Source organism: Polypterus senegalus, unplaced genomic scaffold, assembly GCF_016835505.1.
Source record: "Polypterus senegalus isolate Bchr_013 unplaced genomic scaffold, ASM1683550v1 scaffold_2810, whole genome shotgun sequence".
Lineage (NCBI taxonomy): Eukaryota > Metazoa > Chordata > Cladistia > Polypteriformes > Polypteridae > Polypterus > Polypterus senegalus.
The window spans coordinates 1-60,382 of NW_024380396.1; the positions used below are offsets into that span (position 1 = coordinate 1).

A 60,382-nucleotide genomic window follows, 5' to 3' on the forward strand; every position below is an offset into this window, starting at 1 on the left:
AAACATTCCAAAAGTCCTTTGATTCATAGATGCAGTGCATGTTGTGTCACTTCTGGATTAAGCTTGTTGTGCTCCTTACTGTGTATCACAGATTGGGTAGTGACAGGGATGGCTCCCAGAGTACAAAACGCTGATCTCTTGCATCATAGGCTCTGTGGTTATCAGTTAGTCATCGTGATAGGAGCTTGTCAGATGCAGAGAGAGAGGTGGTTGACTTGGAATATAATTTTATCTCAGGGAGACAAGGTGGTGCAGTCATTAGCATTGCTGCTTCACATTTGTGACCACAATAATTGGTCCAGAGTAGGTGGCACAAGCTTTGGTAGCTCCCAGCGACACTTAAAAGATCATTGAATAATTACATTCCAGTCAAAACTAGTTACATTTCTCCTTCCCTGTTGACTTTAATGCATCTTGATGAACATTCCCAATCTTTTTCGAGTTTTAAACAAACTCAAAGTGTATCAAATTCAGCAGGGGATTGCTCAGCACTTCTTGTACGCTGAACTCCAAGATAGTGGAAGTCCGATGGTCATATTAAGAATACAAAAGCTCATCTGCTCAAAGGCGTTTAAACCAAACATCATTTACTGGGTCATCTGGTGCCTCTGAGACTGTGACAAGTCGGATTAATAGGAGACAAGCCCACTGGGTAGAACTTGCGTCCGCTATAATTTAACATTTAAGTGAGTGCATTTGTCACCATAATGAGTTTTTTTTTGTAACTATCAAGTGCCTTTAGTCATCCTTCTGGTATAACTAGGACACTCATGAAGTGAGCACTGGCCTTTCCTTTGTTTCGCTTATCTCTTAGGCTTGTGCTAAATGTGCTGTTTACAGACAAGTGGCAATTTACTGTTAGTCTTTGTCACCTGTCCACATGAAGTTAATTTAAGCTAATTAAGAGAGACAAGTTCAATAGCAAATTCCCCAAAAGCCTTAATTTCACATCTTTTTTCAAGTCTATACACACTAGTTAGTTTATCTGAGCTTAAACAGCAATAATTATGTACATACTGGTTAGTTCATCTGTGCTTAACTGGAGATAATTATGTACACATTGGTTAGTTTATCTGAACTTAAACAGATAATTATGTCTGATAGACATTGGTTAGTTTATTTGAGCTTAAATGGAGATAATTATGTCTGATACACTCTGGTTAGTTTATCTCAGCGTAAACCGATAATTATGTACACATTGGTTAGTTTATCTGAACTTAAACAGCGATAATTATGTCTGGTACACACTGGTTAGTTTATCTGAGCTTAAACTGAGATAATTAAACTTCTTCCTAACATTTGCTTTACGTTTGCAAAGCTTACCGGGGGTTCCCATCTAGTGTGTGCGTATCTATTTTGTCTTCCAGAATCCAACACTCTGTTGCAACACATAGTTATTCTGGTCGCTTTGTTGAGCCAATGGTTCAAAAGAAGAGCATATCTAACGCACCCCCTTTTTAAAGAGGTCTCAAACTTGGCACCTTAATGTCTTCAAAAACTTTTCCCGCCCTCGCTAGCCATTCAAACACCTGTCTTCATTGAGCATCTTCTCCCAATCCCCCGATGTCAGTGCCTGTCTGTCAGCTTCTCTCTGAACCTTTTTGCTAAACCCCTGCTTAAATACACACAAGTAAAAGTAATGCTAGTTTTCTTTTATGGCCCATGTAGTATAGGTTTAGTTTTGGTCACACAGTTTATTCACTTAAAAGCTAAACCTCATCTAAATAAAATACTCTAATTAGATCTTATGAATGTTATTTAATAAACTAAAAAGAAAAGCTTCAATTTTTGATCCCCATTACATGGGAGTTAAAACACTGGGGTAGTGTGCATGAAAGGCAAAAATGGAGAGACTATTGTATGTATTTGAACGGGGCTTTAGTTCTGCTAGCTGCATTTTCTTGGCCAGTAAGAGGAGCACCAATTCATCACGCGTGTGGACTGTGGACAGTAGGTACAGACTTCAGGTGTCGTGTATAACCTGGTGTGGGATGTGAATGTCACTCTCTGTTTATTTTGTTTCCATTAGCTCTTCGCTGTACAAGGCCCCATGGGCCCGAATAATGGTTTATGGATTGGGACACAAAGTACGAAGAAATGGACAGTTAAACCTCATGGAAACCGTGTGCTACCCACTAGACGCGTCGCCTACCAATACGGGCCTCACGCCTCCTCCCACTGCCAACCAGTACCCCTCAGTTATTATCCCCACCGATAAAATACACATTAAACTGGGTGAGTGTCTTCACTTCTTTAGCTATGCCGGCATTTGAATTTAACTTTACTGACTGGACCAGCTGGTAGCCAGGCGTTCAAATGTTGTCGTTACTGAAGTGCTACTTTCGTGTGTGTTTTTTTTTAAACGTATACTTTGTAAATTCATATATTTTCTTGTGCTTTTGTTGCCTGCCAGTCATTTGTTACTTTTTTCTTCATTTCTGGGCATACATCAGCTATTTTTTGCCCTGACCATTACTTTATTTCTTCACCACGTGCTAATGCATCATTCTTTAGATCTGAATACACAATGGCTGGTTTGAAACTTGAAAATACACCTTCTGAGAAGGACTCTGGGAATCGTAGTGGTTTTGATTTGTAATACCCATCTAAGACAAGTATAAATTTAAGTAACCTACATAGACTTGAATGTTAACACTAGTGCACCATCTGTTGGAATGTGTTTTGTAACAGAGACGTATGTATTGCATTTGTCATTCCAACAGATGGTGTATTAAAACAATAACTCTGCATTTACATATCCCATACCAAGCAGCATATAACAGAGACATATACATTCCAACAGATGACACATCATAATCATTAACACTGTCTTTATGAATCCCATAGCAAATGGCATATATCTGAGATGTCTGCATTGCATGTCATTCCAACAGATGGTGCATTACAATTTTTAACACTGTTTTTATATGTCTCAAAACAAATGGCATATAATGGAGACATCTTCATTGCCTTAGTCATTGCAACAGATGGCACATTAGAAACTTTAACACTGCTTTTACAAATCCAAACCCAAATTGCATATAATGGAGACACTTGCATTGCCTTTGTCATTCCAACAGATGGCGCATAACAATCTTTTACCCTGCTTTTACAAATCCCATACCAAATGGTATATAACAGACATACACATTAATGAGAAATGCAAATCTCAATGCTGTTGTGAAGCCCACACCTCTCTGTCAAGGATATATAGGCAGGGGTCGGGGCTGCAGTTGACAAAACACAAGGTATATAACTGACCCTTGTACAATATAAATACATATAATACACAATCAGCAAATAATTAGTCAAAAGAGAGAAAACTTGATAACACGCACAATAATTTTTTAGCAAAGCATAAAAAGTTACGAATTTACATGAACACCAGGGTTTTGTTTTCCTTTCAGTTTTGCCAATTTTGGTTGCAGTGCCACATGCTGTTTCTAGTTCTCTTCTAGGCTGTTTTGTGCTCATTCAAGTCACATTGTCCACTAATATTCATTGCTCTCCTCCTAAGTGACTCCTTGTATATTTCTGTTTTTTTTTCAGGTGTGTCGCCCCCTCCTGGTGCAGTGGTAATGTTGCACTCTCTGCCTTTGGAGTTTCCCTTGGCCATGGCATTTGCCGAGCAGCTGCTCACCTGGAAGTTGGGCGACGGCAGTAGGCGCGTGGAAGACGAGCTCGACACCATTCCGTCCTCTGTGTTGCTGCAGGTGGTGGAGCTGCTGGGTAAGAATTGGACTTCAGTGATCTCCTTCGGTTGGGCTTGCACTGCACCAAGTTCCTACCCACTGACACCCCCATCTTTAAGGCTCCACTCTACGCACAAGCGTGTTTAAGTTCCCGCTGTTGGCACTCTGGTCTGCTCATGCTCTTATTTTAAGTGCAGACGTATTTTCTCAGCCCGGTAATTGACCTACTGGCATTATTACATCTGCAGGTTTTTCTTTGGGTGGTCTCCCATGCAGTGTAGGACATTTGTTTCAAATGTATTTATTATTTTATAGTTTGAGGAGAGGCAGATTAAGTGACTCGCCCAGAGGTGATAATTGAACCCCACAGTGTAAAGTCCGGCGCCTTAACCGCTACACCACAGTGCCCTCTGTTGGACGCGTGTCTTATTCATTCAGCTTCTGAAACAAATTCAGTTAACAGTTCATGTGCCAGTAGCTTTAAGGAAACTTTTGTGTCAAGTTGATATGGCCATTTTTATTCTGTATGTTTATTATCTCTAAACATTTGTTAATATTTAATTATTGTCCTATGTTGATTTGCTGTGACTCCATTTTGTTTTTCTTGTGGGCGCCACCATTCTATTGTTTTGAATTGCTTTGTTATTCATTATTTGACGCATTTTTCTACATTGAATTTTTGAGGTTGAGCATTCGTTTCAGGGGTTTCTTGAGCCCCCAGATTCTCAGTTCCCCTTTAATTCTTTTGATTTAAGATTTACTTTTGCTCTCTTATGATTATTTTGCACCGTATCACCGCTATTTTGTCCTCCCATCATTAGGGGCAGCTGCTGTGTCGTGTCCCACGTTAACTATGTGAAGGTTAAGAAGGCTAAAGGACCCCCGGATTCCAAAGACCCCTTTTTAACACCCTGTTTTGTGATTGGTTATTCGCTCAGCTTACTTTTCTTTCAGGTTTCAATTTTGGTTTCTCATTTTTAACTTGGGAGTTTTTGCTTCTCATTTCGGCTTTGACGCTGTGCAGCAGATCTTAAGGTTTTGACCCTTTTCTAACTCTGACAACGTGTTATGGTAATCAAAAAAATGTAGAATGTAAACAGATTAAGGTTTGGGGATGGCCGCCCCCGTATGCTGAAAAATCAGAGAAAATAAAGCAAACACGTCTTTTACAAGGCAGAGTTTAAAACCAAACTGAGTAATGGGATGAGTCTGGGCTATGAATATGGTGGAGTCAGGGAGGCCAAGACAGGAACTGATGTGGCAGGAAGATGGACTCTGGGTAATGGAAGTGACATCTTCAGTGGGTGGCCCAGTCTGCAGAGGGACAAGATGAGAGCGCCAACCCCTGGCCTGGCTGACCAATAGCACGACATCTTCTCCCAGTTTTCCTATAGTGAAAATCACATAATGTATAGACGCCCTGTGCGGTTATTGGGGCCGTGTTTTAGATGGTCACCACATGGAGTTACACCACCAGGGCGACTCTTTACAACCTGGTGCAGTTAATACCTGTGATTAACAGATTACTCCACCCAGAAATATTTTTTTTTGTTTTTAAGTTACCCCATTTAGTTTGGAATAATTACCAAAAAAAATTTGAATCTCATGACTCATGGCCATTGGTGTTAATGGAGAACAACGTTGAACAGCAGCACACAGTTCCAAGAGTACCGTGTCACTCGTGTCTTGTGATCAACGTCTGTCAAAGTCGTTCAGTTGTATGCTGTCCACAACCAAAACTGTTAATTGTCCTGCCAGTGGGAAACGCTGTCATGAACGAAAACTGAGCGCGCTCAGATGCCAACAAGTTTTTTAATTGTAGATCCGTCTCCTGCTGTTCATTCTAACATTTTACCTTGGTTACAGAATTCTGTGATTCCCAGTGTTTACATTTTTTGGTTCTTGTTTCATCTCTTTGTCTCCCTATTTAAAAATAACTCTTAATCATAAAAAGAGATGGAACATCTCAAAAAGGTTTTGGGGCGACACTGTGTATTATAAGTGCAAAATTATTATGCTTTTCAGCTAAAATGAATGCCCCTCAAGACATAAGTCTAAAGACAACACTGTGTGAGATGGCACCACTTCTGGCTAAATGCTGGCCAGGCAGGGAGAGGCGGGTCCAGGAAGGCAGGCCCCGGAAGTGATATCATTGGTGGTCGGTCTGTCAATCATCTGTTTCTGTAGAGGAAGGAAGAGAAGAGGCTTTAGTAGACAGCACCACCTTGAGGACTGGCGTTGAATTCCCTCCACCACCAGAGCCTTGAAGCTGTCCCCAAGGCACACGTGTGTGACAACAGCAAATGGCCCACATTGACTATTAACTTGCCGTCACCCGTCATGTTCCTAAATTTCAAAATTGATTGGCAGATGCCCATACTGCCTGTCTTCTCCATTTCTTCTTCTACTGCTTGCTTGTCTGATTTTTGGATTTATTTGCTTGCGTCATTTTGTTTTTCTGGCTCACGATGGTTTATTCACAGATTTCATTTTTTTAAGTCTCTGTTTCTCTTTGCTGCGGTGTAGGTGGTCTCCTGTGGACAACTGACTTGGCAGCCTGCACTAAAGAGCAGATCTTCCATCTTCTAGCAGAGCTTTTCCGCAAAATCCATCACCTGGAACAGAGAAAGAACCCCTCTGGTCTGTCGAGCTCCATTGCCTTGCTGCTCAACCCCTGCCTGGCGGTGCTGATGGCCCTCCAGGCTGAGCTGCGCAAGCTCTACGATGAAGAGACGCAAGGCTGGGCGGTGCCAGGAGGCCTGGCGTTGGGTTCCGAGCAGGGTCGCTTTTCCACTTATTTCCACGCCTTAATGGAGGTCTGTTTGGCTGTGGCTGAAGTCACTTTGCCCCTCAACATGAGCAGCACGGCCGTGAGCACCATCTCCTCCGGCAGCGCCCCGAACCTCAGCGATTCCTCCTCTTCTTCCTCCTCTTCCCCAGGCCAGACCCCCCAAAGCCCGAGTCTGCTCTCCAAGCGCAAGAAGGTCAAAATGAAGAGGGAGAAGGCAGCCACAGGTTCGTCTTCGGGGAAAAAAGCCACGTCAGCCTCTAAGATGTCCGACAATGACGCCGCCCTGCTCAACATGGGAGGGGGCAAGCCTGAGGACATGCTATGGTTCCACCGGGCCCTCACCTTGCTTATGATCATGCGACACCTAGCCAACAAGGACCCCCAAGGTTTGGGCGTGACTAGCGACGCAGTGGCAGACGCATCTCAGGCTTTAGTAGGCCCCACTGCTCACAGCCGTTTGCTGGTGATCTCCGGCATCCCCACCCACTTGGAGGAATGTGTTGTGCGGACCGCCATCCGGAGAGCCTGCAATGCCCACGGGGGACTTTTCAAAGATGAAATCTACATTCCTCTTCAAGAGGAAGACCCCAAGAAACCCAAATGTGGGGTTAACAGCGGCAACGTGAACAACTTGGAGTGTAAAGTTCCGGAGCCCGAGAGGCCCTTCCCAGCTGGCAGCAATGAGAGCCTGGACAGTTCTAGCAGCGTCACGCCCGTCATGAGTGTCAGCGCCTCAGCCTCCACCAGCCAGACGTCCATCTGCAGCGTCTCCCGCACTGCCAGTGAGCATTCCGTAGACCAGGACCTCCTGGCGACCACAGTCCCCATGGTACCCCAGCAGCAGCAGCAGCCTCCGCCGCCACCCCCTGGCATACTGGACCCCCATACTGTTTCTAGCCAAGAGAGCCTGGACTTGTCCCTCTGTAGCACAGGCAGTCTGGGGAGCCTCGGCAGTCTGGGGGAGCCACTGGATAGCGCCGACACTGCGTCCGTTTCAGATGGGGGCTCGATGTACACAGTGACGTCTCTGGACAATAACGCCACGCTGTCACGGCCCATCAAGGGTTATGCAGTAATTGAGGTGAGTGGAGGAAGAGTTTGAAATACTGTGCCGTCTGTTTAGGGTTTGGCCTGTAAGAGGAAGGAGGTGAGACCTCAGATGTCTTTAGCGTAACATGCAGGGAAACTTCCACTTTGGGCTTAGTGACACTTTTGTCTTAATTGGGTGACCTAATTACACACTTCGCAGTGTAAAACTTAACAAAATGTCCCCAATCCCAGCCTTCATTTGTTATACAGGGTGGCGCAGGGTAACGGGACATTTTGGAAGAAGGCGTTGGCGTCCCTGCGGCGTCCGCAATCATTTAAAACCCCTTGCCATTAGTTACAATCGAGCGGTGGAGTAGTGCGCAACGAGCGTTCGTGGTGAAAGCCTTTCATAAGAATGGTGACAGTGTGACTGCTGCGCAAAGGGAAGGGAGAAGATGGCTGTCCTATATTGGTGAGAAAGAAGAGAACTAAGCTGATGCTGCATGACGTGACTTTTTGTTCGTGGGGCTTGTCACATTTTCCGGCTGAAGTGGCTGCTCTTGTTGCTTCACCGTGTCAAATTATACGACTGGGGGGGTCACTGCCCACGTTTTACCGACTGACCACTGTGCTCGCCACTTCTTCTGACAGCCAATAGCGTGTTACCTGATGGAGTGGCACTTTATGAATGGTTATCAACGTCAGTGATCCCAGCCCTTCATTTCTTTTCTTCATTCTGTTACGGTATGTAAAATACGAGGCATCAGAAAGATGAACTTCTCCTCCGTTTATGAGATCAAAAACGTGCGTGTTTCTTATTCCTCCTCACTTTGTTCTATGCATTGTACTTCTGGGTGATCATTCATTGGTTCATTTGGTTGTCAGCCTGCTCCTAGGAAAACCAGTTTCAAATTCAGGTATGTCACATTTGATGATCATCATGCCTCTGAAACTTTAAATGACGACTAACAAATAAATTTCAATCTACATAAAAGTGCCACAGCCATTTACAGACACCTTGAAAGTGGCCTATGTGCTTAGTCTTCCACTTTAGTGCTGTTTGTACGGTAACTGGCCGTTGCTGTTTCTCTGGCAGGTTCGCGCTCGAGCAAAGGTCGAGAAGATCCGTGCCAGCCTGTTCAACAGCAGTGACCTGATTGGCCTGTCCAGCCTTGACGGAGAGGAGGAGTTGATGGAGATGACCAATGAGGAAATCCTCACGGTTTCCAGCGTCAATCAGAGCTTGTTTGACACCCAGGGCAGCTCCGCCCTCGAGGACTACTTTCTGGAAAAAGCCGTGAAAGGTGGGCCTGTGTATTAATGACAGTAACGGGTACCTCGTGAAAGGTGGGCTTGTGTATTAATGACAGTAAAGTGTACCTCGTGAAAGGTGGGCTTGTGTATTAATGACAGTAAAGTGTACCTCGTGAAAGGTGGGCCTGTGTATTAATGATTTATTAGAACGAGATACAGAGGTGGGTGGAATCCTGAGTGATCCCTCGCCAGTGACGCTTAGATTTCTCAAAAGTTAATTTTGATGAGCTGTGTGAATTGCTGCATGGTGGTGAAACAGTTTCTTATTCATTTATTTTGTCATTGTATTTTTTTAGCGTTCAAAGTCGCAATGGTCAGAGTGTGGCTAACGTAACAGTTGCTCTTTTTCTAACTGTATTCCTTAATTTTTAGGTGATAAACTGGTTCCCAGTGCACGTGATGTTCTCACAGAGATTTTCAAAAGCTGCGTGCACTCAGAACAGATGCTGAGCTTGACTCCCACCAAGCCCATCAAGGTCATGGACATTTACTTGAGCAAAGAGCAAATCAACTCCCAGACGCCAGGGAACTTGCTGCACATATTCTTCACAAACATCCGGCCGCAAAAGAAAATGCTGGAAGATCAGCTGACACAGGTAGAGTTGGCGTTTTTCACGTTAACTCTTTTATCGTTAAAGTGTCCACGAAAGGGACTTTAGCCTCCAAAGGTTAATGGTGGACAAGTTAATCCTGGAAATGCCTAAACTGCTAATCTTGTTTTGCATGTGCACCTCACAATACTTAAGAACCTTAAATAAAAGTAGGTAACCTTGTAATGGGCTGAACACTAAAACCCCTGAACACCTTAACAATGGCCGAAATCAAACTTGGTACCCACTTCCACCCATGATAGGGAGGAACCTTTGAATTCCCTAACAAAGGTGATGAGCCACTTCCACGGGTATCACAGGAGGCCACCAGCTTACAGTTGACTACTTCTGAAAAGATTCAGCCTGAATTAGCACAACTCAATTAGTCAAACTTTGTACCGTTTTGGTTTTCTTCACTGGCTGCCTCGGCCTCTGTTTGGTTTCTGACCATCCCTTTTTGAAGTTCCATTTGACTTTTTGCCTATCAGTCCATCTCTTGTTTGACCATTCTTGGACTGGACGATTTTCACCGCTTGGCCACAATAGTAGATGCCTATTTTATACCTTGTGTAATGAGGAAGAAATGTTCTTCTGATTTTTCGTCAGAATCAGACAGGACCTTCGTTAATGGGAGTCCTGGAGAGTGGGATAACGCAGGGCCAAACCTAGCATTGCTTATCTAGCAGTACCCTACTTTGAATATGCAGATTACATGTTCTAAGCTATAACTAATCAACAGGCTTTCTGATGGCCTAATAGCAATCAGGTACTAAATAGATTGGAACTGTGACCAACCCCTTTTAGTTAGAACCTTCTCCTCTGTTTACCTAGAGCAGTGGTTCCCAAAGTAGGGGTCGTGAGACATTGGGGTCCGCGAGATGATTTCCAAGAAATCAAATAACTTTTTTAAAACTTTTTAGAAATTAATTAATTTAATTTTTTAGAAATAACATTTTATCCATAACTAACAAAAGATAAAAACTACTAGTTAATAGTTACATTTAAAAAAAACATGCAAATTAAAAAGCCATCAGCCTTTCAAATTTCTTTCCGTTCGATCGCGACCCCTGAGGTGATTACGACAGTTTACCGACACATCAATGGCGTCAGTTGCAGCAGATCAATTTACAGCACCATGTTAAACATTCCGACATGTGCACGTAACGTAAGAGGACATCCATAAACAAATGAGTAAATTACTATTAAAAAAAATTATATGGTTTTTAGACCATTGTGTTCTTTCGTGTTGTCATGCTCATGTTTGGATAGGCCTATTGGCGCATGTGCATCGTTGCGCGCAACATTTGTATATTTTAACCACTTCCGAGGATAGTGGGGGTCACGAGTCACTGGCACGGTTATTTTGGGGGTCGTGAGCTGAAAAGTTTGGGAACCCCTGGCCTAGAGCAGTATTTCACAACAGTGAGTCTGCAGAATTTTTTTACTGGTTGACGAAAATCATACAAAGAATTAATTCCATCTTCTGGTCAACGAAATTCTCTGCTCATCTCTGTATTATTAGTAGATGTGGACACTTGATAATCCCAGCAGTTCTCCAATCTACAATGAAAATAAGTAGCAGCTCGAAACTCCCAGGGAGTAACATCCTCCCTCTTTGATCTAATGCTAGCATATGTAGACACTCTAGACTCCAAGGGGGTCTCAGAACTATTGCTAACAAATGTAGACACTTGAAGTTTCAAGGGGGACCAGGTCTCCAGTCTACTATGAAAATAACTAGCTGCTCAAAACTCCAAGGGAGGAACAACCTGCCTCTTTGACCTGCTGCTAATAAATGTAGGTGCTGGAAACTCCATGAGGTATCCTTAGTGGTCTCCGATCTATTTTTCCAATTTCTTTCTAACAAAGTTAGACATTTGAAACTCCTTGGTGGGACCAACTCCCTCTCTAATCAAATGCTAACATATGTAGACACTCAAAACTCCAAGGGGATATGCCCAATGGTCTCTAATCTATTGCTAACAAATGTAGACACTTGAAATTCCAAGATGTACCAGATCTCTGACCTTTTGCTACAATAAGTTGTTACGCAAAGCTCAAAGAGGCACCCCACCACCACATTCTCTGATCTAAAGCTACTAAATTTGGACACTCAAAACCCCAATGGGTATCCCCAGTGATCTGTGATCTGTTTCTATTAAATGTAGACACTGGAAACTCCACGGGGGACCAACTCCCTCTCTGACCTAAAGCTAAGCTAATAAATGTAGGCGCTGGAAACTCCATGAGGTATCCTTAGTGGTCGCCAATCTATTTTTCCAATTTATTTCTAACAAATGTAGACATTTGAAACTTCTTGGTGGGACCAACTCCCTCTCTAATCAAATGCTAACATATGTAGACACTCAAAACTCCAATGGGTATCCCCAGTGATCTCTGATCTGTTTCTATTTAATGTACACACTGAAAACTCCACGGGGGACCAGCTCCCTCTCTGACCTAATGCTAATAAATGTAGACGCTTGAATTTCCAAGGGGTATCCCCACCAAGGTCTCCGATCTATAGCAAACAAATGTAGACATTTGAAACTCCAAGCAGAGCCAGGTCTCCAATCTACTGTGAAAATCAGTAGCTGTTTGACACTCCAAGGCTCCCCCACCGCTATGCTTTTCGATCTAAAGTTACTAAATCTAGAAGCTCAAAACTCCAAGGTGCCCAAATAACACAGATGCACAAGGAGTTTATCACACTTCAGGTTGTCAACAAGTCAAAAGGTTTGAAAACCGCTGTTAGGTCAGATCTTGCAAAGGCATGTGAGAGTCTTAGAGTCTTAAGGTTTACCCTGCAGTTAGAGACCCCTGGATTTAAAATCCAGTGGTGTAGGCCTGAAGTCCGTCGTCCTGTAGTTCTTGTCTTTAACCCTGCTCTACTCTTCATTGAAATGCATATGTTAATAGATCAATAGATCAAAAAATTTTAATTTGCGTAATCAATCCTGCAAGTTGAAATGGTTCAAATTTGCCCAGAATTCAATTGTTTCGCTCTGTTTAGATCCTCAGGAAATATGGAGTCCCCAAGCCCAACAAAATCAAGTATAGCAAAGCTGGCAAGGAGCAGCATCAGGGAAGAGTGGTCAGCACCAAGAGACCCATCACCAAGCCACCAGCAAAAGAGAGGTCCGTGCTCAGCAGCGTCCGGTAAGGCATTTCATTTGTGGGCTGTCTCTCAAGAAGTACGCTCCAGTAGCTCCCTGTGTAGTTGAAGGCCAGTTCAGACCTGAATAGCATTCATAGTCTTTGATGTTCTTTAGTCAGGACAGTTTTTTTAGTTGCCCAAACAATTTCATTTTTCGAGTGAGCGTACAATCTTACAAGTGTCTAGTGAGGGGTCTTCTTTCAAAATTTGGAATACTCTCCAATCTTGTTGTGCTTTGCTGTATATTTCAATATCCCAAGCAGAACAGCATTAAGTGAGAAGAAGCCCATAGTCAAACCAAAATCTCCTGAGAAAACCAAGCCTGATGAGAAAGACCCTGAAAAATCTCCAACAAAGAAACCAGAAGGTGGGTGTCTTAGTGGAGTTTTATGTTACGTGTTTGTGTCATTCAGTGGGGCCACCACATGATGCCAGCTGAAGCTATCATGGTGGTTCCTTCTATTTGCATTGCACTTTCAAAATGTTTGGCCTTCTCAGTTTCCATTTCTGCTTTTAGTCCCTGAGGAGAAATACCTAACTCTGGAGGGCTTCCATCGTTTTACGGTAGATCGTGCCAAGCAGGATATCCGTAGCTTGTGGAGGGCCATCTTGAGCTGTGGCTACGATCTGCATTTTGAGAGGTGAGTTGAACCAACAAACTTGGTGTGGAATGTGGACTTCACATCAGCTCATAATGTCGGCACCTTTACCGTCTACCATGTTACTTGTCAGGTGTGCTTGTATCGATACTCGACATGCTCAGAAGGCCTGCAGAAAGTGGAACCTGGAGATGGACGTGGCTCTGGTGCAGTACGTCAACCGGCTGTGTCGTCATTTGGCCATCACTCCGGCTCGTCTGCATCCTCATGAAGTGTACCTGGACCCTGCTGACACAGCTGATCCGAGGGTTTCTTGCCTATTAAGTAGGATTTTCATTTATTTACTTTTTTATGTACAGTAGTGGACTTGATCTCTACACTGTGTTGTCTATCTCCTTTGACTCTTGCCTTCCCTGCTCGTGTAGATTTGTCATCCTGTGGTTTTGTTTCTCTGTCCCAGATGTCCCCATAGAGAGCCTGCGGCTCAGATTTGCTTTACTGCAGTCTCTCAACAACACTTTAGAGACGTTCTTCTTACCTCTTGTGGAGTTACGGCAGACTGACACCTACTTGCACAGCATCGCTTCCTTGCTGAAAGAGGCCAAAGGTGAGTTATGGTGTAACGCTAGCCATTTGCCGAACCTTAAATGTTAAAGATAATCTGTAATATGTGCCTGTGGTGGGCTAGCGCCCTGTCCCGGGGCTTTGTTCCTGCCTTGCCATTTGCTGGTTGGGATTGGCACCAGCAGACCCCCATGACCCTGTTTTAGGATATAGCGGGTTGGGAAATGACTGACTGACTGACTGTAATACGTGCTTACAATATACGACAAAAGGAGAGAGGCTACATGTATTAACTTTGGTCAAGGGATTGGCTTCACTAATGGCACCCTATGTTAGTCCCCTCACACAAAAGAATTATAAATAAACACCGGAATTTGTTTCATTCTCAGTGCTTCACAATAATGAACATAAAATAAAGTCACCCCTCCGCTGTACTTAAAGAGCATTCCATACATAAAGAAGAAATAAAAACAAAACTTACAACAATTTCAAACTAATTCAGACCCCCAAAATAAATATTCTACATAAAGACTCCCAAACCTGTTCAACATATACAGTACCACAAATAACTTATACATGAACATGCCTCACAAACCAGACAACACTTACCACAATTAACTTGCACTACATACTACAACAAAAACGTCTCCCAAAAAACTTCAACCTCTACCGGCAACTCCAAACAAAGCGTAACACAATTTTGAGTACTAAAACTTTGACTTCTGTTCTCAATACCAGCTTTTGGATCTCAGTGCCATTACCAAAATGTTTCCAAAGCAAATAACCGATGACTCCAAAACCCCCTCGTCTTACTCCAACCTCCCTGGTGCTCCTCACAATTGCTCGACTCCCTGGCGTGCCACACTATTCACCATTTAACTTTAGAAATCTATAAAGTACAGACTGTGTCGAAGCATTGATGGGAGTCTTGATCACCTTGAAGCATTTAATAGGCAGGAAGGAGGTTTTAGGTCCCCCTTTCAGTCCCAGTCACATTGAAGTAATGGGGGTAGGGGCCCCCATTGGGTCCTGATCTTGTCAAAGCGATACTGATTCATCCATGAAGTTCTGATTGTTTCAAAGCATAAATTTTTGTTTTGTGAAGTCTATGAAACGGGCAGTTTTCCCAATAAAGTTTAGCACGAACCTTCAGAGCTCCACTCCATTGAGGAATTTGTCGCTTTATATTATACCAGCTGAAATACCCAGCGTTGCCCAGGAGGAAAATAAAGTGTTTTTTTTAATTGTTTGAGAAGAACATAATTAAAAAAAACACAACTTTAAAAATAAAAATAAATGAACAAACTTGTATGTATGCTATCATCCAGTTGACGCTCAGAACCGGCTAACTCTGTTTAATTTGAAAAGCAACAGAGGTGCGGTGCTGCTTAAGCATAAAGAATGCTTGCAGTCGCCAGCTATATACTAACTGTGTAAACCAGCACGGGATCCTAGAAAGTATTGAAATCGTCAGAAATACTCTGGGCATCTCTCCTCTATGAGAATTCGTGTTGCCGACGTGCTTGCATCGTTTGTGCATTAGCAGCTAAGCGACTGTCCTTCTTATGAGGTTTCCTTTTGCCAGTGTGCTGGCATCATTTGCATATCCTCAGTGCTGGATCCCTCACCTGACTCTGCGTCTCACTTCCGGGCTGGACAGACACACACACTTGCACGCGTTTGCCCTCTGGTTCGCCCTCAACTGGATGATAACATGCATACAAGACCGCAAGATCACCCCCCACCCTACCCAGAAGGGGGTGGGTTAGGGCTGATTTCACCCTACAGTATTTTTACTCGACCAATGAGGAACATGTGTATCAAGTTTCATGAAATTCACTCCAGCCGTTCGGAACTGATGCTGGAACATACTGTAAATAGCGTACAGTACTGTTCATGTGGCTGTCTGGGTGCGCTTAGTACAGGGAAATCAAACAAAGGATGATGAAATTTTACCTTGTGGTGCTCACTGAGGATTCCCCATCATTTTTTCCTGAGCCATTGATGTGTTTATGGGCTGAGACCATTTCCACAGCTGAAGTATCTTCCTACGTAAGAACTGCCGGGTCAGAGTTGTAGGCCTCAAACCCCAAGTCAAGATCCAATAGATCCCCTCAGTGTAGCTACTGATTGGCAGATAAGTATCAAAGACCCAGTTCCTGGTTTACTTAGTCACAACCTCTTTGGGGTCAGACACAGTATCGCTGTCCAAATCGGCTAGACAGGTGACTATACTGGAAGGAACTGTCCCCTGGGAAGACCGGATCGAGGAGGTGGACGAGAGGTCGAGGGCCCAATACCAGGCTCTTGTGGATAACTTCCTCAGAGAAGGCTAGAAGGCAAATGGCCAATCAAGGTAGGCAGCAGGGGATTTGTTGACCAGTCTCTCAGTCAAGCTTTCAGTCGTTTAGGTATCATGGGCCCCCTGTAGAAGTGTCATCAAGACAACATCAGAGACTGCTGAATGTGCCCCTCAATGCTTCTGGATGAAGAGAAATGACCCATGGCTTGGCACTCAGACTTAAAGGTTGGGGTTTAATCGGCCTCAGCTGAGTCACCTGGGGAAGGTTGTCTGATGTTTTAAGACCCAAAAGCAGCCCGTGACTCCATGAACATCATCAATGATGTGTCTGTGAGCATCGTAAGATGTTTTGATAACATAATCAACATCATCGTATATGTTATAACGGATGTTAAGAGGTGTCTTACCTCAGGTAACTTCGCAGCTTGATAGTTGACTGCTGTGGCTGGTGGCTTTCATGATTTGTTTGCATCCTGTGATTGCTGTTTTGAAATTGAAATAATGAACATCGGAATTATTTCCTCAGGTTTGATCTTTTATGACACAAAAGTGATTGTTATGAACAGAGTTCTGAATTCTACGGTACAGCGCACAGCAGATCATGCTGCCCCCGAAATCACTCTGGATCCCCTAGAAATTGTTGGAGGTGAGTATTCCTTCATATTCTACGTGAAAGAGTTTCTCTGCTTCTTGGTATGTCGTCACCGATTAACCGGCATTAATGTGTTATTTTCTCTACCACAGGCGAAATCCGCTCTTCTGAAAACACGTACTTCTGTCAGGCTGCGCGGCAGCTGAGCTCTGTGCCATCATCTCAGCTGTGCGTTAAGCTGGCCAGTGGTGGAGATCCAACGTATGCCTTCAATATCCGCTTCACTGGGGAGGAGGTCCACGGGACAAGTAAGAACGACCACGACCAAATCGGTTTCCAAATTAGATACTGCATGTTGCATTTTTACAGGGAAGAAAAGTGGAATTTCGGGTAGCTGCATTTCTTGACACAATCGTAAATATCTCTTGGTTATCTCATGCTGTTTCGGTGAGACTCTCATCTTAACAACAACATTCATTTATATAGCACATTTTCCTACAAAAAGTAGCTCAAAGTGCTTTACATAATGAAGAATAGAAAAATAAAAGACACAGTAAGAAAATAAAATAAGTCAACATTAATTAACATAGAATAAGAGCAAGGTCCAATGGCCAGGGTGGACAGAAAAAACAAAAAAAACTCCAGATGGCTGGAGAAAAAAATAAAATCTGTAGGGAATTCCAGACCATTAGACTGACCAGTCCCCTCTGGGGGACTCGAATCTCGATGATTGCTTCATACTGGGATTGTTTTAAAGCAGAAAGCCCATTTGTAGTTGTTATTATGAATCGGTAAACCTCATGTACTTTGTTGAAAAAACGTTTTTCGGCCTTAGATTGTTATTTGTTGTTGTTCATTTTTTTTAAGAATTCTTTATTTCAAGTTACATGACCATGTCTGTGGCATTGCGCATCACATCATGAAGGCTCCACTGTAAAATTCTCCAATGTAAACCTCTCAGCCCAAGATTATGGATTTAAAACTTAAACCGTGCTTGTCTTGAACTCGACATGTTAAGTATTGTGGTATGTGACGCATGCAATGGGCGGCATGGTGGCACAGTGGGTAGCGCTGCTGCCTTGCAGTAAGGAGACTGTGGGTTCGCTTCCCGGGTTCTCCCCGTGTCTGCGTGGGTTTCCTCCCACAGTTCAAAGACATGCAGATTAGGTGGATTGGCGATTCTAAATTGTCCCTGGTGTGTGTGTGTGTGCGCGCCCTGCCCAGGGTTTGTTTCCTGCCTTGCACACTGTGTTGGCTGGGATTGGCTCCAGCAGCCCCCCGTGACCCTGTAGCTAGGATATAGCGGGTTGGATAATGGATGGATGGACTCATGCAGTAGCTTCCCATTTCATGATTTGGTTCAAGGTCTGGAGTTTTAGTTCTGGCAATTCTCATTTTGACTTCACTTACAGTTAGCTTCCTGGGTTTTGTTTTTGACGACAGTATTTTGGTATTCTGGAAGAAAATTTGCAGTTCTCATATTCCACTGTGCAAGCAGATGTGAAGAGATCAGTTACAGCTGAGAAAATGGATGGAGTGAGTGTGGCCGGTGGGCCAGCCGAGCCATTTTTGAGTATTCGGTAAGAATGAAAGCAGTCGGCCCTTTATGTCTGTGGATTTCACATCGGCAAATTCAGCCACCTGCAGATCAAAAATATTTCTCCGAAAAGCAAAACTTAAATTTGCTACGTGCCAAGCACTATGCTGAACTCACGCAATTCTGTAGGCATACCCTGCTGTAGCCTGCCACCATAGGAGTTGGCTAATATGGCAGCCAATTTCTGAGCCATCACTCTGCTCTTCAGTTGTCCAACTCTGCTCACACAAAGCACCGCTTGCTCTACTCTGAAGATGTTCTCTGGTGATCATCTCCTTTGTGCTTGTTTCACCAAGGCGGAGGGGTCATTATTGAATTTAAAAAAGGCAAAACTGGGTCGCCGGACCATATAGGTTGAGAAATGCTGCCATTAGGATAAGATGGTGCAGGCCAAATGCATAAGAAATTAGCCACATGGAGCAACGCCAATCAATAAAAACATTCAAGGGCCCTCCAAGAGTTGGAAAACCATATAATAATCAAATAATTAAAATGATAATAAGGAAAGATTGAGGTGTTAGCAATTTCTATGACATTAATACCCTATTGTTTGTCTTTGGCAGTTGGCCGTAAGTGAATCACCTTGACTCAGTTGGCCGTAAATCGCACATGGCAGTACTTGTATTGATCAATTATAAAAGATGGCTCTATGACATCCATTGCTCACAGCAGATTTCATTTTTCCGTGTCAGGGTGGGCACATGTAAAGTATATTTAGAACTGCATTGTTGTCTTGTTTGTGTTTTATTTGCTCCTTCTGCTCATGCGAGATGAGCCCCACAAAACGAAGGTCACATGACCCATCGGGAGACCACTTAACCTTTGTCTCGCTTGCGCTGCAGGTGGCTCCTTCAGGCATTTCCTGTGGCAGGTGTGTAAAGAGCTTCAGAGCTCCTCCCTGTCCCTGCTGCTGCCCTGCCCCAGCTCAGCAGCAAATCGAAACAAGGTACGGGATGGCAGTAAGGTGATGATGTTAACGTTGTGAGAATCTAAAATTTGTAATGGTCTTTAACCTTTTTGCTAATTTCCTCCTTGTCCACGTCACCCGTCTTTCTAGGGTAAGTTTATTCTGACACCCGGCCCGATCAGCTATGCCGAGGAGCAGCTACTCCATTTCCTCGGGCAGCTTTTTGGCATTGCCATTCGTGCAGATGTTCCTCTCCCTTTGGACCTGTTGTCTTCGTTCTGGAAGATGCTGGTGGGCGAGGCCCTGGACCCTGACGCGGACTTGCAGGAAGTCGACGTGCTCACTTATACGTACATCAAAAAGATCGAGAGTGTAAGTACTCATGCAAAACAAACAAAAGCACCCTGTTTGGGTAGAAATCACAAGTGGCTTGATGGTTTATTAACCTGTCAGACGTCAGGTGGAGAGGACACAGTTTGTAGGATGCGTCACCGATCGTTCTGATCATTTTTTTGTGTCTCTTAAAGGTGACGGACGAGACGGAGCTGGAGGCTCTTTGTACGGAGGTGACATCGCAGCACTACCCCAACGAGAGCCCGGAGTCGCCCACAAAGCCCTGCTGCAAGTTCACCTACGTCAGCATGACGGGAGAAGAAGTGGAGCTGTGCCCAGGGGGCAGGAACATCACTGTTGGGTAAGCAAGCCCATGAGCCATTGAATCTGTGGGCAGCCATAACGTAAGAAGAGCTGAAATAAGCCTACACGGGTGAACTCGGACTGGACATGCTGTGTGACACCCCTTTGGTGATGTTTTTTTTTTATATTTTTCAAACTCCGAGTTGGCAATTAGAAGCTGTTTTAATTTTAAATATGCAAACTAAAGTAACACTGAGGGCACCGGGGTTCATCTTTGCAGCCCTGATGAGGGTGCAAATCTTGAAAACATCCGCACTTATACAGGGCTAATTTGGAGTCGAGGATCACCCTACCCGGGAAGAACACGTCCTTCTTGCCACCCCTTGGTAAATGTCTGAAAGTGTGACTTTCTGTTTAACCAAATCACAGATTTGAAGATTTTTTGCCTCTCTGTGCACCACCTGTTAGAAAAGCTTTTCCTTAAGCATTTTAGGAAGAACAAAAACTGTGTAATGAAGCCGTTTTCAAAATGACGTCCTCTCATTCTCTGCTCCGGTTGATCACGTGCACAGTCATGGGGTGATGAAGCCTTTCCTAACAATATTGGTGTCAAGATGGGGACCAGCCCTGCTTGGGGTAACTGTCCTCCTTAGGGCCCACTCACTCACACTGGAGCAAGTACAGAGTCATTGTTAAACCCAACCTGCATGTCTTTGGGGTGTGGAGGACAGGAGGTCTGATGGGTAAGGCTCAGGGGTTTAAACCACAAATGCTACCTAAACAGCCATTTGCCAGGTATAGCCAGGTGGGCTAAACTATAAAGGGGGTATGACTTATGCCTGGGTGCCAACCTCCTTTAGTTTCCTTTTACAACCAAGTTACAGGGAACACCGCCCTAAACTAGCTAGTGAGGCAAAATACCAATGCTAATCATTTCTCTAAATTTCTTTCGAAATTTCCGGTCCAGTGCCCACCTCCGCCTCACTACGTGACCCTAGGCGAGTCGCTGATCTTTGATTGTGCCATCTTGAGGGTCACCTTGGACAATGAAGCCTCCTCGCGAGCTCTTACCAAGTACCTGCTTATGTTTTTGTCCCAGTTGGGAGAATAAAGACACTTACGTGATGGCAATCCGGAACCTGCGCATGAAGGAGCTGCAGAACGCCGAGTGCCTGACGGCCGTGCAGGCCGGCCTGGGGACAATCATTCCCCTTCAGCTGCTCACCACCCTGACGCCTCTTGAAATGGAGCTGAGGACTTGCGGCCTTCCTTACATCAACCTGGAGTTTCTCAAGGTAACCCGCTTCTGCGCCAGTCGGGCACCATCTCATTTGACACCGGTAGAGCTGCAAGGGGCAGATGTCTGCGGTGGGAGGGTTGGCGTTTTGCTTCTGAGTATTTGGGGGAGATGTGAAGTGTGGGACGCTTGAGTAAGTAGGGTCAGAAAAAGTTGCTGAATGGCAGAACTCCACCTGAGCTTTGGAAAACTTGAAGGAATACGCAACCCAAAAATGAGCGGTTTGTTTATCGGTGTTGTTTGTAGCGATGGGGGACAAAAATGTTGAATCTCACGTTTTCATGGGGAACGGAGATGACAAATGTTTCTGATACAGAGGGCCAACATTGGGTAACAGCAGTTTTTAAAACGTCAATCAAGAAGTCTCCAGTTCCTCGTGTCACATGATCCACTTGTCAGTTCTCCAGTCATAAATTCACATCATCATGTGTAAGACTGGCTGTGCGAAAGTGAAGCACGTTAAAGCGAATTTGAGATTTTCAATTGAAGACCGGGCTTTTGACCATCAAATGCGGAGAGAGTCGTTCTCAAGTTTGGGTGGCGTATTCCTTTACGCAGTTTCAAGGCGATGTTTGAAGGCAGTTCTGATGCGTTCCCTTTGGACTTCCCTTACCCAGGCTCACACAATGTACCAGGTGGGACTCATGGAGACGGACCAGCATATCGAGTTCTTCTGGACGGCACTGGAAACCTTCACCCAGGAGGAGCTTTGCAAGTTCATCAAGTTTGCCTGTAACCAGGAGCGGGTGCCCTTCACCTGCCCCTGCAAGGATGGGGGTCCTGACACAGCTCACGTACCCCCATATCCCATGAAGATCGCACCCCCAGATGGAACTTCAGGTGCTGCTCTTAATTGCGAGGGTACCAAATCCTCTTGTAGCAGTTTCATTTGTTCTTGTATACCAGTAGCTGCCCATCTTCACGTTGTTCTCTCACAAGTGTTTCGCGGACCCTCTAACGATCTATCTCTTTGTGTTCACAGGCGCCCCCGATTCAAGGTACATTCGAGTGGAGACCTGTATGTTTATGATCAAACTGCCACAGTATTCCTCTTTGGATATTATGCTAGAAAAACTTCGCTACGCCATCCATTACCGAGAAGACCCTCTTAGCGGTTGAGCGTGCGCCGTCTTGTGCCCTCGACACCCCCAGCGTAAGCTGCCAGATGAGTCGCGAGGGTTTTTTTTGTTTTTTTTTTTCCTTCTGAAATACTGAAGTGCTTCCTCTCAACAGCAGACAGGTGAGGGCACTGGCCGCCAGGGCGCCCTTGCAGGACATGGACGCCAACTGAAAAGTAGGCAACGCAAGGGGGTCCAGCACGTCGTACGACATTTTATTGAAATAAAAGCAAGCGTTTTTTTGGGGTTTTTTTTAGGGTTGCTTTTACGTTTTCTTTTTTTATTAAAACAAAGAGACCTGAAGGGGGATTAAGAGACGATGCACATGCAGACGAGACATGACGTCACTTTTATCTCTCTCCCGTCTGTCTTGTAAACGTTAAGGCAACTCGAGGATGTTCTTGTGGAAGACTGATCGACCCCCGATAGTTACGAAATGGAAAATTGAGAAAAACCAAGACACTCCACGTCATTTCAGCTTGTAGCGTAGAGGCTGGAAACGTTTAAAGTATTTGAAAAGTCAATAAGCACATCATTACCAACGCAAAGGAAGTACGAGAAACGGGTACCCGCTGTGGAGGTGGGTCTCTCATTTTTTTTTGATTTAACACTCTGGTAATTTTGCACTTGTACCGAAAAGGGACTTGAAGAAGGTAGGTCAATCGAAATGAAGGAGAGTTTCGAGTCACTGGCCGCGTGCTTGTTAATAATTCATCACATCCGTCAAAAAGTCCATAAAAAGAAGATCCGGCGAGCCTGCGTCATTTATTAATATTTCTATTTTTTGCCCTCTTATAACAGCGTTTGGCAGATTGTTTCTTGTGGTCTGAATTGCACTTTGGACTTTGTTTGGTTTCTTGGTTCTGAGGGCCGCACAGGCCAGTTTGTTGTTACAAAGCCGTTCAAGCAGAGATGAAGCCCCCCTTACACTTGATACCTATGACCCCGTGGGATCATTACTTCCTTCGACAGGCCTTGCTGTTCATTTCTTTTAAATACTTTTTAATTATCTGCCACCTAATGGCGGCACTTGGGCCGAGGTTGTTACATTTTTTTTTTTTTATTAGCCTAACTTGTTCACGTTGTTTTACGTTGTCCCTTCTCCAAGTCTGACGAGCGTCCCTGGGCTCCACGGACCTGCCCGGTTGTGTATTTGGTGCCACCTCGAGAAGAGACTGCTTGTAAATATCGTGGCGCAAGCGTGCGGACGACTTGGTTTTCAGTGTTGGATAGAGAGAGCTGCGTCGAGGTTAACTGCTGCTAATAAAAAAATCTCCTCTTCCCCAAAGAGGGCAAATTTAGGAGAAAATCTGAAAGGACATATCCACACACTTGGGTGTTGAAAAATGTGTGCTGTACATTTACTTGACGAGAAATATTTATTACAATTATTTATGGTTGCATTTAACTTTTCCTCTCCTGTATGCATCTGTCTGTACCTAACACCTTGATGTTTGAATGGATTCTTCCGAGAAAAATAAAACAGATTTCTGTGTCACAACAATAAATTGTCTTAATGAAAATGGGGTGGTTTTTTTGTGGTTTCTCCTAGCTTGGTCTTTCTCGACTCTTTGTCGTTCATGGTTTCATTTTGTCGCTACGCCTCTTGTTTCCTTTTTGATGATGAGACACAAAATCGGTAAGTTAGGTGCTGATGCATAGAAACCGCAATGTGAATTGTAAAAGACGGGAGTTTCCCTGTGCTAAATCTATGATGATCACGATGTTAGGCCTGCGTGGCAGCAGCAGCACCATTAGATTTTGTGAAGTGTTGTCGTAAGTTGTTTTGACAACCGTTATTGTTTGCTTTTGTGAAACATCGCTTTTTATAACGGTTATTGTGTTTAGTGCAACTAGTTAACATTTTTGATGTCACTGCTTTGTTTATAAATTATTGCCTGTGGCAAAACATCACATGACACCACGTGTGCCACCATCTTTTTTTTAATACTTTTGGGGATTTGTAAAGAAATGAGGTAATGATCTTACGGTTTTTCTTTGCACAAAAGTGTTTCGATGATCAACTATTTGAGTACAAATTTTGCATCAGCACTTGGTTTTGGTTGCTCCTCGTGAATTAATAACCGTCACCTTGTTATCCGCATACTCTTCTGACATTTCTCTGTCACTTTTTTATCATTTTTCTAAGCCTGTCTTGGATATCCCAAGCAGGCATAAAGTGAACTACTCTACCCCTACCACACGTGTAAGAGAGACAAAACCTTGCTCTTCTTACTAGAAAGGTTTTAAAATACCTCATTTTTAATCCAGTCTGACATGCAGATTAAACTCAATTCTGTGAACCATCTCTCCTCAAAAAAGTATTTGTTCTCTAGGAACCAATTCTCCTAGTTAGACCTCAAAAAATACATCTACTGTCGTCGATGCAAGACCTTGAAAAAATAACATTTGTTCCCAGGAAACCAACTGTCCTAATGTCGTCAACAGAAGAACTTGAAAAATCTCTGGGATTCAACTCTCCTAGTGTCGTTGAGAAAAGACCTTGAAAATATGACTGTTCTCTCCAAATGACATCAACAAAAGACCTTGAAAAAATAACATTTGTTCTCTGGGAACCAACTCTCCTAGTGTCATCAATGAAAGACCTTGAAAAGTATGCTTGTTCTCTGGAACCAACTCTCCTAATGACATCGACTAAAGACCTTGAAAAATAACATTTGTTCTGTTCCCTGAAAACCAACTGTCCTAATGTTGTCAACAGAAGACACGAAAAATGTCTGGGATTCAACTCTCTCCTAGTGTCGTTGAGAAAAGACCTAGAAAATACGTTTGTTCACTGGAAACCAACTCTCCAAATGACAATCGACAAAAGACCTTGAAAAAATAACATTTGTTCTCTGAGAACCAACTCTCCTAGTGTCATCAATGAAAGATTTTGAGAAATCTCGGTGTCATTGAGAGAAAACCTTGAAAATAAGCCTGTTCTCTGGAAACCAACTCTCCTAAAAATAAGACCTCGAAAAAATACATCAAGTGTTGTCAATGAAAGACCTTGAAAAAATAACATTTGTTCTCTGGGAACTAACTCTCCTAGTGGTATCGATGTAAGACCTTGAAAAATACGTTTGTTCTGTTCCCTGGAAACCAACTTTCCTAATGTCGTCAATGAAAGACCTTGGAAAAAAACGTTTGTTCCGTGGAATCTCCAACTCTCCTAATGACAGGATTCAACTGTCCTAGTGTCGCTGAGAAAAGACCTTCAAAATATGATTGTTCTCTGGAACCAATTCTCCTAATGACATTGACTACAGACCTTAAAAAAACATTTGTTCTGTTCCCTGGGAACCAACTGTCCTAATGTTGTCAACAAAAGACCATGAAAAATACATTTGTTCTCCGTGACTTCCAACCTGTTCTACTGAACATACTATGCTGGTAACCGTATCAAAGAAAATTTGGATTGAAAGATTCTTGGTTGAGTCGGTTTGTCTACAGACGTATTCATACACACAAACAGAAAAATTCAGAGGATCGTAGGAATGACCGACAATTTTGTGTAGCAGCACTTTTACAAATGTTGTACCCCCCACCATGGTGGTGATGTGACAGCTATGCAATCAGACATAGCTTTTGATTACCTGGTCCAATTCCATACCCAGTGGTAACCTAAAAACCGAGGGTACATTCCCAAGTGGATGTTTCATATGAGTGTCTGCGACTGGTAAAGGTGCTCTCCAGTGCGGGAGGACTTCAGAGTAGAACTTCTTCTTTTCCAGATGTTTTAGCATGTGATCCTATCACACTCTGGGATTACTCCCAGCAGGTCTGACCGTAGCTCTGATTTCTTCTGGAAGATGCTGCTGAGGATGTGGTCAGCCTAGCTCAGCATGGTGATGCCGCGAGTCGAGTGAACATGTTGTATACGAGATAACACCGGAGACAACTGACAGACCACTAGGAATGCTATTTAGGGTTCATCTCCTGCTTGTGCATTTCATTACGGTACACTAAATAACTTGAGGGTTCCCCCTCTTGCACTTTCCAATGTTGTTGAATATTCCAGAATGGAAAAAATGATAGCTGCAGCAACCTTATGAAGAGAAGTTTATTTGGAACTACCTTTTAAAATTAGTGGAAAACAAAATAGAAAAACGCAAATCCGTCCCCCTTTGGAGAAAGTGGCAGAGGGGGGGAAGACGCCATTGCTCACAAACATAATTCACGGACTGCCATTGCAGCAGTTTTCTCGTGTGAAAAGTCCCCGAAGCCCACACAGCAACTATAAAACCAAGGATCTTGCATAGAAAGTAACAAGCAGCCTGAGACGGATCGGATGAGGGAAGGGCCGAGTGGGGAATGCGTCATTCTTCCTCTTCCACTTTAAGGTTGTCCAGAGTGGGAGAATAAACCTGAAGATAAAGGAATTAGAAAGCCTGCAGTATGGATACCGAATAGAAGCTCGAGTCTTAAAACTCTCAAGTCTCTGCACTGGAGTGATTACCTTTCTTGTTGCCGATAATCTCGTGTTTCGCTTTCCATCGACTCTCCCACTAGCAGGAAAAAGACGACAAAATAAGAAATCCGCACAGCTGCCGTACCAAAATGGCACACCCTACAGGCAGGCGCTCACCTGGTCTGTCTGCGAGTGTAGGTCACCCCAAGGCTGGAATCGACGCTCGATGCTGGGGGCCGCAATCCACGTGCCACCTTTAGGTTACCCGCTTTTTGTTTCAGTTGCTGGTGTCTGGGTGGGGACTGTGGCTTCACATGGGCCTCCAGATCCTTCTGGGAGTCTAGAAAACCTGAGCGCACCTTCTCTGGCCGCCGGTTCCCTGCCGCCCCTCGTGACTGAAGTGGGTGAATGGTACCCTCTTTTTCTCGCTGATGTGGGTCTTCTGCAAACACAAGAAAACCGCCTCGGTCTCAGTTAAGAATGGGAGGAGTTACTTAGTGGGGGGGGTATTGTTCCGCTTACCTTGATGTTTGACGCGCCGCTGCGGAATTGGAGAGGATTTCCTGTTTGGGTTTTCAGTTGCAGGCAGTGGCCGTCGGACGCGTGGGCTGCCTGTGAAGCACGCGGTCGGAGGGCGAATGTTACACTTGTCCTTTATTAAAATAGAATAAAGAAGAAAATGAGAGGGGTCCAGCTGCAGACCTCCGTGATGCAGTAACTCCTCTGGACAGCCAATAGGATTGCAGGTTTTTGTCACTTGGTTTTGACCCTAATCTTACATCACAGTGTAACCAGGTGCTATCACTGACATATAATATCAAGTGACAACTTCTTCGGTGGAGTGGAGCTCTGGAGGGCCGTAGCTAGAGTCTATTGGGGAAAAAAATATATATATACACGTCACATGAAAGTAAGGGCTTTAAATTAATTACCATCTAGGCAATTTCAGAATATCTCATTAAGCTACAGAAACAGTATACAGGTTTCCGTTGTCAAAAAAGAGGAAGAAAGACTGAAACCTCAGGCGCCTACCATCTTAATGCCTCGCTGTGGAAGTTTGTGTTTAAACCGGCCGTAGACAAATAACCGGCAGGAAGAAGCGGCCGCTGCCCTCTTCTATTGTTGAGGCTCAGCAGACCTTACTCTAATGTGTCGGAACAAATTGATATTCGGTTCTTTAACACGTGACCCCTAAATGAGGGCAGTTTAAATAAGGATAGAGTGAGAAGCAGCCGTCGTGTCAATATACAAGAGGAACTTCCAATTCATCCTTTGTGGGGCCTATGAAGCCCTCCATTAATAGGAGAGGATTTACCGCGCAATAAAATAACTCCAAATCCCAGCTAGTATTAAGGGCAATATCTTAAGATTTATTCTTATGAAGAAGAAAAAAAAAAGTGGAGTGGAGATCTAAAGGAGCGCAGAAGGCAAAAAGGCGTTGCTTGTGACCCAAAGGGCCATCCAAAGCTAGCAACAGTCCTGATACGAAAACATGCAAATAGTCGACAATGCAAAGTAAAAGGTCAAAAACCCAGAAAGCACAAGTAAACTCGCCACTCCTCATCCCTCTGGATTTAGACGCTGGAGGGCCAGTTGTTGACGCACCACATGTGCAACATAACCAAGGCATTGATCCGACGGCAAAATGAAAAACAAGGAATACAAATAAGGAACCCAAGCCAAATTAAGTTCAACAGAACAATCAAAAAGGATGTAAAACAAATATGTGAACCCCACCCCGTGTAGGACCCCTGGCTAAAACAGAACAGTTGGCCCAAATACTAATAACAAACCCCTAACCGAGATAGAACAAATGCTGTCCCCCTCGTCCCGGACGCCGCCGATTGCGGATGTCCTCAGAGATGCCACCACTTTGGTCTGCTCACGTGATTCGAGGGTCTTCCTGGTTAATGAACTTCATTTTTTTTTTTTAATTAAAGAAAGAAAACGTGCTATGTGCGTATTGTGTCCATTCCCTGTAAAGCGCCATTGTCATTTACGGCTGCGTGCGTCATTTTCATTTTTATTTCTAACTGGGCCAACCTGAATAACACAGTTAATCCCCCGGTGTGGTGCATACTCCCCTTACGTCCCAAGCTAGAAATGTAGCAATGTCAATGTCAATTTATTTATATAGTACATTTAAAACAACATAGAAGTGCTGTGGTCAAAGTGCTTTACAATAATAGAATAAAAGAAAAACAAATAACATAAATAGAAATTAAATATATGAACATAAATAAAATAAATAATAAATAGAAGTAATGTTATACAGTATAATCACAATAGCATTAAAGAAAGGACCTGATTGGACAACTGAGTATGCATAGCCAACCTCGGGTATAAGCAAGAGGGTCCGGCGGCTATAAAGAGAACATTCTAGAGCCTAAGAAGGTCTCCTCTCATTTTGAAATGGGGGTACAGCCACTAACTTGTGATGAATTTGAACGTGTTGTTGGTCATACCTGGTAGGGCACCAGACCAGAGGACAGTTAAGTGTCTCCTTCAGGTCAGTCTTTAGGGTGGTGGCTGGCATGTACAAGATTAGGCTCTCAGGGGTCTCCTGCTATACCACCCTAGACTCATGTTAAGAGTTCGTAAAAGCCTGTCAAGAAAGACTAAAGTGGAAAACAGAAAGCAATCAAGTGACACTCTGCTGATGGTGTGACAATGACAACCCACCCTAACCCTTTCAAGGTTTGTTGGCACAGCAAATGGTCTCTTTAAAAAGAACAGATCCAGGAGGGCAGCACGGCCGGCTGTCTGCCGAGGTGGCGAGTTCTCTCTCTCGATGGTAAATCATCGTCACAGCCTTTCCAACGCCTCTCATCTTCACCACCACAGCAGCCGAGTTCTGCTGCCATCCTGGCCGCATCGGGCACAAGCCTGGCATCATTGTACCCTCAAAGCTTTACTGACCTGATGCTGGAACAGCATGTCTTCCTGGAGCAGCATCCCGCAGAACTCGCAGGGCAGGATCACGTCTGAGCCCAGAGGCGAGTCGAAAGCCAGGTCTGCAAATTTTTGGGAGAGAAGTGGGGAGGAAAGGGGGCTTGGTGTCACTGGGCTGAACGAGTCCTCCTGCCGTCGTGAGGGCAGCTGCTTGCTGTAGGAAGAGAAGGCGCTGGAAGGACTGCATCCCGTCTAAGACCAAGGAAAAGAGAGAGCGAGAATGGCTCAGTGTGGCATCTCAGGGCTCAAATATGGCAGAGATGATCTCAACTGGCATTCAACTCATTGAGCGTCCTAGAATGGCAGCGACTTGGTAACAAAATGGTACATTATATGGCTACCACAATGGGAGTTCAACGCACAACATGAGAGCATCACACTGCGACTCGCCCATTCGTTTACTCACTGGTCCCTCTGGAGGATGAAATGTGAACTTCGGTCCATACCTGATGCAGAATCAAGTCCTCCACAGGAAAAAGGTCCTCACAGAACTCGCATGGCAGCATATCTTCATCACCACCACCTAATGTCCAAAAAGATGAGGACATTGCAATGAAAAGCTGGAACTTTCCACGTGATTAGATGGGCTTCTCAAAAGAAATGCCAGCTCTTGAACAAAGAATATCCATCAGGCACACAAATGACAATTCATTTTCTTGCCTATCAACTATAAAATTCAATTCCAAATTCCATTGTCTTAAAAGCATTAATGTTTGCACTGCACCATCTACTGGAGCGTATTGTGTAATGCATGTAGGAATAAAATGCACTGCATTTGTCATTCCAACAGATAGTGCATCACAACCATTTGTAGTAAAAAAAAAAAAAAAAAAAGCTGTTGGAATGACAAATGTAATGTATCTGTTATATGCCTTTTGGTATTGGATTTATAAAAGCAGTTTTAATGTGTGTGGTGTGCCATCTGTAGGAATGACAAACGCAATGCATATGTCCTTGTTAAATGCCATTGGGTATGGGATTTGTAAAAGCAGTGCTAATGTTTGTTATGTGCCATCTGTTAAAAATAAGAATCCAATGCATTTTATTACTACACAAGAATATGATGTGCCATCTCTCAGAATAACAAATGCAGTGTATATGCATCTGTTATATGCCATTTGGTATCCGATTCATAAAAGCAGTGTTAAAGTTTGAGATGTGCCATCTGTTGAATGAAAAATGCAATGCATATGTCTGTTATGTACCATTTGGTATGGGATTCATAAAAGCAGGGTCATTGTTTGTGGTGTGCCATCTGTTGGAATAACACATGCAATGCATATGTCTTTGTTATATGCCATTAGGTATAAAAATGCAATGCATTTTATTACTACAAATGTTTGTGATGCGCCATCTGTTGGAATGACACAGATATAGCAACCAGATGGACATACAGACATTTGTCTTTTCAATAAGGTGGCTAAGCTGATTTCTGTCCATCTGGCAGTTGCCATGAATTTGTGCCCGCTTGCCTATCTCTGTGTGCTTTTAACAATGGATGTTGTAGTTGCAGGCAGCAACACTTTACACAGCTGTTCCTCCAATGAGTGCACGTGGGAAGTGCAGTTCTACAATTCTGAAGGCACACGGTCACCAACAGCGAGGGTATGAATGCCAGGACTGATGACAAAATTTCTGTCACACACGCCCTAGCGGACCCTTGTGGAAATGCAAACAAGTATAAAACGGGCCTGAAGACAAAATGAAACCCGTCTGATTTTTGTCCGTGATTGCCGAGTCGCAGACCGGTTGGACAGAGACAAATCAGGACTGGCACCGACATAATGCGATACGGCGTTTACTTACAAGATGTTTGTATGGATCACTGCCACCGAGTCGTCACCGGCCTTAAATTTATTACCTGGATTTCTGAACTGAGCAGGCTTCTGAAGTTGAGGTCTTCAAAAACAGAAGTCCTTGATGGTGTCACGGTGGTGACCTCTCTTTCCATATTATGGATTATTCAGAGTAATCCAAGTATTTCCCACCTCATCTTGAAGGAAGGTGTTAGTGTTATGGACTAAATGACAATAAAGTAACAAGAACAATGGCGATCGCCCAGTACTTGACATTAAAATACTCACGGTGGTCCGACACGTTCAGATTTCTAAAGAGCATCGACTCCATCGCTGGCTGCTTATGGAGGTTTGTCAGGTCCCCGTTGACAAAGCTGTCTTTCACCAAGCCAGTGTAGCTCAGCAGATCCTGGGTGAGGTCGTCCTTTAAGCCCAGCGCCAGCAGGTGGTCTACTGTGGCATTTTCCTCCAGCTTCTCCCTGGAGCCATTCTGCCATCTGCCATTTGACATCAGCCACTCCAGGGTTTCTGCAAAAGCTCAGCAGGGTTAGTTGAATGAGAGAGAGAGAGACCCTCCACCTCTCAAAGGGCAGGCCGCACAGCTGGGTCACGTGATGGTGACGTGAGACTTGTGCCACCGAGTGCCATCTACTCGTGGAGGCCCTCATCTGAGGCGGAGGTCGGACACCATTAATGCTCTCGTGGTGGTGGAGCGGGCATTGGCGCTGCAGCCCTCTGGCCATACCAAGTCGGCTCTTTGCCAGGGTGTCATGGAGACGCAGTGTGGAGTTGTTTGTTTTGTTTTTTTAACTGTTAAATTTCTAATATAAATGTAAGTTTCTACTAATTTGTGAAGCCCTTTAAGCCATTTTAGTTTGTGTATCTTGTCAAAATGGACTTCTTTACAGTGGTGGGTGAACGAGGAGTTACTACCCGTAAATGGAGGGTGGGCCTTAACGGTAGGTGGAGCCTAAAAACGGGACAAAGGAGTAGAAAGGAGCAGGTCAGTCGATGTGTGTTTTTATTAAACAGCATGACGTTCTGCGTTTTAAATCTGGAGAGAGGCAGGCAATGCTGCCATTTGTAGGACACGAGGGTCCGACGTGCACATTAAGAATTCATTCATCACTAGACCCTGTTAGACAGGTTGAGTACCGCTAATCTGAAATTGCACAATCCCAAACTTTGTGGACGCCGACACGACAACACAAATGGAAGATTCCACGCCGGACCTCATTTACCCAGAGTTGGCGCCTCGACTGGCTATTTACGACCCCTTCCTCCAATCCCCCTTTTGAATTTCAAGTGGGGCGCCAACGACAAGCAGGGGGTACAAGGAGCCAGGGCTGCAGTACCGAAGGGTGGGGGAGTGGCATGGTTCACAAGTGCTGTGCCGCCACACTCTTGGGCTCTGACACTCCATTGGCGCCAATTTGTTATCGGCCATCGTCTCTGTCAGATAACCCCCCTGTCCCTGATTGGCATCCTGGCAGAAGGGAAGAAGGTGTGGATGGACAGTTGCCCCAGTTGGATTTGTCTGGAAGCACCTTTCCTGGACGTCAAGAAATGTATGGATGGGGAAGGACTGCAACAGTGGGCTACTTAATCCCCCACTACACTAGGTGGCAGGTTCTCATTCATGTTGCCGCAGGGCATCTTGGGTAATGTAGTCTTGGTGAGCGGCCCTGTTCCTGGCGTGTGGGTGCCACCAGAGGGGGCTGTAAGAAAGGCGCAGACCAGGAATGAGGTTCCGCCTGACGTCACTTGAGCCCTAGGAAGGGCTCTGGTATAAGAAGAAGACACCCGGCCTCGTGAAGACGAGTCGAGTCGGGAGGAGGAAGGCTGTGAGGAGAGACGGAGGATCTGTTGTGCTTTGGAGGATCGTGACCTGTGTAAGTTACTTTGGTCAAATCAACCCCTTTATCAACTGGGTGTCTGCGGCTCAGGGCACTCCCTAGTGTTCACAAGGTAGGACTTTTTGTGCATGAAACAATGTTGAATAAAATGAGCCTAAGGCTACACCTGTATCGCATTGGCGCGATTTCAACGAGGTGTGTTGGGCCATATGTATGGCATAGGTTTGGTGCCCAAATGTTGCAAAAAAAAAAAATTCACGAAAAAAGCTACTCACTTGGATTCTCGGAGTTGAAATTCTGAGAGAGGCCCGACCCCGTTCTCACGGGCTGGTGGAGTCCGGCGAGTTGCTCATCGACGAAGCTGTCCTCCAGAAAGTCGCCCCAGGTGGTCTGCTCGTCCCCAAAGCCGTTCTGTAGGCTAAGAGCCAGCAGGTGATCCAGAGAGGAGTGCTCGTCCTGCGTCTCGGGGTGCCCAGCTTCCCACCCGCCATTCTTTTTGTTCTGCTTCACTTTATCCACTACAGAGAGAGTCAGAATTAGAGCAGATTACGATACGTCGTCGTCATGTTGTTTTAAAATGAAACCGAGTGGCGCTGCCATACTAAACTGGCAGACCTGTACATGGGGAAACCTGCAGGTAGCGTTCAGCCTGCTTAATTCCAGGGTCGCCTTATTCATTTCAAATTCCTGCCTACGTTTACGTGCCACCACTGGGTGCATGCACATGGTGCAATCGTCACGTGTCAACTAAACACACCAAACTGGGTACCTTGGTTCTGGTCTCTGGCACGCTCCAGCGCTGGTCTTCTCATCCCCGACTCTGTGCCCAAATTGAATGCCTTCTTGTGTTCTCCTCTGCCAAAAATGCCCTCGCTGTGCAACATTCTGTGGTTGAACGGAGCCCTGGACAAGTGGACTGGCCGCTTGCTGCTGGATGTCTCCGGCGCCTCGATGCCACACACGGCCGGGTGGGTGCCCAGCTCTCTCACCATCACGTTACGGAGACACTTCTCGCAGCGCTCCGTGCGCGTCCCACAGTACTCCTCGTGGCCAGCCCGCTTGCTGAAAGTCACCTCCAGCTCACAGAACTGGCACTTTACCAGGCGCAGGCTGCATTCCTGGGACTGAAAGGGACAAGAGTTGGCATCACACGTGTTAGAAAGCGGGGTGCCAGGCAGACCAATGAGCAAATAAAACCACAAAAAGGAAAGCAAGTGACAACTGAGGTAGCAGAGAGGAGCAGGGCAGCCATTAACTCTGTGAGTGGCACAGCATGACAGACTGGCATCAGCAATGGCGGTGGGGCATTTACTATTTCTGCTCTGTCGTTTATTCTTGTTTTTTTTACAGAATCTCGTAAAGTACATTGAGCTTTGGATGAAATTGTGCTCTACCATGAAATGTGTGGTCACTGCTGTGCATTTATTTATTTATTAATTTTTATAAAGTGTGTCTGTAAAAAGAACAATGTCCCCCTAGGGGCAGATAAAGTCCCATCCATTATCCCAGAGGACACCATACTAATGGCTCCTTACCCAGGTGAGACACCTTTAGAATGGATGGGCTTATCAAATCGTTTTGGAAGGACACTGGGGGGCTGTCCTTTGTGGACATACAAAACCCCCTGATACACGGGGTGGCAGCATCTGGCTGGTAGTAAACAACCCATAGGGTAACCAGGGAGCAGCTGTAGTCCGAGTGAGGTACTCGGGTACCACCAGGCGGAGCTGCAGAAGGAGGTCACCTCCCAGAATGGGCTCCCCAGGTGTGGCATTGGGGCACCTGAAGGACTCTGGGGTCCAACTTTAACCCCCTCTGCATTCCCTGGGAGGGGGTGGACTGAAATCAGGAGGGAGAAGGGTCTAACTGGAGCCTGCATTACCTATGACGCAAGGGAAGGTAAAGCCCACCATGTTAGTCACAAAACAGCCCACGAGTCCGCTAACCCTAAACTGGGCACGGGGTGGGCATGACGTGAATGACGTCTTGTGACTGACCACATAGGTACTGCAGTCTGCAGTTACACCCCTTTGTCAGGAGGGTGCAGACAAGCTTGCTGGGAGGAATTGGGGAGAAGAAAGACAAAGCACAGAAGTGTTGTGCTGTGCCAGGGTGAACTGTGGAGAGGAGCTTGTTTAGAGGAACCTTAGAAATAAATCCTTACTGCACTCTGCAGTTGTGTCGGGGGGGAGGGGGGTCTTTACGCCCCCTGCAGGACACCTTAGATATCCGTCCATCCATCCATTGTATGAAATGAGTTGTTTTTTGTTTTCATAATTTATTAGAAGAGCTTAGCTGATTAGCTTGATGGACTAAAAGGTCTCCTCTCGTTTATCAAATTTCTTTTGTTTCTAAAATAACTAAATGTCATGTTGTTGCTTATTCTGACAATAAGTTAATCAAGTGGGTGTTATGTGTCTGTGTTTAGTAGACAGCCTGGGTGGACTGGCACGCCGTAAGAAATGTATGGATGGGGAAGGACTGCAACAGTGGGCTACTTAATCCCCCACTACACTAGGTGGCAGGTTCTCATTCATGTTGCCGCAGGGCATCTTGGGTAATGTAGTCTTGGTGAGCGGCCCTGTTCCTGGCGTGTGGGTGCCACCAGAGGGGGCTGTAAGAAAGGCGCAGACCAGGAATGAGGTTCCGCCTGACGTCACTTGAGCCCTAGGAAGGGCTCTGGTATAAGAAGAAGACACCCGGCCTCGTGAAGACGAGTCGAGTCGGGAGGAGGAAGGCTGTGAGGAGAGACGGAGGATCTGTTGTGCTTTGGAGGATCGTGACCTGTGTAAGTTACTTTGGTCAAATCAAACCCCTTTATCAACTGGGTGTCTGGGCTCAGGGCACTCCCTAGTGTTCACAAGGTAGGACTTTTGTGCATGAAACAATGTTGAATAAAATGAGCCTAAGGCTACACCTGTATCGCATTGGCCGATTTCAACGAGGTGTGTTGGGCCATATGTATGGCATAGGTTTGGTGCCCAAATGTTGCAAAAAAAATTCATGAAAAAGCTACTCACTTGGATTCTCGGAGTTGAAATTCTGAGAGAGGCCCGACCCGCTCACGGGCTGGTGGAGTCCGGCGAAGTTGCTCATCGACGAAGCTGTCCTCCAGAAAGTCGCCCCAGGTGGTCTGCTCGTCCCCAAAGCCGTTCTGTAGGCTAAGAGCCAGCAGGTGATCCAGAGAGGAGTGCTCGCCCCGCGCCTCGGGGTGCCCAGCTTCCCACCCGCCATTCTTTTTGTTCTGCTTCACTTTATCCACTACAGAGAGAGTCAGAATTAGAGCAGATTACGACGCGCCGTATGTCATGTTGTTTTAAAATGAAACCGAGTGGCCTGCCATACTAAACTGGCAGACCTGTACATGGGGAAACCTGCAGGTAGCGTTCAGCCTGCTTAATTCCAGGGTCGCCTTATTCATTTCAAATTCCTGCCTCTACGCACGCGTACACCACTGGGTGCATGCACATGGTGCAATCGCCACGCGTCAACTAAACACACCAAACTGGGTACCTTGGTTCTGGTCTCTGGCACGCTCCAGCGCTGGTCTTCTCATCCCCGACTCTGTGCCCAAATTGAATGCCTTCTTGTGTTCTCCTCTGCCAAAATGCCCTCGCTGTGCAACATTCTGTGGTTGAACGGAGCCCTGGACAAGTGGACTGGCCGCTTGCTGCTGGATGTCTCCTCGCCTCGATGCCACACACGGCCGGGTGGGTGCCCAGCTCTCTCACCATCACGCTACGGAGACACTTCTCAGCGCTCGCGCGCTGGCCCCACAGTACTCGTGGCCAGCCCGCTTGCTGAAAGTCACCTCCAGCTCACAGAACTGGCACTTTACCAGGCGCAGGCTGCATTCCTGGGACTGAAAGGGACAAGAGTTGGCATCACACGCAGTTAGAAAGCGGGTGCAGGCAGACCAATGAGCAAATAAAACCACAAAAGGAAAGCAAGTGACAACTGAGGTAGCAGAGAGGAGCAGGGCAGCCATTAACTCTGTGAGTGGCACAGCGAGCTTGTGGATCTTGCTTAGAAATGGCTTCTTCTTTGCACTGTAGAGTTTCAGCTGGCAACGGCGGATGGCACGGTGGATTGTGTTCACTGACAATGGTTTCTGGAAGTATTACTGAGCCCATTCTGTGATTTCCTTTACAGTAGCATTCCTGTTTGTGGTGCAGTGTCATTTAAGGGCCCGGAGATCACGGGCATCCAGTATGGTTTTACGGCCTTGACCCTTACGCACAGAGATTGTTCCAGATTCTCTGAATCTTCGGATGATGTTATGCACAGTTGATGATGATAGATGCAAAGTCTTTGCAATTTTCGCTGGGTAACACCTTTCTGATATTGCTCCACTATCTTTCTGCGCAACATTGTGGGAATTGGTGATCCTCTACCCATCTTGGCTTCTGAGAGACACTGCCACTCTGAGAAGCTCTTTTTATACCCAATCATGTTGCCAATTGACCTAATTAGTGTTTATTGGTCTTCCAGCTCTTCGTCATGCTCAAATTTACATTTTCCAGCCTCTTATTGCTACTTGTCCCAACTTTTTTGGGATTTGTTGACACCGTGAAATTTTGAATCAACATATTTTTCCTTTAAAATGATACATTTACTTGGATTAAACGTTTGATCTGTCATCTACGTTCTATTACAAATAAAATATTGCCATTTGCCATCTCCACTTCATTGCATTCAGTTTTTATTCACAATTTGTTTAGTGTCCCAACTTTTTTGGAAACCAAGCTAGTTTAAATTTCATTTACTTTAATTTAAATACCTGGTGTTCCTCCAGCTGACTCCTCTCCATCTTCATTGTACATTTACAGACAACCTGTGGAAGAAATAAGAAACCCGATGTGAGTGCAGCTGTGCCAACCAAGGAGGCCAACTTGTACCAATTATGTTAAACCACTATGGACCAGAAGATGAGATCTGTGCAGGTATGTACACTGGGGACCACCCTGGCACTGCCAGGTCTCCCAGAAAGTTCTGGTACAGTGCTTGGATTTGTGTTTGTTCAAATTGTCATTCACACCCGTTGTGCAGGTGGTGCGTGTTTGGTGCCAATGAAGGGGCCCAGTTCTCCTCTACTCTGGCACCTGAATGTATAATTCTGCATGAAGACGTAGGACCGCCAATCAAGGACCTGACCGTCGGGGTCTACGCGGCTCCTCACCTGTGCATGCTGGGAGTCAATGTGCTCCTCCAGATCCGCTTTGGGGACGGGCTCTGCACAGCGCGGGCACAACTTGATGTTCCTCCGGCAGTGCACTTCATGGATCGTGAAGTTCTCCGTGGGGATGTCCCGCTTGCTACGGAGATGAACAGACAGGTTAGGAAGGCCTCGGTGTGTACCAGTCGTTCATTCAGAAGCTACAATTAACGGCTTATTGCGGCTCGGTGCATTCACATTACGGGAAATAACACTAAAGCAGACACCCCAGGCGGGTCTGTTTTGTTCTTTTCAAGGATTTTACGATATACAAGTACCAGTTTCCACAGAGGTGTGTGCCCACGTTGGCCATCTTTCACTTCCGGTTCAACAGTCCTAAAAAGAGAGGAAAAAAAAAAGCAAATAAAGATTGGAGTGTGAATAGTGGTAGAGAGATACAGGGGCCACTTCGATTACGCCGTGACGCTTCCCATCATTCAAACCCTAGTTACAGCTGCTGGTATCTCATCAGCCAGGACTAAGAGGAGGTTAGAAATGAAAAATGGACTCTGACGACTCCCCGGGACCCTGCGCGTTCTAACGAAGTGGTGATCTCCGTGCTTTAGTGAATAACGTCTGTTCGCCATTTTCTAACTCTCCGATCATTCACCTGGCATGGTGCACTTGGACGTATCCGTGAACTCGATAATTGCTATACGTTCTCTTAAATCGATGCCCGATGGGCGATATCGACGTACAGATACTCGGACGTGGACGGTGGCAGGGCCTTCCACTAGTGAACGTATGTCTCCCTCCGTATGATGATGAGGATCAGTTGTGTCCCGTCTGCGCTAAGCCCGAGGGGACGTCCTCATTTAGTCTCCATTTTCGAGACAGTCCAGCTGCACACCTCCACTCTTCAGGACGGCCAATCAGATTGCAGGTTTTTTGTCACTTGGTTTCCTTGACTTAGCGAGTCACACAACCCTCACCGCAACCAGCTGTCATCACTGAAATGTGTAAAGTGACAACATCCTCAACGGAGGGGCACTCTGGGGGTCCGCAGTTCGAGTCTATTGACATTTTCACCTTTCCCCGACAATATTTACAACACAAAAACGCAGCCTCTGATTGGATCCTGCTCATTATTCAGTAGCTTCTCATTCCCCGATTGGTCACCTTTCATGGGAGTAAACCGCACTCCAACATAGCGGGCACAGAGGCATCACTTTCCACGGCGTCAGTTGTTACTCACAAAAAGTCTAAATTTTGTAATAAATTTCGCAGCTGCTGGTGTTCTGTTTAGGATTTTTTCCCTCGTGTGTGCGAGCCCGGCGTCTTATGCACTTTTGGTCATTTTAGTGTAAATGGCGGTACTTTTGTTGACATTGTGAAAACGCCAGTGTGGACCGAGATGGTGTTCATTTATAAAAGCCGTTTTTTTCAATGCAAATGTAGTTTAGTGTGGACACTTTTTTTTAATGGCGGAGAGCGGCCATTACTGTCCACCAGACCTGTATAGCGTAAGTGTCCCCCAATGTTTCTTCACGTCTCTTCTGAAAAGCCTACTTGAAACTAACCAATGGGACACGTTCTACCCGGGCAGCCTCACCATAGGAGAAGGGGCTTTTATTCTGAAGGGACTCAACACTGCCATGCAGGCCCCCAGGGTTTGATTCCAGGGACCGTGCAGACTTGGCCTCCTCTGTCAGTGTCTACACCTGCTGTCCCATCCCAGCCTGAGGATCTGTGGCCCCAAATCTGCCCAGTGACCCCCATCACGGTGGGCTACTGCCTTGATCCCGGTGCTAACTGCAGAGTCTGCTCCTCCCATTTGGGGGAAAAAGGTGCTTTAGAAAATGTGGGGATGAGTGGCAGTAGCTGACGTGCCCTGATGGCGCATGCCACGCTCTTTACATCCCATGCACAATGATCAATGTTTAGAGCTGTTAGCACTTTCATGTGACTTTACGTACAATCTGTGAATTCTAAAGGCTTATTTTTATTTGGCACGATATTAAATGATTTTCTTACAAAGAAAACCCATGACTTGGAGAGAGTAAAACATCAATGGGGACAAGCTTAAACCCGAGCCTCAGTCAGTCATTTTTAAACCCACTTAGTCCTGAACAGAGTGGTGGGGGTCTGCTGGAGCCTATCCTAGTTAGCATAGCATGGACTTGGCAGGACAAACACACACGGGACAATTTAGGATCCACCAGTTCACCTAACCTTGCATATCTTTGGACTGTGGGAGGAAACCCACCCACACATGGGGAGGGCTTGGGATACAAACCCTGGACTCCTTACTGAGAGACGTTTGGAATGAAAAGCTAATCTAGTCCCCCACCCCCATCCGGACGTTACGTGATCCTAACTCGTGATCAGATGATACCAGTCCTCCCATTTAGCCATCCAATATCGCTTTCCATTCCATCATCTTATTTCTCTGCCCTACAAGGATGGTGGAAATGAACGCTTGGCTGACCAAGCGCAGCCTCAGCGTAGGTAAAGTACAAACCTCGCTAGACCACCGAAAACGCCCAATCAACATTAACGATCACATTATCAGATCCGCAACAGAATGACTGGTGCCGGCCGGACGAATGACATTTGTTGTCGTGATGCTAGGGAGCTCACGTTTATTTCTTTGCTTTTTACCTGAACTCGGCCCACCTTCATCCTTAAGACCTGTACCCCGAACCGAGCAGTCGCTTCCTGAACGGGACTCCCGCAGACTCCTTTCACTTTGAAGAGAGTGAAAAGAGGGAAAGTTTACCTCGACTAACGACGCCTTCTCTGCGGTGAATGTCGAGCTCCGATGACACGAAGTGATTCGAAAAGAATCGCTCCAACAGTTCCAGCCCGGTGTCCTGTCGGCGATCTGCGTCGCAGTCAACTAACTCATCAAACAAACAGAAACAAGAACTACTCTGCTGTCGACCCCTGCAAGTCCCCGCCCCCTACACTTTGATTGGACGAATGCTGCAGTGCTGGCCATTCCATTCGAAAATCTCCAAATCAATCTCAAACGGCGGGCCAATCAAAGTCAAGTGAGGCACTAAAATTCCGTCTCCGACAGTAACATCGTCACTGTGACATCATCACACACTAACCTATCCGATGGCTTCCAGCTGATCGCTGTGGGCGAGCACTATAAGTACATTCTGAGCCTTAACTGTCTTGACTGTCGCTTCGTCATATTCTTATTTAAAAGGCTACCGTCTACAATTACATTTATAATAATTTAATGGACAAATAGTTCATTAACACAATATGGCGGCGAGAGGGGGTGCTTCGTTCGCTGAATTGTGCGGCTTTGAGTTGAGAACGGCAGGTTAATGAGCTGCATGGCACTACAGCCGAGGGCAGCTCACACAATGGCCTGCCTTGTCTGGTTATCCTGTCACAAAGTGGATCTTGGGTAGGACGGGGGTAGGACTGTGACCTCGGTGTAGCCGGCACTTCTCACTTTCAGCCCGTTCAGGATAAGCCGGGCTGAGTGGATCTTTAATTCTCGGCCTGAAGGCGGACACAGAGAGCCTGCATTTACCTGCGTTCTCCTGGCTTTCCTAGACCGGGCGTCTCCACCCGAACCTTCCGCTACTGCTGCCGCCACCGTTGCTGCCGTTTGGGGGGGGATTTCCAAGGTCATCTGATGAGTAAAACGAACAGAGGAGAAGGACTGAAACTGAACTCATTGGCTGATCCCTCGTTAAAGCTCAGAGTTCAACTCGTTAGGTGGCCATTTTGCTTCAGCTTCCCATCCATCCCTCCATTATTTCTAACCAGCGTATCCAAACAGGAACCAAACCTGGACAGGATGCCAGTCCATCACAAGTTGAACACACACACACTAGGGGCCAATTTAGCAATGCCAGCTCACCTAACTTGTATGGCTTCCCATTGTTTGCCCACCAGTCCCACCTGCCTTCTTTTTCTGCATGTTTTACAACAGCTGGTCAAGTGTTGGGCACCTAACCATGGAAGTGGCATTGACAAACCCGTATCATATATTTATTACCCATTGCAACCACTCCTTGTACTTTTATTTTGTCACCACTGACCTGATGCATCTCACTTTATTTGTAGTAGATTTTAAGCTGCTACTGAGCTTATGACGTATTTCATTTCTTATTTTGAAAATTGCATTTCATGTCCCAGCTGCTTCCTGTATGGAGTTTGCACGTTCTCCCCGTGGTGTGTGGATTTCCTCTCACAGTCCAAAGACATGAAAGCTAAGGGAACTGGTGATGTTAAACTGGCCCCGCGATGTGTTTGTGTTCAACCTGCTTAGGTTTTGTTCCTGCCTTGCTCCTGATGCTTTCTGGGATTGATTCCAGTTGCCCCACGACCCTGTCCTAAATAAGCAGGTTAGGAAGATGTCCACTTTGAACAGTCAACAGTGAAATGATATTAGCAAGACACACAAATACACTGTAAGTACATACTGTCCATTGCATGCAGCATCCACCTTAATAAAAGAGTAAGTGTCTGTGTTTCAGGTTTCAATGTCTCTCTATCATTCCAACAGATGGTACATCACAAGCATTTGTAGTAATAAAATGTATCCATTTATCATTCTCACAGATGGCGCACCACTAACATTAACACTGCTTTTACAAATTCCATTCGAAATGCCATATAACAGAGACATACTGTATGCATTGCATTTGTCACTCCAACAGATGGCACATTCCTAACATTAATACTGCTTTTATGAATCCCATACTAAATGGCATATAACATTTTATATGTATTGCATTTGTCATTCTAACAGATGGCGCATCACAAACATTAAACCTGCCTTTACACATCCCATGCCAAATGGCATATAACCAAGACATATGCATTGCATTTGTCATTCCAACAGAACATTTATTTTAATACACCAATATTGATGGGAGTTCTGGCCATGATGGGTGCTGCTCCCTACCTCCAGAAAAATGGATAGATATTAGGGGACTGCCTCTCACAAATGAATGTTCCCTCAGCACGCTAGGTAGCGCTGATGCTATGGTGTCCCTCTGGTTTGGACTCCTGCAGGGTTTCATGGGAATTGTAGTTTAGGAGGACAGTCCTACTGGGTTCCTCGATGGGTTGTCACATTTCATGGCTGTGCTATCTGACCCTGGTACTGTTTCCTGGGTGCAATCCTTTGGCACTGGAACTACTCCCAGCTGTGGCATAAAAATGCTGCCGCTACCACCTTGGGCAGGTGAGGGCGCTGTGGGACTTTGACTTGCAAAGGCTCTCTGATGATCCTGGGACCATTTAGAAGTAATTTGGCAGGTTGGATCATTAGAGGGTCCCACGTTCCTTGGGCCACTAGGGGTATTATTGGTTTTGGACCATTAAAGAGCACTGTGGTCCTGTTATACTTGAGCCCAATAACCTTGGACTGGTGGGGGCGCTGTGGGACCGGGATTCTTATATGTTGCTGTGGGACTATTAACTTGCAAGCGTGACCTGTTGATCCTGGGACCTTTAGAGGACACTGTGTGATTGCTGGCCACTAGGGGGCACTGTGGTATCTGGGACTGTTAGTTCATGCTGTGGGACTTGGGGTCAAAGACAGAGTGCATGGTGGAGGTCACTGTGGATCCTGGGGACATTGGGCTTTGAGTTGCAAGGATACACTGATGATCCGGGGACCATTTAGAAGTAAATCGGGACTTTGGACCATTAGAGGGCACCATGTTACCTTGGCCACTAGGAGGCACTGTGGGATCCAGGACAATTAAAGAAAATCCATGCATATGCACGCTGATGTTCCAGAGACGAATACAGAATTTGTAGTGCCATTGCTGTGACCTGGACAGAGTGCAGTGAAATGAATCCTCACATGTCCTAGTCGCTGCTCTCTGGTGCCATCATTAGTGACTAGTGCCTTCCTTAACTGAAAACTCCCAGAACGTTTGGTTTAACCTGACAGCAACACCAAGTGTAATCAGGAGAGGGTGTAGGACCTGTGTGAACACTAAGTAACACTGGCCACTAGGGGGCACAGTGGGACCTGTGACCTGCAGCCGGATACAATTGGTTACAGTATATCAGGAATCATGAGAGGTAAAGTGCAACTGGGGACCAGTCAGAGGGTGCAATGAAATCTTGGGCCACTAGATGGCACTCTGGGCCCTTTGTTCCAAGGGTGTGCTGTTGTGTTTGACACCTCAGATCTCATTTTGAAACCTTGAACCTCGAGGGGGTGTTGTGGGCCCTCAGGGGCACAGAGACTTTTGCCTCTCAAATGCCACGTCTGAGCCTGACATTGCAGGGTTGACCTGACTGCTGTCAGTTTCAGAGCCGGTTTAAAAAAGGGGTGAATGCCACCATGTGTCCGCTTCAGCTGTCATCACAGCCCTTACCTTCAGCTTAGGCCACAGGTGGCATGGTGTCTGTGCTGGTGTATCAGCTCATTAGGCCGATTCGCCAACCCTTACTGGAAATGATACCCATAGTTCACAAAACTAAGTAGTCATGTGGCAAGATGCCCATGTGCCCCCTTCCATTACAAGTGACCATGCCACCCCACTGCCCTGTGTGTTCCAGTTAGTCAGTACGTCTGGTCCCTTAATCTTGTGGCTCTAAAAGTCTGGCAAACGAAGCCTGGCATTTGCCACCCTGTGCCCAATGTTGGATACAAATCTTGGCAGGAAGTGTAATGCATGACATGGAAGCTATGCCCAGTATGGTCTCCATACAACTGTGGTGCCCGGCTTTGCACCAGTCTGTCTGGACCGTGAGCTCCTTCACTGGCCAATGTGAGTGTTGTACAAATTTGGAATTGAGACGCTGTAAAGCACCCTGGAATAGCATCCGCTGTGAAAGGCACTATAAAAAAAGTCGGGTTTAGCTTGACTTGAACGCAGTCAGTGGTCCCTTGGCTGCTGGTTGTCATTATGTGTGACCCTGAGTGGAAGCCTTTGAGACAGAAAGGTGCTATAAATGGCTGCACAAAGTCATGTGCAGGATCATAACGACTGGAGACTGCACCTGTAAGAAGGAAATGCGTTATATCCATCCATCCATTTTCTAACCCGCTGCATCCAAACGCAGGGTCACGGGGGTGTGCTGGAGCCAAACCCAGCCAACACAGGGCACAAGGCAGGAACCAATCCCAGGCAGGGTGCCAACCCACCGCAGAGGCGCTATATATGGCTGTTCAAGGTGGTCCGTTCCCATCACCAACTGCGATCCCACGTCAGTCCTCCTGGTGCTCCTTTTGCCAACCTTCCGCACTTTTAAAGCGACTTAGAGATGCACTCTGCTGGTTGATATAGCGCCAAGACGCGCGCTAACCAGATTTACGACCCTTGTTTTCACTCGATTGGTGCTACACTCGTCATAAATGGTCGATTCGTTCTAGATTTTTTTTTTTATTTTATAATTTTTTTTTTGGCGGTGTCTTTTAAGAGTCGCCCGGCCGCTTGTTCCGCGCATGCGCCTTGCGCACTCCGCTTTCCCATCATGGCGGCGAGAGGCCATGTGCAGGATCCTAACGACAGGAGACTCCGACCCATTTACGGTAACGATTTGCAGCTCTCGTTCGTCGGGATGCCGCCGTTCGGCCCGTTTCCTATTCTAGCGGGGTTGAGCGGCACCAGGAGGCGGGTCTGTACTTGCCGTGGTCGGTGAAGCGTTGCGTGCCGGGCCGCCGTCCGAGCCTGCTGTTGCCGTTGCCTCTGCCGCTGCTCCTGCCGCCGGGGGGCCGCCTGCTCGAGGCTGTCCTTCCGGGCCCAGGAGGGGCTCGTCGCGATTTGGCGGGTGATGTGCCGTCTCGGGGGCCGACGCTGTCAGGTGGGAGGAAGAGAGCGGCGAGCCGGGGCTTGATGTGTCGCCTTCGCAGGGCCTCCAGGTGCGCTGCCGCCGCGGCGCTGTCCACTGAAGGTTACGGGAGGAGCGCGGGGCGGCAAACGGATGGCGACGCCGGTTAGCCGGGAAGGTTCAGGCCGCCCGGGGAGTTGTGCGCCTTCGCGGGGACGAAAAGTGTGAGCAGGATAGCGAAGTGAATTTGAATGTGGGCGCCGGGTGAGGGCGCTCGGGTTTGAGGAGCATTCCTGCCGCCTTGTTAGCGAGAGTTTAGTCGCGCCGGGTAAGGCGCTATATTTCAGCGCCCAGCCCATGGCGCCAGGTTGCCGTTCTAAGCGACCCCTCAATCGGAGGCTGTGATTGGAACTCGGAGGGTGTGGGAGTGGCCTGGTGGGTTGGTGTTATGATGGGCACCTGCTGGGCGCGACCCTGGCTAGCATGTTGAGGGAGCTTTGGCCTTTTGGTTTAATGTCACTTCTTTGAAACTTTATTTTAATTGACAATTTCACAAATGGCTTTTCGTGTGTCTTCCATTTTGCAGATTCAGGACTGGCAAAGCTCTTTCCTAGGGCAGCGTTTGCCAACTATCATGGTGCTGCGATTCAGGTTAATGAAATGTGGACAGCAGGGTGAGCCCCATTTTGGTCATTTGCACGCCAGTGCTAGGCTTGGGCAGCGGTCCTCCTTGGTGAATGAAGCGGGACCATCAAAGTGATCCTTCTTGGCACGCCAGTAAAACCAGGGTGGGCTTGTGTCCCTTAGTGGGATCAGTGTCATGTGGCTTATGGCCCACCGGTGGCATTGGGTCACAACTCAGTGGGATTCATCGTGATTTGGTCAAACGCTCTTGGGATTTAAGCCACAACCCTTTTTAAAAACTCGTGTGACGTGTTGCCAGTGTGCCTGGAGAACACGTTGGGTGGTTTATGAGTTCCCCCAGAAGGGCACTGAACACAACTTTACTTCTTTTACTTTTTCTGCTTTACTTTAGTTGTCTTTGGAAGTGAAACCAGACTCATTAGCTCAGTGAGGACCCTCTGACTGAAGTAAACATTTGGTTTGCGAGGGGAGACTCAAGTGAGGCTAGGGGTCTCATTTGACTGATGTGTGCCTCATTTCAGGCCGCATCTATTGTTGAGTTGCACATTATACTGGTACTGAAAAGGTATCAAAAAAGCTTCAATTTTAAAAATGGTTGGATTAAGACCCCTACAGACCCCGGGGTGGGGTGACTTTGCTTCGTAACAGACAGATGATTGTGCTTGTAGCAGTGCGGTGACAGGACATGAGTCGTTTGATGTACTGCTGATGGTCAAGGGAAACCCTGGTATTAGTATTGTTAGATCAAGCAGGGGTAGTCCTCTTGATCATTTCGGTGGGCGCGTATTAGTGAAAAGACCCCTTGCCGCCAGTCCTCGCCCGGATTGGCCTCGTGGTAGGTCTGCCCGCTACATTATGGCAGCAGCGTTTTGTCAGTTTCAGTCCAGGAAGTTTTTAACAACCTCGTGCTCAGCCGTTTATTAAGGTGATGGCATCTGTGATCTCCCACCCAAACCCACCTCCTGGCTTTTAGGAGAAACCATTGAGCTCGACTCATAAAGGGGGGATGACCCATCTGCTGTAAGAACGTATACGTTACTATAAACGCCCTGGAGACAACAACCCTCCAGACAACGCACCGCTCCTTGTGTTGATGAGTGCAGTGCGGTGGGTCAGGGAGGCTGCTCTGACGTGGGGTGGCAGACTTTTCCGTTATTTGGTTCGCTACCGATGTTGAGGTCCTAAAGCTGCTATCGATACTAAAGTCAAACTTTACTAGTCTACAGATTGTCCTGTTCCTTATTACTGAGTTTGTCATCGTCGTCTTCTGTTAAAGCTGATGTCACATGACACGACCTTTGTCTTGCCGGTGGCAGCTGCTGATCTTGTTGCCTGAAAAGCTGCTGCCCTTGTCACATTTTACTGACTCCGTGCCCAACCATCTACCACAGTCGTGCTCGCCCCATTTTCTGACGGCCAGCAGTGTGCTGCCTGATGGAGTTGGTGCTGTACGAAGGATTAATGGATACGACGAGTTCTGATGCGGCCTTTTGTTTGTTTCATCCATTTTGTTATCCTACGTACAACATAAGACATCAAACAGACACGATTCTCTTTTTGCGTGTGAGTCATTGTCAGTATAAATGTACTGACTCCGACTAAATGTAATAAAATGTGTTCAGATTTTGAATATATATATATATATATTTATATTTCTTTTAACTATTTTTACTTTCTTGTATACAAAGTATAGAGAAAGGATTGGAATCGTCTAAAAATTTGATCACGAGATTTTAATGAATCTCAACGTTTTAGACCTCCCTGAGTTCGATTTACTTTCTCATAGGTAAAGTATTGTAATCGTCCAAAATTTCGATTTTGACTGCGGTGGGCTGGCGCCCTGCCCAGTGTTTGTTTGCTGCCTTGCGCCCCGTGTTGGCTGGGATTGGCTCCAGCAGATTCCTGTGACCCAGTAGTTGGGATTTAGCGGGTTGGATACTAGATGGATTTTCAAGAATCTTGACGTTTTTAGACCTCCCTGAATCAGATTTACTTTCTCTTAAGGATAGAATTGGAATCCTCCAAAAATTCGTTTTAGAGATTTTGATGAATCTCGACGTTTTGGACCTCCCCCAGTCCGAAAATACCATTTTTGGAATTATGTCTGTGTGTGTTATAATTTTAAAATTTTAACTTGAGTACGCTTTCACTTAGGTTAACCACATTTTGCATACAAATATTAGGATAGAAACGTAGATTTCTGTCAACCTTTGCACTATTTCTGCTAACCAGAAGTGGTACTTTACGTTTTATTCATGCAGCTGCAGAGTCTGATTTATTCAACTTTTATAGTAATTGTTCAGTATATTATTAATTTGATTTGTTGTTGACGTTTCTTTAATGTACCTAATATAAAAATACAATCCCTGTCTTTCGGTTTACTCCTATAATCCCCATATCTGAGTAAACGAGAAAGTGGAGGGGAGACCACTCGCGATTTTTTTCTTATGGCCTTTTCATTTAATTACAGCATGTTTTCTACATTTTCCAAAATGTTGTCTTACATTTGTTACTCAGTTTTAATAAATAGCAACAAAAAAGCCACAGTGGCATCCCTACAGCCTTTAACCCCAAACTTTACCAGAGTAGTGCGCTTCAAAGCAGCCTGGTGATTCACAGCGGCTGTAATGAGGTGCCTCGTATCTTGTATCCAGCTTAGTACAGATATTAGTCTAATCACAAATCGAGGAGTCGCAGTCGAAGGACTCCATTGTCCTGGCCATAACACCATATCCAATATTGGGGTTCCTCGAGGTACCATTTGACACCGCTCAGCACATCGACCAAACGGGGAATTCATTTTTGGCTTTCATTTTCAGAAAAGTGCTGACTGCTGAGCTTCCCTCTTGTTGATGCTACTCATCCGGTTTCCAGCGTGTTGCCTAAATTCGAGAGTTTACCGTGTAGAACACTTAGACACCATTATCTGTGTTGCATTTTAAATGTGATTTTGAATTTTGTGCTCACAAATGTATGCATATTTGGTATACTGTATTAATCCTCGAGGGGAAATTCTCTTTTTCTGATACCTCCACTTAAGGCGCTTTTCCACTGCATAGTACGGCACAGCACGGTTCAGTACAGCTCACCTTGGTTCGGCTCGGTTTGCGTATCGACTGCAGTTTAGTACCGCTTTAGTGTGGGTGGGATTATTCACGTGTCGTTATAGTTGCGCCGCCTCAACTGCCATGACACCGTGGAACTTTTACAACACGCAGACAACGACAACACTTTAGCTCGACGACGCGTAAGAGTAAGCATCTAAAAAAAGCACATCACTAGCTAACTTTTATCACTGTTGCAAAGCATAAAATGAACTTAACTGCCAGTGTAACATTAAAATGCTGATTCTGTATATTACAGATCTTCCACATTTTGCAAAAAAGTCGCCGCAACAGACCATCTGTTTGAACATTTAACCGTGCTTCAGAGTGGTGGGATGTGATTGTTCCCGGTTTTACAAACACTCAGTGGCTGGAGAACTTTAATGTCTGAAGAAACATTCATCCACTTATGCAACAAACTGTGTCCAGCGATGGAGAGACGGGACACAAACTTCCGCGTGTGTGTACCTTTAAAGAAAAGAATAGCCAGTGACGCAGTAATGACGATTTTCAACAGCCAATCAGTGACCAGCAGAGTTTACACGTCACGTTTTGGTAACGGTTCGGCGCGCTTGGAACCTCGGCTGAGGTGGTACTAAAAAAAGGACCAGGTACTGTTCCCAGTGGGAAAACCCCCCAAAAGTGAGCTGAACTGAACCGTGTCGTGCCGTACTATGCAGTGGAAAAGCGCCACTACTCAGAGTTGTAGGGGCGGAACACAGGGTTAGCTATTAGTACTGCACCCCTGGAGCGTTTGCGGGTTAGCGGCTTTGCTCAAGGGCCCAATGGAGCAGAGTCACTTCTAGCATTTACGGGATTCGAACCAGAATTACCACTCCGTCTGCTTTAGCAGTTCTGACGTTCGATTGTGACCTGCATTTCCTCCAACTATTCATAACAGTCTTTCTAGGTTTAAAAAAAATGAAAAGTGGTGACTCGCAAAAGAACAAATGGTAATTTACATTAAAGAAAAAAGTTGGAAACTTCTGCCTGCATTGATGCTGGCAAGAAGGAAAACACAAATGTTGCCATTGTTTGCAAGTTTTGTTCCAATTCCCTTATAATAAAATCCCCATTGCAGTTTTTTTTTTTTTTTAATTCAGACCGTAGCTAGCACTTCATTCTAACAGAATGTGACCTGTACTCGGTTTATACTTCACATGTATTTAAAGATCTGTCAGCAAACAGATCCCCAGTCTGAAGTTAATTATTATACAGCTAGCTGTGTAAGCCCGGGGTCCTAGAAACTACTGAAATCGTCAGAGATGTCAGGTAACTGAAAGGAACGACTCTGGGCGTCTCTCTCCTCGGAGGATTTGGTGTGCCAATGTGCTCACCGTGCTTGTCTATCAGCGGCTGAGCCAGTTTCTCTCTTTTCTTGGCGGTTTCACTTTTTTCGCTTTCTTTGAGCTTCATGCTGTAGCCTCTCACTTCCAGGCCGGACACACACACACACACACTTCTATGTGTAAATGTTTATATATACAATGCTCAAAATCTGTTTGTGTGCGTATATTTCTGTCTGATACACAAAATTTCACACTTTTGGAGCAAAATTTGTACACCTCCATCTTTTGATCAGGGGAAGATGATAGGCTTTGTCCCAACCCAAACTTTTGACCCTGGGGTGTGTGTGTTTTATTTATTTATCTGTTTATTTATTTATTTATTTTTCCTTTTTACTACAGTTTGAACTACAGTGCCACCTGGTGGCTCGGAGCAAGTGAAACACCGGAACAGACTGAAGTCAGTGAGAGAGAGAGGTTAGAAGCGGGCGCTGATGTGACGTATTGCTGCACCCACCACATGGCAAACCACCTCAGGATTCCAGATTAGGACCCGAGCGCAGCCATGCAATGGGTGACGCCTCAGCACCACACCAGTTCATACTAATAGATGTTTAACTGATGATCATGTTGGTACATTTCTTCAGGTGAAGACATCATTCCTAGCAGTTAGTCAAATCTTCCCCTTTTTCGCCTTCCCTCAGTAATTTTATTGAAGAATTGATTTTGGAGTAACAGGATCCTCCCGACTCTCTCCATTCATAATTTAATATTTGGCGCATTCCACCTTTCGTCCTTACTCCTGCTTCTTTGATAATGTAAGTGATGTGTAGGTGCTTTCATAGAGAGAGGTTAGGAGCGGGCACTGATATGGCACATCGCCGCACCCACCACATGACAAACCACCTTAGGACCCGAGTGCAGCCGTGCAGTGGATGACGCCTCGGCACCACACCAGTTCAGATGGAGTGGAACTTTTATGGTGCCTGAAATGCCAATTCTACCACCACCCCCCAGGTTTTCTCCTGCAGGTTGGAGGGCCTTCATGCAGGGTTTGGTGCAGATTAACGTCATATCCAGGACGGGGCAATGGCAGGTTAAGGGCCCAACAAAGTAGAGTCACTTCTGGCGTTTACAATATTCGAACCGGCAACCTTTCTGATTGCCAGTGGAGATCCCTACCTCTGAGCCACCACTCTGCCCAGAAGCAGAGAACAAAACAGTGAAGGATTCTAAATGTACGGCGGCATGAGCTTCTGTTTTTAAACCAACTTCTAGTATAGCAGAGCGATTCTCAGCTGCTGGGTCAGGTTAGAGGGCCTACATTCAGACTAACGTCATACAGATCCAGCACGGAGCAAGTAGCAGAAGAACATTCAAAAATATTTTTCCTGGTCAGACACTTGTATCCAAAGTGACTTACAAAGGAGGTAAACGTAATCGAGTTTCATCAGGCTGGGGCCTTACCTGTGCAACGTGTGGTTGCCCCTTCTCGTTCCATATAATGGAGGATTCTGTTTTAGTGGTGCTTTGCTAACACTTTGCCTCGTCCTTCCTGAAGTTTTCAGTGCCAGATCAGATAGAAAGATTGTTGGCTTGCGAATGGAGAGGTTTACAGGTGTACAGGTTTCTGACTTCTTGCCTGAAGAAGAGCTCCTCTAAATCTTGCTTATTGTAATTGCATTATATATAGAGAGATTAAGTGTAACGAGAATTCAAGCAAAATGACTCCTTTTATTGGCTAATTAATATCATGTAATGTACATCTCCCCTGAAGAAGGGGGTCCACTAAATCTTGTGTATTGTTATCTGCTCAGTTAGCCAATAAAAGGAGTAATTTTGCTTGAGTTCTCCCTACATCCATGATGGCTAACACGGTACAACACCCTACCACTGCTGATTTTAACTTATAAAGAGACGTAACAAAGAGTTACCCCTGAAACTGGGATTTAGTAATCTAGAAGTTATTATTGACATTTATGTTTTTAATTATTCAAGGTGACTTGTAACATTTATGATGCAATGGGTTACATCCATTATCCAACCCGCTATATCCTAACATAAGGTCATGGGGGGTCTGCTGGAGCCAATCCCAGCCAACACAGGGCGTAAGGCAGGAAACAAATCCTGGGCAGGGAGCCATCCCACCGCAGGGCGCACATACACACACACACAGGACAATTTAGGATCCCTAATGCACACCTAACCTGCATGTCTTTGAACTCTGGGAGGAAACCCACGCAGACACGGGGAGAACATGCAAACTCCACACAGGGAGGACCTGGCAAGTGAACCCAAGACTCCTGACTGCGAGGCAGCAGCGCTACCCACTGCGCCACTGTGCTGCTGCAACGGGTTATATGTCTTTTGTTTTTGTGAAGCGACTAGCTCAGGGTCACACAGAGTCATAGGTAGGATTTGAGTCCACCACCTCAGTCCAAAGCTTTAACCACTCCACCCCACTGCCCTGTCTGTGTGGTATCAATTTCTTCTCCTCCTTTGGTGTAAATAAAATGACATGTCAACTTACAAGATTTGGGGCTCCAGCGGAGGAGATCCCCGTTTAATCCGCGTTTCCGCAAAAACAAGATTGACAAATATAGACAGGCACTGCATTTGGTGCCCTCTAGTGGTGCTGGATGTGGAAGTACCCCCCAAAAAAAAAAAAATCACATGGTGGGAGGTCTGGTGATCTTGGGGGTCAAATTGTGGGCTCCTTTATGGCCAACCCAGCGATGACGGAGCTCATTGTTGAGAAGCGCTCTCTGCTCAAGGGGGTCACCATCTCCACGCAGACTGAAGGGGGCCATCTTCTGGTGGCAGTCAGTAACTCTATGTCCCGTGTGACACGAGATGGCCTGTTCCGCTTCCAGTTGTTCTAATGTTTTCATAAGTACACAGCTGGATATCTCTCTTTTATAACAAAAAAAAATCTTGGCAGACAAGACTTTTTTTCCTGCAACGAGACGTGATCTTTTGAAGAGAGACAGTTTCACGTCCTGCAAGACGAGACTTTGTGCCCAGGGCCGGAAATAATAGACAAAGAGCAGATGACAAAGTAGAAGGTTGTAACGAATTCAGCCAACAAATTATTCAGCAAGGATGTCAGGAAGCATTACTGGGACTCCTTTATACCAACAGCAATACGCTGCGTAGAGCCTCACGGTGACTGTGATCGTCTGCAGACTTGACCAACTTGTTTAAACTCCTAGCCAAATCATTTATATATAACATATCTCTCTATTATGTGAAAAAATCCTGGGATGAGACGTGACTTTCTCAGAGAGATAATTTCACATCCCATGAGACGAGACTTTATGCCAAGAGATGTAAGGACGCTGTGGCCGGAAATAAAAGACAAAGAGTAGATGACAAAGTAAAACATCGTAAAGAATTCAAAAACATTGGCGCGATACACATGCAGAGCAGGTTAGAGATAATGGAAGTACGAAAATTCAAATGTCTCAAAAAAAAAAAAAAAGGATTGTAAAGATCACATTAGCGCTAACAAATGGAAATTATTACTCAGTGAACTAACAGAACAGCGAAAATAGGTTGAATATATTTTCCGGATTTAAACTTTAAGTCGGATACTTGTAGATCGTCTAATTCGTGTTGCCATCGGGAAAAAGTGGTGTTTCTTCCAAATGAAGAGGCATATCCACGAGAATTAAAAGATTTGGTTGTTTGGTGAAAGTGAAATCCCACAAGAGAAAATGTAAATCCCTGCGAGACGAGACTTTATGCAAAGAGATTTGGAAAAGCCCCGCCCACATCTAAAACCTTTACAACCACGCACACGGTTCAAACATTTCTCATTTGAGTGAATGCTACTTTCAGATGCAGTTCGTGTAGAGAGATAGAAACGATATTCACTCACGGGCAGTTCTATGTTGTGTTGTCACGATAAAAGTCCAAACATTCATTGCGATAGGCAAAAAGAGATCGAATATATGGACAGGGCGATAGGACAGAAGCATGTAGAAAAGTTTTGTTTGCGAGTGGCACGTAGCGCAGGCCGGGGGGTTGCCCCCCTAGTAATATAAAAATCAAAACCCCCTTTTAGCTGACTTGTGCGTCTCACTGCCATTTCTGCTCAAGTTTGAAGAGTTGCTTATTTATTCCAACTGTCCAGTCAGACTGTGACAGTCTTCAGGATTAATTCTCATTGGATATTTTAAGGTGTAAGGATATTAGATAAAGCTAAAGGTTTACGTCTCAGTGCTGTTTGTTTGAAGAGTTGATTGGGGTTTTTTTTTTTTTTTTTTCCCCCAGTCGTCCGTCGCCGTGGCCTTCGAGCGACTTTAAGGGGTTAAAAAGCAAAGGCTCGCGCTGTAAAATGAATAAAACCTTGTAGACATTTTGTTTGCTTCACGCTCCCAGAATAGCTTCTCATGCTGCGCGATCTGGTGAGAGCCGACGGCAGCGTCCCCTGACACCGCGCCGTGTGACAAAGGTAGGAAGTCAACAGTTTTGTGTCACGCAGGGGATTGGCAAGCTCTGCTTTGCTTCAAGTTAGGCGTGTTAACGACAGATTTTTCTCCCCTTTTTCCTTTTCTTTCTGTTAGCCCGTGTTTCTTCGTACTGATGGCTAAGAAAATGAATTCAATTTCATGTGCTCACAGAGAGCAGAGATCACAAATTCCTGATGACCGTAGACTTTGGGGTAGGGTGGGGGGGAGGAAACTCGGCCTGAACAAAAAAAAAAAAAAAAACATGAAAACGTCCATGAAAGAAATTCTCTCAATAACTGTGCTTCATAATCTCAATGTCAGGAATCAACACCCCAGACGTGTGCATTATTATTGATAAAGCTATTGATGACTCACATGCTCGTGCTCAGTTGCGATCATGCTTTTTTTAACTGAAGGCCAGCTTGGTATGCCAGTCCATCAGGCCACACCGCTGCACCAAGTCACGACACGAGGCCTGCCATGTTTGGCTTATGGGGACGGGGACAGGGACAGGACCCAAGTATGGAAATCTGGAGCAGGAGTACACAAAGTACACGAGAGACCTGAAAGCAAAGACGTCACGTTGGCCCGAGTCAGAAGGCCCCTGAAAGCAAGTCAAACAGGTTTAATGTGGATGCTGTTTGAGGTATCAGGACCTCCCAAAAGTGGGACTCCGTTTTCAGGTACCCTGTACCAAAGGGAACCACAGGGCAGCAAAAATACTTGCTTAACCTTACTACAGGTGTGCGCTGCTTAATGTCCACCATCCGTCCCATGATATAGCATGTTCAGTGGGTTTGGATGTCGTGCGAACGCCATATTGTATACAGCATGGGGGAAAGCCACATGGGATACTGTAGGGTGCCTGTTGTGACTGAATACAGAGAGGTGACACTCCTGTAGTGCCCGGTGTGAGAATTTAGGTGCTGCAGCCTGTGGGTCAACGGCTACACCGTTAAAACAGTAGGCTTTTGATTTGTAACGTAGGTGCGTTCACGCTGAAGTAACGGTTAAAAGTACAGTCCTGCTTGAGGCACACGTGACGCGTTCACCTCATCCCCTTCTCAGATCGAGATTTCTGACCTCGGTTATAACCTTACGGGATGGTCAGGCGTTGCCTGAATGGATGTTATGTAGTGCATCACATCGCTATATTAACAACAGGGATAATAAGCAAAGTTCAATACACTCTCATTCCAGAAGATGGCACGTCACAAACATTTGTAGTTATAAAATGCATTGCATTTTTTCATTCCAACAGATGGCACATCACAAACCTTAACACTGCTTTTACGAATCCCATACCAAGCGGTGTATATCAGAGACATACGCATTGCACGGTGCACTGCAAACGGTCTTACTTCAGTTTTAACCCATTTTAGACGGGTAGCACAGTTTGTGAAAGGACAAGTTTATTCGAGTGCCTGTCTGGTTGCAGTGTCTCTGTCATTCCAACAGATGGCGCATCACACACATTTATAATAGTAAAATGCGTTGCATGTAAAAGGGCAAGTGTGTCTTTTTGTCCATCTGGTTGCTGTAGGTCTGTCACTCCAACAGATGGTACATCACAAACCTTGGTAATAATAAAATGTGTTGCATCTGTCTTTCCAACAGATGGTACATCACAAATGTTTGTAGGGTGGCTGGCCTTATAGTGTTTGTGTATCACTGTGTCTGTAGGTTGCTATATCTGTGTCATTCCAACAGATGGTGCATCAGAGACATTTATAGGATGGTTGGCCTTGGATAGGTAGCCTAGCTTGTAAAAGGACAAGTGTGTCTCTGTATCTATCTGGTTGCTATAGGTCTGTTACTGCAACAGATGGTGCATCACAAATGTTTGTTGGGTGACTGGTCGGTCTTCAACAGATAGTGTCTGTCTATCTCTGTGCCCATCCGCTTGCTATATCTCTGTCATTCCAACAGGTGGCACATCCCAAATATTTGTAGTAATAAAATGCATTGCATTTGTCTTTCCAACAGATGGTGCATCAGTGCTGTTTTTATGACTCACAGAACAAAGACACAGAGTAAGCATTGCAAACGTTAATGCTGAGGTCAGGACACCTTGGCTGCTGAAGTGATGGTCATTTGACAAGGCAGGATAACACGAATACGTTTTGCCCCAGATATTAATTCAAATTTTAACTATGGCAACCTGTCTTGATCAGTCTGAAGGCTTGTCCTGGCATTAGGTGCAAGGCAGAACATCGGCAGCATGACGCACATTTTTTTTTTTTTGGTCATCAGATATCCTCTTGTGGTACGTCTCTAATGACGAGAGGGACATTGTGCTCTCACCACGTGAGGATGACCTGCTGGGTAGCATCGCTGACCCCTTCACCACTCTGAGACCAGTATGGGAGTATGGTAAAGGGGCACTAGTGAGGACATCTGGATATCATGATTTGGTGGTCAAAGATGACTTGTTTGTTTTCTTTGCAGACTACCTGGACAATGGCAATAATAAAATGGCAATCCAGCAGGCAGACAAACTGCTTAAGAAGCACAAGGACCTGCACTGTGCTAAGGTGAGCTGACCTAAACATTTACACCGAGGAATCGCCTGACTTCCAGCCCACGATGGTCATTTGGGCAGAACCAGCATTCCGTTGACTTTGCTCAGTTTTGTCTCCCTTTTGTCTTTGGCAGGTGCTGAAAGCGATTGGTTTACAACGCACTGGCAAACAGGATGAGGCCTTTGCTCTGGCTCAAGAGGTGACCTCCCTCGAGCCCACTGATGACAATTCTCTGCAGGCACTGACCATCTTGTACCGGGAGATGCACAGGCGTGAGTTACGACTGCAGGCTCCAGATTTGTTTTATTGAATTAACGAATCGGCTTAGAGTAACTGAGGTGATCCCTACTTAGTAGGATTTGTTCCTACACTCTCGTGATACTCTCCTCACGGAGGAATGGAGATGATTGGTTGGGCCTACTCACGCCATTGGTTGGCTTATTTCAGAGTGGGCATTGGATGGGGCGGCGTGCCACTTGATGCCACACTGGGCCGACTTCTGTCTGAGTTGCCGTTTGCGTATTCCAAGTGCTGTTCCACGGGTCTCCTTCTCTCAGTCACATTTATTCTGTCCTTTGATTTGATCAGATGTGCGTGTGCATAGTGATGGACTTGTTGTGTCATCCATGAAGACTCCCAGCGTCCCGGGGAATCATCAGGTCTCCATCCACTTGATGTTTCTCTTCTACCTTACTTGTTTAGACACTATTGAATTGAAGGAGGTACTTGAGATGCTTAAACGTGAAAGTGACGTGCCTGAAAATGTATTCCTCATTACGGACAGAGTTTGAAAACCTGTTTTTGTATGCCTACCTATGTAGAGACTAGCTGGCCTGGTCCGTGATATATCATTTCCTGTCATTCTAGCGTCCTAAATGTGAGTGCAGAAGTTTCATCTCGTTAAAGTGAGTGAAACTGCAGCTGTCTCCACCGATGCCGTCTCTTGGGGGTTCATTCCAGAGTGTCATTCCCAACATGCACTTGTCGTGTATATTGATCATTCCAACAGAAGCACGTGAAGTCCTCCGTTGTCACTTCTCATTGTCTAGCAGGGACTCTCCTTGAATCTTTGAAGCCCTTGGTCCTCTCCTCTCCTATGCCCTCCGTATTTGACACTGTGTGGAGCAGCTGAAATGGCAGCCCTGGTATTCATAAGATCGGTGGTCACCCATGTGTTTAGGCAGACTGTGTGAATTTGTAAACTTTTTTAATGATTCTGCGCTCCTGTTCTTTTAGTATTCATTTTCTCTTCTTTTTTTTTTTATTTATTTATTTATAAATTCTTTCATTGTTATGAACATGTGGGAGTCTCTCTTTCCTCTGTCACACTGTCTCTCTCCCCTCTAAGTGTCCAGTTCTCAGCCTCCATACTGTATTGTGTAACATCACTGATGAACCTCTCCCCTTAATTTCAGTTTGGCTTAGAGGCCTCACTCCAATTCTCCTGCCTGGGTGACGGTACGCCGTAAAAATGCTGGACACAAAATCCTAATTCTCAACAAACCCAACCCAGTTTTGTTCGTAGACTTGACTCCTCAAAAGAGCTATCTGATGGGCCCTGAACCTGATCCTCTTTGTCACCTCTGCACATTGGGTGTCGCAGACATTTGTCCACTTGTTCTGGTTCTGCCCTCCTGTCCTCATACGGAAAGTATTGGAATCATCCAAAAATCTGATTTCAAGATTTTGATGAATCTTGACGTTTTAGACCTCCTTGTGTCTGTCTGTGTGTGTAAACGCAATAACTTGAGTACGTTGTCACTTAGGTCAAGAACATTTAGCATACAAGTATTGGGTACAAAACGTAGATTTCTGTCAACTTTTGGTCAAAGTGGTACTTTACCTGAAATGTTTCCCCAAAAATATTAAAAATGTGATCATTTCATATCATATTATGGTAAAGCACCACATTCTAAGCATTTTTTGTTGCTTTGCATTTTGTCAATAAACAACCAGTTTTTGAGATAAATCGCAATTTTCTGTTTGATGTTCAAATGGTAACACATACATATTTTGTTTTTGCTTTACGTAAATTAAATTGTGTGTCCAAGTATTACATTACACACAGTACTAAAGTCTCTTGCAACCTTTGACCCACTTCCACTTACTGAAAGTGGTAATTTACCTGAATTGTTTGCCAAAATAAAATTATCATGGCTAATTTGTTTTATCCATGCATCTGCATAGTCCGATTTATGCACCTTTACTTTTATAATAACAATATATTATTAATTTGATTGGATTTG

At 45.4% G+C, this 60,382-nt stretch overlaps 3 protein-coding genes across 3 annotated transcripts; 2 read left to right on the forward strand and 1 right to left on the reverse strand.

The window, feature by feature from the left end:
* The first annotated feature begins 2,035 nt into the window (after positions 1-2,035).
* Positions 2,036-23,708, forward strand: LOC120520144 (probable E3 ubiquitin-protein ligase HECTD4). The gene is made up of 18 exons (XM_039742746.1): positions 2,036-2,235; positions 3,550-3,729; positions 6,219-7,564; positions 8,609-8,816; positions 9,199-9,422; positions 12,430-12,575; positions 12,837-12,940; positions 13,091-13,214; positions 13,306-13,496; positions 13,633-13,779; positions 16,565-16,684; positions 16,783-16,938; positions 19,070-19,173; positions 19,285-19,506; positions 19,662-19,828; positions 20,870-21,065; positions 21,685-21,907; positions 22,050-23,708. The coding sequence occupies exons 1-18, from the start codon at positions 2,064-2,066 to the stop codon at positions 22,184-22,186; spliced, it is 4,167 nt and encodes a 1,388-aa protein (XP_039598680.1). The 5' UTR covers positions 2,036-2,063; the 3' UTR covers positions 22,187-23,708.
* Positions 23,709-26,233: 2,525 nt separating this feature from the next.
* trafd1 (TRAF-type zinc finger domain containing 1) lies at positions 26,234-41,293 on the reverse strand. The gene is made up of 16 exons (XM_039742748.1): positions 41,138-41,293; positions 38,697-38,754; positions 38,383-38,518; positions 37,984-38,037; positions 36,946-37,065; positions 36,717-36,831; positions 36,262-36,464; positions 33,973-34,327; positions 33,479-33,721; positions 31,636-31,875; positions 29,998-30,074; positions 29,519-29,743; positions 27,122-27,251; positions 26,777-27,041; positions 26,648-26,696; positions 26,234-26,555 (listed from the first exon to the last, which is right to left on the reverse strand). Exons 2-16 carry the CDS (start codon positions 38,729-38,731, stop codon positions 26,508-26,510), a joined length of 2,295 nt encoding a protein of 764 aa, XP_039598682.1. The 5' UTR covers positions 38,732-38,754; positions 41,138-41,293; the 3' UTR covers positions 26,234-26,507.
* A 4,189-nt stretch (positions 41,294-45,482) lies between these two features.
* Positions 45,483-58,408, forward strand: LOC120520145 (N-alpha-acetyltransferase 25, NatB auxiliary subunit-like; the record flags this gene model as incomplete). The annotated part of the gene is made up of 3 exons (XM_039742747.1): positions 45,483-45,886; positions 58,063-58,148; positions 58,270-58,408. Coding segments are annotated over exons 1-3 (283 nt in total), but the record flags the coding sequence as incomplete, so codon positions are not given.
* Between the last annotated feature and the right edge of the window lie 1,974 nt (positions 58,409-60,382).

What these genes read in the sequence shown, in the direction of transcription:
- trafd1 (XM_039742748.1), bottom strand. Translation starts at nt 38,731, where the DNA reads ATGGCCAACGTGGGCACACACCTCTGTGGAAACTG. An exon ending in GTCAGCTGGAGGAACACCAG is followed by an intron (nt 37,066 to 37,983) that starts GTATTTAAATTA and finishes TGTCCCTTTCAG; the next exon opens with TCCCAGGAATGCAGCCTGCG. An exon ending in CTCCACCAGCCCGTGAGCGG is followed by an intron (nt 34,328 to 36,261) that starts GTCGGGCCTCTC and finishes TGTCCCTTTCAG; the next exon opens with TCCCAGGAATGCAGCCTGCG.
- LOC120520144 (XM_039742746.1), top strand. Translation starts at nt 2,064, where the DNA reads ATGGTTTATGGATTGGGACACAAAGTACGAAGAAATGGACAGTTAAAC. An exon ending in CAGCAGCAAATCGAAACAAG is followed by an intron (nt 19,174 to 19,284) that starts GTACGGGATGGC and finishes CCGTCTTTCTAG; the next exon opens with GGTAAGTTTATTCTGACACC. An exon ending in TCAACCTGGAGTTTCTCAAG is followed by an intron (nt 21,066 to 21,684) that starts GTAACCCGCTTC and finishes TCCCTTACCCAG; the next exon opens with GCTCACACAATGTACCAGGT.